At 36.4% G+C, this 72089-nt stretch overlaps 1 protein-coding gene across 1 annotated transcript; it reads right to left on the reverse strand.

Annotated features, from left to right (window-relative positions):
- Positions 1-2806: 2806 nt before the first annotated feature.
- On the reverse strand, positions 2807-38526 carry LOC145663006 (uncharacterized). Its single transcript, XM_081729130.1, has 4 exons — positions 38299-38526; positions 20225-20398; positions 10766-11020; positions 2807-3217 (listed from the first exon to the last, which is right to left on the reverse strand). Exons 1-3 carry the CDS (start codon positions 38440-38442, stop codon positions 10772-10774), a joined length of 567 nt encoding a protein of 188 aa, XP_081585256.1. The 5' UTR covers positions 38443-38526; the 3' UTR covers positions 2807-3217; positions 10766-10771.
- Positions 38527-72089: the final 33563 nt, after the last annotated feature.

The following is a 72089-nucleotide window of genomic DNA, read 5'->3' on the forward strand; positions in this document are numbered from 1 at the left end:
GGTATGTGCGTAAAATATTTTACATTTATATTATACAGCCAAATTTCAAGTATAATATTCCGTTTTAAATATTGCTCATAGCACAATTCACAGTTTAACGGACTTCCGATTTTACGAACACCTTTTCGGTTCAATCAGTCTGTTACATGGAGAGTTTACTGTATATGTTTACACGTAAAATTACTTATGGATTGGACATACTGCAAGAATTGCTGTTAATACTCATGAAAAATTTACTCTCACTTACTTACATGATAGAATACACATGATTTACACTACCCCAATGCATTATGTTAACGATCATTTCTCAGTACGTTATATAGTAAAGAACTTGCATCACGTTCCTATATATATATATATATATATATTTTACAAATGCTACGAGTTCTCAAGTACAACACAACCTTATTCGAAATTGTTGTGGCTTCATTACAGTATGTTCCGGTATAGTTAATTTGTTCACGAACTCTCAATATTTATGAATATTTCTACATTACATTTGTGGTTCATAGATGTTAGAGTCTTCGTCGGTGTTTTCAATTTATTGATCAAGTATAATTTTATTTCGTATATAAAGTTTCCTCTCTTTCCGCATTAAACTATCGCAGATATAGGTTTGTGTATAGTCCGCAAATTATGTAATATCAATAATACAGAACAGCACAATAGTGAAAAAAAAAAAAAAAATCTTGTAAAAATTTGATCTTTTCTCCCTATCTGCTAGCAATCTATGAGCGTGGCGGTGAATTTTATCACATGATTTTCCTGTATGTCCGTGAACTTTGCTGCTAACAGTATCTCAGTTATCTTTGTTGAAACACAGTTAACATTTTTATCAATTGTTAATAGCAAAGGAAGTTCTATAGCTTTGTGATAACTTAATGTTTGATATCTCTGCTCTCGTGGCTAATAATTGGCCGCAAAAAAAGCTTTCAATTAACGAGAAAACTCTAGCGTTGACTTCGTTTTAGCAAGAGGTTTCTCTAATTCGCACGGCTTTCGAATTGAAAGTTTCACGGCAGACTATTTCTTTTCTGAACTAGGCAACAATCTCTGTATCACATAGCATAACACCAAATACGTCAAATAGGGCTAACAACACTTTAAAACATGAAGTAATGACTGATTCATGAACAATAGACATAACTAACTAACTAACTAACTAACTCTATGGCCTATGGAACCCGGAGGTTCAGTGCCGCGTTCACAAAAGCTCTCCACTGACTTCTATCCTTAGCTAATTGCATCCAGTTTCTACTTTGTATTCCTATCTCTGCAAGATCCATCTTAATATTGTCCTCCCATCTGCGCCTAGGTCTTCCTAATGGTCGTTTTCCTATGGGTCTACCAGTCAAAACTTTGAAAGCGTTCCTACTTTCTTCCATTCTAGCTACATGACCTGCCCACCTAAGCCTCCTAGACTTGACGACCCTAACAATGTTGGGTAAACCGTATAAACCATGTAGTTCCTCGTTATGAAGCTTTCGCCATTCCCCATTCTCGTTCCTCTTGGGTCCGAATATTCTTCTCAGGATCCTGTTCTCAAATACTTTCAGTCTATGTTCTTCCCTCAGAGTAAGCGACCATGTTTCACAACCATACAGAACAACAGGCATGATTATCGTTTTATATATTTTAAGCTTCAAATTCCTCGACAATAGACATAGAAGTTGCTAAAACATACCTCAATCCGGACGGTATAGCATCGGTTGCAGATGGATTTACGACTGCCTTTCTGACGTATTACTAAAAATTTACTGCTTCTCAATGTACGGTAAAGGGGGGGGGGAGGGTGAGAGTAAAATTTGTAAGAAAAATCCACATTAGAAGAAGGTGGTATTTTCAGATGAAAGTACTTTTTTTTTTTTTTTTTAATTTTATATAAAGCACTTTTAAGTCCATCTGAAGCCGATGTTAGAACGTTCAGATTCTGACATCTTTCAGCGCTTTGGATTCTTGTTCTGTAGTTATCATTGATAGATAAGACATTATTTCACTTTTAAAATGGTGCGTCTCGTTTCCAGGTAACTTTCAATTAAACTCTGAAGCCATGCCAGATACAGAAGTCTACCAAGCTCTTACAAAATGAAAGCAAGATTTTTCTCCTTAATTAAAGCTTTTAGCGAACCATTATTCGTCACGAGAGTGGAGATATGAAGCATCAAATTATCACAAAATTAGAGAACTTCTGTTACTATCAAAAAAGAATAAAAATGTTAACCACGTTAAAAAAAAAAAAAAAGCCAAGAGAGAACTGAGTTTCTGTTGGCAAGAACCTCAGGGGTCATATGAAGAAAAAGAAAAAGGGCGCCACCCTCATAATTTCAAATGAAATGTTGAAGTTTTAAGTTTCACGACTATGCCGGTTAGGTTAAAGGAGACGGTGAAATGGTGGAAAGAAGAATCTTGGGAGGAAACAGGAGAACCCCGAGAACTCCCACGCACACGGTGTTCGTTTACCACAAAGCTCACTTGGCGCGAGCTGAAATTGAACCAAGGACCCCATGTGCCAGAGTAAATGCTCTACCATTGAGCCTACGCGTAATTTGGTAACAAGGTAAAGGAAAAAAGTATTTTTCGTTATTATTATTATTGCGGGCACTGAAGTTTCATCCTAAAGCTCAACAATGGGCAAACCATATGGCATAATGTTTTATGTGAAAAATAATTACCATTAATTGAAGGAAACAAGACACAGCATATTAATGTGCGAGTTGTCACTCCATATTCCATCTACATACTACTATTACTCTGCTAAGTTTGCCTTTATTATTATTATTATTTTACTAATATAAGTACACACAAATTACTGTTACTATACTTTATTTCCACCACAAAACCTGTACAGAATATAGGAAAAAGAAAAGGTTATAATAAGTTAGCTACTTTACACAAGGCAAAAAATTTGCGAAAAACAAAAAAGGGGAAAGACTTTCTGTATCACTTTGAACAAATACGTATTAAAGTGTTCATTCTAATCACTGTAATCAGTTCACAGACAATAACCATCACTCACTCAGTCGATGTGTAAGTATTCACTCAACCATCACACTTTCGTTTTAACTTGTATCATGGATTGATATATAAGTCAAATTCTTTTCTTACAGCAATAATCTATACATTTATTACAAAATTCATACGAGAAATGATGGGGGATGCGTAATTTAATCCTGGACACAGGAAGCCACTTCTCATCGAACCATTTGACTTCATTAATCTGAAAGAAAAAGAAGAAAAAAATAGAATTACGCGTAAAGAACACATATTCATAATGATTACCTATTAACGTAGTAGAAAAAATGAAATGAAATCTAAGTTTTACGTCCCACGGTTATTCCAACTAGGCTAAAGAGGACGGTGATGATGAGAAATGAATGAAATAAATGGAAGGAAACGGGAGAATCCCGAGAAAACCCACGCGTACGGTGTTTATCCACTACTCAACTCGCTTGACGCGAGTTGGGATCGAACCAAGGACACCATGCACCAGACGTGAACGCTCTTCCACTGAGCCACTGTGGCCCTTAACCTAGTAGCGTTGAGTCTTGCAAGTCACTAATAATTTCGGCTACTTGTACTGTAGCTTTTTACGGAACAGGGTGGGAATTACCGTAAACTGGGTATACTTTCGCCCCCTCCCTTTTTTTTAAAAAAAAAAATTTCAAAAGCCCCATTCTAACATCTCCTAAGATTAGGGAGGTAATTTAATGATATTTATCCTTGTTAAAAAGCAATACTTTGGCTTTCTTTTGAAACCAGTAAAAACACACACAGTGTCACAAAGAATGATGATTATAGTTCCAATTTTTTGATGCCATGCAAGATTTTTCATGCTTGGGGCAACTTTAGCCCATTTGTCAAAATGACTAATACACGAAAGTATTATTGTAGCACTGAATTTAAGAAGCAGAAGAGAAGAACATTGTATTACAAACACATTGGTGAAATTATCAATGTTTTTACTCAATTTCAATCGAACGAGAAATATCGTCTGATAAAAATATTTGTATTCTGCTTGGGTGTATACGAAACATATATAAAACAACGCTACAAATTTCTGAATACTTAACTTAAAATACCGACATTATAAACATAGGGGTGAAATCACTGTTCAATTTAGAGACAATTAAAAATATCGTTCAATGAAAATCTCTCTAAGTGGATGAATACTTAACATACGAAAATAAGAGCACCATATTCTTCATTGCGGTAGAGTACTTTACCGGTACCATAGTGCTCAGCTTTAGAAAGAAAATTCTTGCAATTTAGGCACTATATAATATCCTGTTTTAGAAGCTAGTGAGGGGTTAATCTTCCTTATTACATTGCATCATTTGTACACCATTTCATCTTTAATATTGGACCATTACCAGCACAGAAAATATGGGCCAATGTTGCCCCAAAAATTGGGCCAATGTTACCCCACGCAATTAAACGCTTAATAGTTTGTGTGTAAAACCTTAACAAATTCCACTAAAAAGTTACATCAGGTCAATAAGCTTGCATGAACTTTCCTGTTTATTCTTCTTTTTCCCAGCGTCGAAAGTAACACACTCCAACACTCTGCACTTCCTACTCAGCACTGAACTGTAGGAAGGTACAGTGCTTTAAATAGGTATCACAACAAGTCTCCACATTACACATGAGAAGAACAGTATTATCGTAAGCTTAGGATGTCCGGGTTCAGCGACTGTCCGGAATCACCCAAACTTACTATATGTATGTATGTATAAATTATCTATACACATATGTATTATGTCAAAATTTATTTTTATATTTTTCAAACAAACGATGGCTTTAGATTTTGAATCTGCCGAGTCGAGACAGCATTTTATCGATACTGGTAGAGACACTCTTAAATTTCGACTCGTCTCGTCTTGTGCGCGTCCATAGTTTTGAATCAAATTTTGAAAATTGAGGGTTGTGTGAAATGTGAACTTTATTTTTTTTTTAAATATTTCTTTTTTTTTTTTTAATAAACTATTATTTCTTCAAAACAATCAATCACAAATAGAATACAAATGATTGATTTTGGCTTTGAATCGAAATTTAGAAGTGGGACAATTTCACACACGTGTATCTGACGTATTTCTAATTTTTTTGAGTGCTTTAATATATTTTAATGTGTTATAAAAGTTGCACTGCCTATTGTCAGTGTCAACCGTTGTCAAACTACTTCTGTTAAGTACCGAAAGTTAGTTTCGACAATGTTATTGTTTGATAACATTACGGTATAAATAATATGGCCAGTTACTGCAATGTTGTTGTTGTGTTATCGCTATTTCAAAATGAGGAATCAACATATTTGTAACAGCATACGATGTGAGGAAGTGCCATAATTTTAGTAAGGTCGGGAATATATAACGTATCCTAATTTTCACAACTGAAATGGTGATAAAATGTTCGGCTTATATTACGGTCAATACGATATTTGGTTTATCATAATGCCAGCTTGAGTTGTATTTGATGAAAAAGCAAAGATCAGGTAGAGAACGTCACTTGTTTTTCATATTTAATAACAAAGTTAATTATTGACAGCATACAAATTCGATTATCGCGGGTTTAGAAACCACAATAATTCTGTGGTAGAAACTATACTTTGAAGACCAAGCCAAATCACGAGTTTGATACTCGACAGTGTATTTGAGCATCGTTTGTTCGGAGAATACGAGACATGTGGCTACATGCTTATCTGCATCCTAACTAGATCTGCGAGATATTTCGATATATCGATCGATCCATAAGATATTTTCGAATATGTAAACATCAATACCGAAACATTTACGAATCGACGTTTTCGGTATTTGATATTTTCGATATTCAATGTTTTTGATTTTTTGATATTTCAATATCTTTCGATATTTCTGTTTTTCCTCTTTCTTATAACATGTTTCATGTTGCCATATAGATAGTCTACTACTGATGGAATGGGTCACGAACTACGTTAAACATGATTCGGGAGGCACACTGCAATCGGACCCAGAAAGACCCATGACTAAGAAACCACGACCCATGATCCGGAGAGACCCGATGATTCCATAGGACCTCAGTAATGCTTTAATTCAACAACACTTTTGGTTGCTTTCTGGATAATTTTTACTTTCCAGTAACGATAAGAGAGAAGAAAACATGGTGACTGTAATGAAAGTGAATGATTATGATAGAATTGGCGGAATGAGAATGTTTTTGGAAATGGAAAAGCTTGAGAAAACTACGGCGACAGTTGTCCACCACAAATTTGCGTTGGCGGAATCAAACCAGGAACGCCTCAGACTAGAGGTGAGCGCTCTACCAGTGACCCATCGTATCGTCCTCCAAGCGACGAAGATTGAATTGAAATTGGAAGTGATTACTTATCTTACTAAAATCTTATGATCTCAGTCTCTAAGCGTGTATATAAGCTACTCAATCGTACACAAATCTGAGCGCTCCTAAAGTTTCTTCTTTTAAATTATATGCTACACATGTATTGACTGAAAATTCTCTTTCTAGATTTGAGTTCTCATTAGACCAAATCAAGACCATTTAAACATCTACATAGATTACTTTACTCTAAAGTACCCAAATTATTTAGCTAGTCATCCAAACACTGACCAGTTCTGCAATACTGATACTGACTCATAATTGTTTTACAATTTGGGTTTGAACAAAACTCTTTGAACTGCCTCACAATTCTATCTGCCCTCCTGGCATCTGACCAATTATTTTTAACTAGTTAAGTTAAAAAAAAGACGTCATGTGATTCACTCTTTCAGGCCCTGCAGAAAAATTTTGATACAAACAGGAAAGAGCTCTAGTCAATTTACAATTTAAAGCTGACTTCTCTAGAAGTGTAAGAATAAATTTCTGTATACATTTTCCATAACTAAGGTGAATATAATTGTTGACTTAGATGCCCAAGGATTCATTTAACGCCATGAAACTTGTGTTTTCGTGCAGGAAGACATGTGAATTGGTGCACGAAAGTGGTATCAGGGGATCATTGAATATCTAAGGACAATTTTCGCGAAATCCACGTTTAAATCGGTTCAGGAAAACCGATTTTATTAATATCAAAAGGTCAGTTAAAATGTCGCTATACGTTCGTTAAATTTTTCAAATATGTTTTGAAATTAAAACAACAATATCTATATTTTTATACATAATTTATACAATGGAAACCAGTGTAGTGATTCCAACATGTTCAGAATGTGCCAAAAATTCTCCCACCAGAAAAGGATTAAACATATGCAAAGCAAGGAAACACGTCACACAGGAAGGAAACATACCTTCAAGTAAATTCCCAAGATTTCGTAACAGAGCTTACAACGTTGAAATCCAACATATGGATAACAAAAAGAATCCCGAGAGGACCAAGAAATGGAGTAGCAAACAAATTCGCACATATAATAGATGAACGTATTATTAATAATTACTTTTCTTGCTGGAAAAAAAAAATCCTTTTCTCTTTTTATAATTTACGACTTCCCAGAATCGCAGCTCGGAGTCAGTTACTAACATCATCAAGAACAATTTAAAAGAGAGTTCTTTCACGGAATGTCCTCAAGTTTCTGGTAAGAAACGCAAACTGGATTTAACAAACAGAATTATATCAAAAATGTCTGATTTTGATACAAGAGGCGCATTGAGGTTAGTAGCATCAGACGACAGTTTAGCTCCTTCCAATGAGGAAACATGCCACATACTAGCAACTAAACGTCCAACTCCTTCCAGGGTCCTTGAGATGCCAAATTCTCTAGAAGAACTAAACCCTTGCATCAGAGTAATGAAAAATAAGGTTCTGAAAGCAATTCATAACTTTTCCAGTGGTTCTACTTCAGGAATAGATGAACTGTCACCTCAACACTTAAAGGATCTAACATAGAAGTCGCCAGGTGATTCAGCGGGGATCTTACTCAGTTCAATAACGAAATTGGTAAACTTCATTTTAAATGGAAAAGTAAATCAGGATATATTAATATGTAAATACCTCTTTCCTGATAATCTGTGCGTCCTGCGGAAAAAAAAAAAAAAAAAAAAAAAAAAAAAAAGTGGTGTAAGGTCGATAGTTCAGAAGATTGGCTTCCAAAATAGCTGTATCATCAGTCTATAATCACTTGCAACCACATCAGCTTGGTTTTGCGACAAAGAAAGGGAGTAAAACAATCAAACATACTACCTGTGCTTTCATTAAATCACACCAAAACTCTAACAATACAATCCTCAAACTAGATTATAAAATCGCCTTTAACGCTGTGGAAAGAGACTCTATGTTGAAAGAAGTGCAACGAGTTATACCCCAGTTATATCCCTATTTTTGGCAAAATTACGCTAATCCGTCCATGCTATTTTTCCGAAGACAGAACAATTTCATCACAGGTAGGATGTCAACAGGGTGATCCTGCAGGACCGATGCTATTTAGTTTAGCAATTCACCTTATGATTAGTGTTTTGTTCAGAACTAAATGTGTTTTATCTTGATGATGGTACCTTAGGTGGGTCACCACAGTCATACACGACTTACAAACGTTTTACTCATGGAATCAAATAAGATAGGATTACAAATAAATCCATTAAAATGTGAGCTATTTTTTTATGTCGGGAACACCACATCCCATCACTGAAGCTCAATTTCAGGTTGTGCTACCTGGAATACGAACAATACCAACTCATATCATTATTGGAAGTACCACTACATGAAGATGGATATGATAATTGTTTGGAGGATCACCTAAACAGTATTAAAAAGTAACCGAGAGATTTAAAAAATACCAGCACATATAGCTTTTTTCCTTTAAAAAATTGTTTAGGCATTCCTAAATTCACTTATTTTTAACGTACCGTTCGAACATGGTTCAGGACAACTAAAATTTTTCAACTAGATGACATTTTGAAAATGTGTCTGCAATCAATACTCAATTATAAGCTAAATGAAGCTCAATGGGCACAAGTAAGCTTACCCATTCATTTAGGTTTAGGAATACGAAACGTTTCAGATTTGAGCCTTCCTGCATTTTTGTCGTCTTCTTATGGGGTGTTTCACTCGTCTCCAAATTTTGGGTTTGGAATTAAGAAACCTGTTACAGGAAGTAGGTGCAATGGGAATTCCTTCTTCTTTCACACCTCAACCATACGTTCGTGTGCAACATGGAAATTTTAAAACTTTTCTCTCTCTTGGGAGAGCTGTTCTATATGCTGATAAGGTCTTTTCTTCATAACTGCATCCAGATATTCTATCTTTGTTCTTCTTTTTGGTTTTGGTTTTGCCTTTCCCTCTATCAACACGATGATCCAGAGTGCCGAATAAGATGGCCAAGCATGCTGTTTCTTCTTTTCCTATTATCTTCATGATCTGTCGTCCTTCATTAGCTTCTTTTAGTATGTCTTCGTTCCTTTTCCTTTCGGTCCATGCTATGTGCAGCATTCTGCGTCAACACCAAATTTCAAATACTTCCAGCTAGGATATTTCAGCTTTTCTCAATGTCGACGTCTCTGATTCGTAAAGCGCCACGCTCCATACCAGAGTCTTAATAAATCGTTTTCGAACGTCCAAGGACACATTTCTTGATGTCAGCAGTCCTCTTTTCCTATTGAATGCTTGTTTAGCCTGTGCTATTCTGGAACTAACGTCTTTTTCACTTCAGTGGCAATTTATAATCAAGATATGCTGAAAATCAATTGGAAGACAATTTCCTTCTTTCTTTTCCGTTATAGAGAAATTTACTAGTTCTAAACTACAAGGTAAAAGCACTATTGAAGGATTTCTTTCTTGACAGTGTTTCCATAATACAGAAATGAGTGCCGAGGACAACCTTGACCACCATTGAAGTCCAAGATTTTCAGAAGTCATTCCATAACCTATTGGATTGTGCAAAGCTGAGTATAGGCAAAGGAGGTTCCTACTTTGAATAACCCGAGTTAAGTTCATTCTACGTGTTATTTATTTATTTTTTACAGTCCCAGTTTATTTTCCTAATTGCCGCATTCTGTATATATTTAAACTAATTTATTAATACGCATTTTTTAGTCATTATAATTTTTATTCATGAGCAAGAAGGCAATGCAATTGTAATGAAATCACTTACGATGCACAGCTTCCCTGTTTCTTCTCAGTAGCAAGATTTCGACTCCTGCAATCACGCACATCAAATAAGCCTAAATAAGCTACACTATAATTTAAAACAAGTGTAAAAACATATTTCTAGAAAGAGCTCCTCCGTGGCTAAGCGGTTAGCGTACGCGCCTTTGGCGTGGGAGACCCGGGTTCGATTCCCGGCGGGAGCTCATGTGGTTCGGATTCCACGTTAATCAGTAGGTCCACGTCTCATATAGCCTCGCTGCTGAACGGGACGTAAAACTCAAAATCAATCAATCAATATTTCTAGAAATTAGAGAGGAATAAATTTAAATTTGAAGCTACTGAACTCATGAGGGATCACTATATTAAACGAGTGACCTTAAGTGTGCCATATCTAAAGTTTTATTTTTTAAAAAATATAAATTATTATTACAGTTGATACAACTTCTAGGATTACGAAAATTAAAATCAGCTACTGCAAGGGAAACGAAAAAGACCTACAGGTTAAGTTATTTTTATTAGGTACTAAATTAATTTTAGTTCATCTCTAATTTTCAACATCGAAACTATGTGAGTTGACCTACAGTTTTAAATTGTACCAGAAAACACATGTGGTCCACAAGAGATCGAATCCACATCTTCTGCACGAAAAGATAAAAACGTTAATCATATACTCAGGAAAAAAGTATTGTCACTTGATTTACCTACCGACAACTAATGATTTTCACAACCAACGGTAGAAGAATCACACTCTTGCTGCTTGCCTTCTTCCTCCTCGGGCTCTACTTCTTCCACTTCTTCCTCTTCTTCTAGTTCCTCGTCATCTATTTCCTCATCCTCATCCTCCTCTTCGTAGTCCATATTCTCATCTTCTTCTTCCTCCACTTCTTCTTCTTCGACATCATCATCTTCTTCGTAAGGTTGTGACAAATGGCTGGGACCCGGTGCATCCTGACTTTTTGCCTGTAAAATAGAAAACACAATTACTATAGGTAATCAAATAAGAACACATATTGTTTTTTTATTGCTTAGACTATGATGATACACTATAATTAGTAGTCATGGATCGATACATGAATAAGAGCATCATTACTGTCAAACATTATTATAAATAGGCGACTCAATTCGCAAACTGCGGCAACTTCGCGTGATCTAATATTAAACGACTCCTTCATTTGGTATATACTGAATCTCAATAAACTCAGCTAAAGAATGCAACGAAGAGATTCGGTGCATCGTTATGCGAAGTGAGCTGCCATTATTAATGTAACTGAAAATTTAAAAGAAACAAAAGTATATCAGCAAAGCTGAACACGTATTTCCTACAAATTAAATCTTTCGCTGATAACAGGCACGCGTTATTCTCCGAAAATACTGCACCATCTACCGTGATCTGAGACACTTCAGGAAACCATAAAAATTGACGAATCTTCGAAGTTCGGTGTAGGTGCGAAAAATCTCTCGTCGAACTTCAGTCAAATTAAATAGATGTAATAATCTTGACAGACAGGACACGAACTTCTACTAGCAGGTAAACAGTAGCAACATCAGCTGGAAATTCTGAAACTACAGTGAGGTTTGTTACGCTTTGTCTTACGAGCTTTAGTTGCTGCCTGCACCCAAAGAAAGGTAGCGAATTCCCAAAGAAAGGTAGCGAATTCAATTGTATGTGAGAAACAGCTCTGATTCCCTCTATTATCGAAATTTGAATGTTGGTCTCATTTAAGATCGCTAAATCAATCTTACAAAAGAAAATATACACTTTTATTAGCCTATAAAGATACAGTAATGCGACCATTATACGCGGAATTGGGTGGCAAGGACACTGCGGATAGCAAAAATCGCGGATAATCCGAAAAAAAAAAGACTAAAAATGAGGTGCAAACACGAAAAAACTCAGCATAAAAACTGTGTGTTTTAATGTACAAAAAGCATAATAAAACTTTTAAAATACATTTGCTCTGCATTTAATTCATTAAAATAAAGAACAGTAAATATAAAACAATACTGTACTGTAAATCTGTCAGTAATTTTCGACCTTCGCACTGTAGAGCCTATTGTATTTTCCCGGTTGTTGGCTTGGATTTTTTTTTAAAGGTTCCTATTTAACCCTATAGTGGTTGCCCGCGGAGTGAACTGTTCTTACTCCGCAGTGAACAATGAATGTAATTTACTACCATGCAAATCACTCATTTCAATTCCCGTTCTTCATACCTTACAACAATCAGCTTCTGCTTATCAGAGTTGCACTTCGAAAGGTGACCTATTGTAGAAAATATTGATTTTTTCAATGCAATTTACTTTTGTTTCAGAACATACAGCTTATTTGCATACGGTGTGTCATTTTGCAGCGACTACTTATAAAATATAATTCAGCACGACTGCAGCAGAGTTAAAAAAAATTCTTCGCAGCACTCGTGGATAATCGTGGCTCTACTGTATACAATTTTTGTATACCACTTTCCTCTTTTTTTCCTTTCTTTATTATTCCCTACTCAGATCTTGATCTCGCTGCAACGTCTATGAAAATGAAATGAAATTTTTGAGTTTTACGTCCCATGCTTATGCCGGTTAGGCTAAAGGAAACGGTGATGATGAGAGATGAATGAAATGGTGGAATGAAGAAAGTGGGAGGAAACGGGAGAAACCGAGAAAACCCACGCACACGGTGTTTGTCCACCACAAAGTTCACTTGGCGGGAGCAGGGTTTGAACCCGGGACCCCAAACACCAGAGGTGAACGCTCTACCACTGAGCCACCGCGGCCCCTACTGCAACGTCTAGTATAACAGCAACACATGACAGGACTTCGTGTTTTGATTCTTTTTTCTGTCTACGATCTGATGATGAGGTATTTAATCTTGAAAGCTAAATATGACTAGTTAGCTGCTACAGTGATTTTGTTCATTGTTATCATGTATACACTTTTATTTTTGATATACATTTGCCCGTGGCTCTTTATTTTAACCACGATTATTTGTTTTGCAAAAGACACGCTGGTAGTTGTATTTACAAGACGGATGGTAAGACGATTGTAACTAGGGATGGTCAGAACCGGTTCCTGGTGGAACCGGTTTTCGGGTCTGAACGGATCCGGTTCTAGAAGATCCGGTTCTGGAACCGGTTTTCGGATCCAGGTCTGGAACCGGTTTTTCGGATTCAGGTCTGGAACCGGTTCTGAAAACAAACCGGTTCCTCGCGGAACCGGTTCCGCTGGAACCAAAATTTGTGACCATCCCTACGCTAAACCCGAGCTGCTGGCAAGCTGGGAACAGTATGCTAGATGAAATGGTGGAAGCGACATGCAGGCGCCCAGGCGGCGGCGGCTTGTCTCATTTGGCCAAGTAAACTGGGTAACTGGCAAACTCGTTGGTTAACAGGCAAACTGGCAAACTCATGTGGCTAAACACCCACTGGTGGACCAAATTTTTTTTCTGGGGGCACAAGCGGGTCTGGGCGGGGAAGGCACAAGCGCATGGTCCTCTTTGCATTATTTTTGAAAGTAAACTTTATGCCTCCTTTACGGGTCTTTGGGGGCTTTCGGATCCAGGTCTGGAACCGGTTCCTAACATCCGGTTCTGGAACCGGGTTTTTAGATCCAGATCTGGAACCGGTTCTTAAGATCCGGTTCTGAAAACCGGATCTCCGAGAACCGGTTCCGCCGGAACCGGAACTTTGTGGCCATCCCTAATTGTAACACAATACAAGAACTGAACTGTGACACTGTGTTTCAGGTCAGTAACAAAAATAGGTTCAAATTAGTCTCTATCTCAAAAGACAGACGTGTGCAAATTATTAGACTAAATATCGATTTTTCAGGATTTTCGATGAATTTTTGTTTTCCTTCCATTTGTATTGTGTACAGTTGATATTTTTTTAAAAGTATATTCTGCACTTTATGTGTACCTTGACAACAAAAAGTAATGATTCTTTTTATTCCTTAGCGGCAACAGTGGTAAGAAACTGGCAATAATAGTAAACAACTGCATCATTGTATATTTATATTACCACATGAACTGGAGTTGATCCCTTCTATATATGTCGTACTAAATTTACTTTGCATGTTGTTATGTTTTTAGTATTAAAAAATACAATTTTAATGTGCATTAGGTGTAAAACACATGAATTTTTGCTTTCTTAAGTGTTATTTTTAGCTGAAGGTCTGTGTAAAAAAAAGTATTAAAATTTCTTTTGTTCTGTATTCGGAAGTTTAGTGAATGTGACAATTATGGGTAAAACCAAAGACTTATCGCTACCTAAAATGCATTAACTAAGTGCCTTGTGAAAGAAAAAACGTTACACACAGCAAGAAATAGCTAGAAAACTGTATATTTCTAAAAACTAGAAAACAGTCAGTTGAATAAGTCGGGCCTTGAAGCTCGGTGAGTCATACACACAAAACTGCTCAGGTAAATGTGGATGTAAACCGAAACTCAGCCCTCATGTTCAAAGTAAACTACTACACATAGTCAAATCCAATAGAAGAGCTACTAGCAAGCAGGGTTGGCAAACCAGCTGGTTTTTTCAAAAAAAATCAACTGGTTTAAACCAAAATAACGAAAAATGTTCGTAAAAGTGTAACTATTCATAAAATCTTGATGAACACACATTTGTGGATTATCACGTTTCACTCCCATATATTATTCGTACTATATTCAGAGCTAAATTCCCCATTCTTTACTCAAAGAGATTATATTACAAAAGCAACTTTTTTATGTAACTTTATGGATGTTTCTTTCGTGATATTTTTTATAGTTTGTTATTGTTGTTATGCAACCATAGGAAAATTCTAAACATTGTTTCGTTTTAATAATGTTTACTATTGATAAAATACATCGAAATGCCGTATTTTTTTGGGGAGGGGGGTCATACAAACCCCACTGGAGGCAATTATTGAAATAACAAGAATCTTTGGTAACTATTTTTGTATAAATGGGTCACAGTCAAAGTGGACTCAAATAATTCGTATCTTTATTCACTTTTCTTACTGATATGCAAAGTAAGTCGTAACTTGGACTAATAAAAGTCGTAGTGAACTGACTTGGACTAAATTAGTTCTTCTGTACTCTGTAGTACTTTGAAATTGTCCATATGTAATTCTGTATAGTGGTTCCACTTGTGCAATTGTTTCTTTTTGTCCTTCTGTCCTAATGACTCTTGACGATTATATTAACAAATATGTGAAGATCAGTCAACGTATTTTTATCAGGAGTCCTTCGTGAGTGAGTCGGCAGACGTATTGCATTTGTGGCTAATTAGTCCCGGTTTCGAGTTCAAATGGAGGACAATTTCTCTTGGATGTAAGCCGAGAAGCGGTTTGGATTCCGCTTTAAGCTTATGTGACCCCTTCCAGCATAGCATAACCCGGTTGTTACATATTAACACCAAGGCGAAACAAGCTTATTTCTGTCCATATGCGATATAAATACATAGAGCAAATTATTTAAACCAAAAAACCTGGTTTAAACAAACAAACAAAAAAAAAAAAAAAAAAAAAAAAAAAAAACGGGTTTAAACCAAAAACACCTGATTTTTTGGTTTTTTCCATAAAAACCATGGTTTTTACCAACCCTGCTAGCAAGGATTTGTCAAATCAGTTAAAGCCCTACGGAACTGACATACCTCCGTTTACAGTGAGAAGACGACGATGTGCAGCGGGCTTACCAGCGCGAAGGTCCTGCAGAAATGCGAAGTTAATCCCAGCAATGGCAAAGAAGAGATTGGAATTGGCAAAGGAAATGAGAAATAAATTCAAGGACGACTGGAGCAAGGCAAGGTGCCAAACATTGCGTATTTATCCTGTATATTTCCTCAATTTGGGCATTTTGGGGGTGCCATGGTACACTTGAATATTGTTTTAAACTTTATTGTACAAAGGTTTACGGGAGCAGTTGTTCCTCTGAATATTTTGTTTGGTTATGAAATACTAGTGATAAAATTTAAAATAAATACACTGAAATACATTATACTATTTCCAACTATATTTCTCTGATGAATCAATATTTTTCGTAAGTGAGAAAAGTAGTCAATATGTTCGCAGGACATCAGATGAAACATTTTCTCCAAACTGTGTTTCCCAAACAACGAAACACCCAATGTCAGTCATGGTTTGGAGCTGTATGTCAGTGTATGGTTCTCGTGAAAGGAATGATGAATCAAAAACAATATCAGGTGGTGCCAGAAACGAGACTTATCCACAAATGAAGGAATGGTTTCCGGATCGGAACTTTGTTTTTATGCATGATGGGGCTCCATAAAGCATGCCATGCCATAAAGCAAGGACTATAACTAATTTTCTGAGGGAAAATGGTATTCAGGTTCTGCCATGGCCAGAAACTGTTCCGACTTAAACCCTATCGAAAACTTCTGGGCTATCGTTAAGAAAAAAGTGAAGAGAAAAAGGATAACCACCAAGATTGATCTCATCGCTGCACTTATCAGAATATGGCATCGCAATGAGGAAGTAAAAAATAATTGTGTAAATATAATGAAAAGTATGTCAAAACGTATAGAAATGGTAATACAATGGAAAGGAATGCATACAAAATACTAACAGGTTGTAACATGATCAAAGAACGCAGCAATACAGGACTTATTTAAAAGCGTATTTAAGATTCTTCATTTTTAAAACTAGTGTAATAATTTGCACACGTCTGTAGATCGATAAATCCAAAGTGACTACCATCAATCTCACAGAAAATGAAATATTTCAGTTTTACGTCCCACGATTATGCCGGTTAGGCTAAAGGAGACGGTGATGATGAGTAATGAATGAAAATGGTGGAATGAAGAAAGTGGGAGGAAACGGGAGAACCCCGAGAAAACCCACGCACACGATGTTTGTCCACCACAATCAATCTCACAGAGATATTGCTGTTACAAGTACGGGAATGAATTTTCAGTAAAATATTTTTTTACGCTCAGTTATGACTTCCTCAAGCCATCGACAAAACCACATTAAATGTCATATTTTGAAACGAAAACTCATTCAAAACTTACACAGCTTAAGAAATAACCTGCCATAGCATAGCAATAAATAAATAAATAAACAAGTACAGATTAAAAAAAAAAAAAAAAAAAAAAAAAAAAAACTAATTTGCAGCAACCTAAGAAACTACAATTCCGTACTATTTCAAATTTTCACAGTTTTTATTTAGATTTCTTATTTTATGTTTCAAAAATAGTATTTTCATTCAAGTTTTATTTTTCCCTAATACCATACAAATTAAGTATCATTGGAAGACAAAAATGCTGGTAGGACTATTTAATAAAGGATACTTCTTCATTGCAAGCATGACACAAAATGAACAAACCTATTGGAAACAAAGTTCTTGCAGAGAGTGTATACTAATCAATACTGTGAAAAGGTAAATACAACGAAGATAAAAGAGTCGAAAGTTATGTTTTTAGTTTTTGAGAAAAAGTCCTTAATAGATGACTGCTTCTTTTTTTAGTCTTCTTCCGTGGCCCAATGATTCTCAAGTTACGATATTATTTAGCGTTGCTTCTTCCCGTTGACTAATGTATTGCAGTGCTGACTCAATCGCCCTGAACCCTTCTGAAGGTGGAATTATATTTTTCCTGTCAAGTCTTTGATAACAAAGCATTATCAGTCATGTTTTTATGAAGGTGTTAAAAGTCAAGTAGACCGTTAAAAAAATTATTCTTCATTTTATTACTTTTTTCTAGTTCTGTTTTCAGCTTAGAGTTCACTATCTACCCTCTAAAAGAGAAGGATATGAAAAATAAAGAAAACAAATTAAATAAAAATGTATTCCTCATTTCATTATGGATAGTAAGACTATTCATGGCTTTGGATTAATTGTTTTAACAAAAGAGACACTGACCAAAGCTTAAAACTTTATTTTAAATTATAATTTGTAACTGTTTCGGATATCTAGCATATCCTTCTTCAGACACGATCGAAATTAATGAAAATACAGACATATATATAAATATTGTTATAACAATGACTCTATATATGACTGTTAAAAGAATTTAAAAATTTTTTATAACTGAATATATAACACATGGGCTGAAAAGTCCCGGGCCTAACACATAGATGGCGCTAGTTGTATTGCAGTCACCTTGTTTTCAGTGAATACGAACCTTCACAAGACAGCTGTGAGAATTTCATGATATTCTATTCATTCGTCTGTGAGTTATTGTGCTAAGAGTGACCCTACTTGTGTTAGTTTCAAAACAATGGATCAAAAACAATTTCGTGTTTTAATTTTACACTGCTTCTTGATGGGAAAAAATACCGTTCAAGCGAAGCAATGGCTTGAAAAGTGTTATGGGGACTCCGCTCCATCAGAAACAACAATAAAACGTTGGTTTGCTGACTTCAAACGTGGTCGTAGAGACACCGATGATGCAGAACGCAGTGGACGTCCAAATGAGGCAGTAACATCAGAAAACATAAAAAAAAAATCCACAAACTTGTTTTGAATGATCGAAAAGTGAAGGTGCGTGAGTTAGCTGACATCGTAAAGATATCAAAAGAACGTGTTGGCTTTATATTGCATGAGCATTTGACTATGAGAAAGCTCTGTTCAAAGTGGGTGCCGCGTTTGCTCACTGTTGACCAAAAACAAGAACGTGTTGATGCTTCTGAGCAGTGTTTGGCCATGTTTAAACGTAACAAACCGGAATTTTTGCGTCGATATGTGACAATCGATGAAACATGGATCCATCACTTCACTCCGGAATCAAAACGATCGGCATCTGAGTGGACAGCAACTGGTGAACCGCGTCCAAAGCGCCCGAAAGCACAACAATCGGCTGGCAAGGTTATGGCCTCGGTATTTTGGGATGTGCGTGGTGTAATCTTCATCGACTATCTTGAGAAAGGACATACCATTAACAGTGACTATTATATAGCGTTATTGGAGCGTTTGAAGGCCGAAATTGCAAAGAAACGACCGCATATGGCAAAGAAAAAACTTCTGTATCATCAAGACAACGCACCGTGTCACAAGTCAATCAAAACAATGGCAAAACTACATGAATTGAACTTCGAATTGCTCCCACATCCACCGTATTCGCCAGATTTGGCTCCCAGCGACTACTGGCTGTTCGCAGACCTGAAAAAAATGCTCGCCGGTAAGAAATTTCGCACGAATGAAGAGGTTATCGCTGCAACTGAGGCCTATTTTGAGGCAAAAGATAAATCGTTCTACAAAAGTGGTATTGAAATGTTAGAGCGGCGCTGGACTGATTGCGTTGCTCTTCATGGAGATTACGTTGATGAATAAAGCTAATTTTGAACCAAAAAAACGGTGTTTTCTTTGTTAGGCCCGGGACTTTTCAGCCCATGTGTTATATGACGGTTAAAGAATTTAAACTCTGTTATAACAACATTTATATATATATGTCTGTATTTTCATTAATTTCGATCGTGTCTGAAGAAGGATATGCTAGATATCCGAAACAGTTACAAATTATAATTTAAAATAAAGTTTTAAGCTTTGGTCAGTGTCTCTTTTGTTAAAACAATTCATTATGGAGTTTTCTCTTTTTTTAACTAGACCGGATAGTCGTGGGTCAACTGTACATTGGCACTGCAAAGTTAGTCATATCGTTTAGTTTCCGATTTCCATCTATACCCGAAGTATGCAGAAGTTTTTTTTTCTTTCTTTTTGCACATGCTCTTCAACAAACTGAATTTTGTGTGGAATCAACGATTGCGAAGAAACTGATATCAACACCATATTTTACATGTGTGTTTGATGTTCATACTTATTTTACAAGCAGGGGACACGGTGGCTCAGTGCTCGAGCGCTTACCGCTGGTGTGTGGTGGTTGCTGGTTCTATCCCCGGCCAAGTACGTTCGTGGTGGACAACACTGTGTCCGTGGGTTTTCTCAGGGTACTCCCGTTTCCTCCCACTTTTTATCATCATTCATCTGCCTTAATCATCGTCTTTCTTAGCCTCACAGACATAACCGTGGGACATTAAACTAAAACATTTCATTTCAATATATTCATTTTTCAAGCGTTCTACCGAATGTTGTTTTTTGTTATTCATACAACGTAGCTAGGCAGAGTCACTAAGCTACTACAACAGGAACAGGATGACTAACTTGTTCCAGCGTATTCAAGCACGACTACCGTAAAACGTCAACTATATAATGTTTACTCTACGAACATGATTCATAGAACTAACCTGAGGGTTAGACTTTTCGCCACTGCCGCCTTCTTTCTCTTGCTGTTGCTCCTCTATGAGTTCTTTAAGTCTCCGCTGTGCCCAACGATAATGTTCCACTAATTCATGGTAAACTTCCAGTCGATAAATACACGACACACAAACTGTCTTCGGTAATGGATCATCCACTGTTACCTACGAAAAAACAAAATGATATTAAAAACTGTTAACATTTTAATTTATAGTAAGTAATTAATATACGTTTTAAACATACTTTTAAAACCAGTAAGTATAGCACTTACTTACCGTAATTCATCTATAAGAAAGCTACTTGATTTGATAGAATGCTTATTCAATATTCATTAAAAAGTACTTGTCCCAGAAGTATCCAGAACTATTTAGATACGTTTCGGCAGAAACGTATTACCCTCTTCATCTCATACCTTTTCGAAAATCTAACGTTGTCTGTGGATCTATATCCCATTGATTATCTATTTCAAACAGGTTCATAAGAAACAGGCTAATGTTCATGAAGATAAGTATTTAAATACACGGGTAATTTTGTGGAGAACTGGTGAAATAAGAAATTTAATGCTATTTGGAAGAAGATAACGACCGGGAAGTACTTTCACAGACGTTAGCTTCTCAAAAAGATACGTGCTGAAGATGGTAATAGTTTTTTGCCGAAATGTACACTGATTATTAGTGCTTTTAGCAGGGTGGTTTGATTCACATTCCGAAATAAATTAAAGTGAAAATAAGTAAAATCCCGTTTCTATTGTTATTTCGACTATGGACGATAATAATCATGATACAATGAGACTCAATGTATGTAGAGCACAGTATGAAAACGAGTGTCATGCAGAGAATGATCAGGAAAATTCTGTTTTGAACGGGTAACGGAGGAATCCTGCTTTCTTCTCTTCGTAACATAGGGTCTGTAACTTGTTAACTATTCCATCGGGGAAATCACCATCGACATTTAAGACGAAAATTATTTTGTGTGCGCATCTGTTTGTGCCCAGATAATAGGGGCGTACTTAGAGGGGTCCGATCCCCTCACTGAAACTTATTTTTTTTAAAGATTTTATAACTTTAGGCGAAATTTATGTATCGTTATATGTATTTCGTGCCGCAACCTCGTTACTTTTTTTTTTTTTTTGATATGCCCCTGCCAAATATTAGTAACTTTTGTGAAAAAAGGTGTCATGTTGATAAACGGGCTCCGGTTCTGGCTTTCTGGAGGCGTGCTTGTTAATACATGTATAAACGTTATCCTGAAGAATTGTTCCACCCACTTATTCCATGGCCTTTTCCAAGAGGATAAGCCACTCACATGAACCTATAGAAAATTCGTTAAATCAGAAACCAACCAGTCTCTCTCCCTCCCTCTCTCTCTCTCTCTTTTTTTTTTTTTTTTTTCAAATTTTAATTTTCCATTTTAGAATTCTTGCACCAAAACTGTAAGATATCTTTATTAAGTGATGAACTTTAGCAGTGATTACTGCTTAAAAAGGCCAAGAAATAATATCTGATAAAAACTCGTCAATCACCTACACATTAAAACGAAACTTAGCTATAACAGTTACACATAAATGGTACAACCTTCGACTCAATTATCTACACACGTTATTTACAATTTGAAATATTTCACTTCACTTCACTTATGACTCTACAACTACAACTTCAACTTAAGTCCAGCAGTCAATGACAACAGGATTAACTGCCGAAATTCTATCAAAAAAGGAGTCCCCCGAATAGGAAAGAAACTCTCACTGCGTCCGTTCCTTTTATATCTCTGTCAAAATTTAATACTACATATCGGTCCGCGCTGAGGCCATGGCCACGAACACTTTTAACGCCAACTCGAAGAAATGATTGCGACATATGTGGTTTTTAGTCTTGCAATAATGCAACACTCTAAAGGCTCAAGAAGCACTAAAATATTTAACACTTAGGAGTTCGAAATATGTCAATTCATTTTTAAGATGTAAAATTCAATATTGGAAAGATTTATCTTGTTTACTATATTTTCACTTCTCACTAACTTGTTTCACAGTGTTCACTACTCTGTGGGAATAATCCAATTCTGTCTGTTCACTCATGTAGAAAATTTATTTTAGTTATTGAAATTATATTCAGGTCTTTCCTTTACAGGATTATATAACTACAAGTGCTTGCTGAATGCAGAACACTTGTGTCAGAAGATCGTGATGACTGGCTTTTTACAATTTAAATTAAACTCTCTTTACATGTGTACAAAATGAAGAATAAAATTATATTTTGTTCTTCGTAAGCCGTTTATTTAGTTCTTGATTACGTAATTCCATCGATGATTCAAATTTCTCACGTCTGCACTAAGTTTAGGATTTCTTGTGCAAACGCAAAACGATAAATACCTTCCTTTCAATATTGAACGAGCACAAGTGTAGTACGTCAAGTTTATTGATGTCATGTTTTGATTCTTGGAAATGCTTTGAAAGTCCTCAAATGGGGGGGGGGGGAGGGGTCCTATTCTCTTGCATCCCTGATATGTCCTTCCACTCTCGTCGAGATGTCCCTTTTTGTCACTGCAATGTAGAACTCACTGTATTGTTCAAGAAGCTGAATAAATTCCAGGTAATGATAACTTATCTCGACAGATTTTTTTTTTTTTTTTTATTATTATTTCGAAAGTGAATTTTCAAAATCATTTCAGTTTTACCGAAAATTTAATTTCAAAACAGTAGCCATTCTTTTTTTTTCTTTCTTTCAGAAACTCTGTTATTACAGGACTAAAATCTACATAATGTCTCAGTAATTTCTTCCAGTTTACGTTAGGAGTACTCGCAATCTGGCCCCATGACACACAGTGTGACATTTTGATGATCTAGGACGACAAAATCCATTTTTCAAGTTATTAACATACATATAACTGCTACTTATTCCAATAATAGAATAACCACAGTTTATCAAAACAACATTTGTTTCCAATTCTGTTATTTAATCTAGCCCATAGATAAGCCCAAACTTGTCGGAACACCTGCTCAGTGGTTTCACAGTGCGCGTTCGAAGATCTGTGATACGACTTCGCTTGCCCAGTGTGGATCACCGAGTCGTGTAACAGCAAAAGGACAGTGGGCATGTATTGGTGATCATATTACGTCTGTTCTGAATTGTAGTGTTTCGGTTCAAAACATTTTGTTCGTTCTGAAAAAATGTACGGAAAACTGTAAGTTTTAAACACACAATTATACTGAAATGTAAAAAGAGCTTTGAGTTTTAGTATATTATTCCGCATTATTCCAGGGTTAAATTGTATGCAAGTTATTGCTGAGAATTTAGACTTTTCAAAAGTGAAAAGAGTTGTTGCACAAAATTGCGCACTTAAAAGGATTTTGGTTTTTAATTACAATGGCGCTACAAATTCCCTATCACACTTTATTTAAGATATGGGTACATAATTCAAGTTCGACGAGATTTGATGCCTTACTGACGCATGTTGAGCGATCAGTTGGCTACTCCCCATTATCTGATGATGATTTATCATCTATTAAAGCGCCACTTAGGACTTTCAGTCACAAACTTGAAGTGAAGTGGAAGACAGCATCAAGACATCTCGAACGTTTTCTGCAAAATAATTCCTTTTGGCTTGAAGCCAGTCTTCAATTCCCTAATCTTATGACATTACGGCCTAGTACATCCCAAGGTCATGTTGGAAGGCCACACAAATTCTTCAGTGACTGCAGCTGAAAGTCAAAGAAACGTAGAGTGAAGATTTTCATTGAAGAAACGAGCCATGAGGAACTGTCGTTGGCCATTTAATAAAACTTAAACAAGAAGGAAAGAGGGATTCTGCTTCAATTGTGAGTGAACTTTCAAGTGCCTCTCCCCAGAGAGGAACTAGAATGAAGTCTCGTCTTGTATTCTTTCTATTGGCGAGCTTTCGGAGGAAGAACAAGAGACCAGAAATAAGCACCACAGGTAATACAGGAAATTCTTAACGAGGAATACATCGAGAACTAATACAAATAACGATCTGCTCCACGGGCTTATTATCTCTGATCCAGTCATTGAAAGTTACCGATTTCCTCCAAAAACAAAACACAGTCGTATCGACGGAGAGGTACTTGATTTATTGGATGAGCCTTCTTTGCACACTTCCAACGAACATCGATCTTCATCAGATGACTCATCAGCCAACTAACTCAGCAGTAGCAGTTCAGAGGGTGATACGTGAAGAATTTATAAGTCAACATAATGTTTAAATATCCAAATAGCTTTATAGTCCAAATTATGTTATATTTTGTGTTGTTATATTTATATAAAGTAGAATATGTGATAAATGAAAACACAGGGGAGAAACAATTAACAAATATTGAACAAAAATGGTGAGAAATAAGAAACATAGAGTGAAGATTCTCATTGAAGAAACCAGCCATGAGGAACTGTCGTTGGCCATTTAACTAAAACTTAGACAAGAAGGAAAGAGGGATTCTGCTTCAAATAGTAGTATAGTAAATAATTGCTTTTTGTTTGTTTGTTCTATTTTCAGTCTGTTTCTTTTTTTTTTTAATTCTCAATTATGCGAGTCCACTTTTCATGACGAACTTTGTGTTTTTCCTCTTTCTTTTGTAATAAAAATAAATTATAAATTAATAAAATGAGAAAATAAATAGCATGGCTTAAACTAATACGGTATCATGCAAAAAAAAAAAAAAAAAAAAGCCTCACTCATCCTATTGAGGTTTCAAAACAAGAAAAGAAAAAAGAAAGAAACGAAATAAAAGAAAAAGTAGGAGAGAGAGAACAAATTGTTAAGAGGCAGTTGCGTCTGCCATGAATAAGACCAAAGGAAATTGGCTAAGGCAGGAGGAAGTAGAGGCTAAAAAAATAATATTTTCATGCTTTGTTTCAATAACTAATGGTCATTACAGTTTTCTACAATCAACTTTCCTCTCGGTGTCGTTTTTTTTTTTTTTTTTTTTTTTTACGTGAGCAACCCTTTCTTCCCTTTTATTTAACGTGTGTCTACAAAAGATGTTATAGTTGACGTGGATTTGTTACTACTTCTATTTTTTAAAAAATATAGGGTTCAATAGCATGGGTTCAGTTATTTCTACTACTGTACCCCAGATACGTACCTTACGTCACTTTAATTTGGAAGATTCTTGATATAATAATTTTGTCCTCCTAGATTGGCAAAGTGTCACACTGTGCGACGGGCCGAAATATAGAAGTATGAGGTTTCAAGAGGGATCCAAGATGAGTTCCTTTTCTTTCCTTTCTCTATATTAAATATGCACCCTACAGCATCTATAAATTACACCTCTAAATACAATTCCCACGATATGCATATCGTTGGGCTTTTAGCAGACGTTCTACAATATCATTATTAATATTATCGGTACTGTTAAGTATGCAACAACATTTGAAATTTAAAAAAATAAATAAAATAAAATAAAATAAAAAATAAATAAAAACACTGTAATTCATAAGATACGTGGAGATTAAGAAGAGTCACACCACTCTTATCACAGCGTAAATATATATATTATGGAATCGACCCAAGTTGCTTAAGTTTATTAGCGGCCTTTTAGTTTTACTCTCCATAGTTGCACTCTTTTGTCAGAAGAAATGAACAGAATATTTACTTGTTCATTTCACTACATCTATCTACAGCAAGACAAGATAAATGATGGACAATGTGTGATTCAAATGTTTAGGAGTCGTGCATAACTAATTTGGTTCGTGCTCGATCAAATTCGCTGTAACGGTGTTCTGGAACAAAAAGTAATGCGACTACATTCTCTTTGCTTCTGTAGTACATACTCTCGTATTGGTACGAAAAAAATAAAATATCTTTCTTCATGTGCAATTCATTACAAAAGAAAATTCTTCACTTAAAAAGGAAATTACTCAAGTTATATCTCTATTCTCTCAACACAACACTTGGATAATTACAAAAACGAAAAGAGGGTTGCATTAACTCTTAAATGAAAACGCATTTTCGGACAAAGATAAATGGAAACGTGAGGTGTTGTGCAAGGTTGGCAAAAACCATGGCATTTATTGAAGAAAACAAAAAACATAAAAAAACTGTTTTTTGGGGTTTAAACCAGTTTTTTTTTTTTTTTGGTTTAAAAATTTGCTCTATGTATTTACATCACATATGGACAGAAATAAGTTTGTTTCGCCTTGGTGTTATTATGCAACAACCGGGTTATGCTGGATGGGGCCGCATAACCTTAAAGCGGAATCCAAACCGCTTCTCGACTTACAGCCGAGAGAAACTGTCCTCCACTTGAACTCGAAACCGGAACTACTTGGCCACAAATACGATACGTCTGCTGACTCACTCACGAAGGACTCCTGATAAAAAATATGTTGTACTAATCTTTACATACTTCTTAATATAATTGTCAAGAGCCATTTCAGAAGTACAAAAAGATAAAACAGTTGCACAAGTGAAACCATTATGTGCTGAATTACATATGAATAATTTCAAAATACTGCAGAATGCAGAAGAACTAATTTAGCCCAAGTTAGTTCACTACAACTTTTATTAAAGAAACGACGACTTAATTTACATATTAGTAAGAAAAGTAAATAAAGATACGAATTATCTGAGTCCACTTTGGCTCTGACCCATTTATACATAAATAGATACCAAAGATACTTCTGATTTCAATAAATGCCTCTCGTACGGTTTGTATGACTTCCTCCCTCCCAAAAAGTATTGCATTTCGATGTTTTTTTATCAATAGTAAATATTATTAAAACTAAATAATATTTAAAATTTTTCTTTGATTGTAACTGCATAACAATAATAACAAATCACAAAAGGAACATTCATAAACTTCTTAGAAAAAAAAAAAAAAAAAAAAAAGTTGCTTTTGTAGTATAATCTGAGTAATGAATGGGGAATGTAGGCCTGAGTATAAAACGAATAATATACGGGAGTGAAACGTGATAACCCACAAATATGTATTTATCAAGATTTTACGAACACTAACACTTTTAAGAACATTTTTTGGTTTTGGTTTAAACCAGTTACAAAAAAAAAAGCTGGTTCAAACCAGCTAACCCTGGTGCCGTGTATCCTAAAGAGAGAGGAAAAATCAAGACTTATTTTACTTTTACTTCACATATTATTCTAATAAAGGGTAACTTACAATTATGAAAGTGTATTTATTGACTCTCAATACAAGTGTTAATTTCATTTAAATTACTGTGAACCACTATCATACGTAAATTCGGATTCTAATTAATCTTGAAAGCTACGTTTTATTTTCTTTTCCATTCACAACATATAACAAACCTTTGAGCATCACAAAGAAATCTGCGATGCAAACAACAGTTATTTTAGCGTCTTCCGATATGGTATACATGTGACACCGACTTCAACTACGGCGATCTATTAGGTGGGGTAACACAGGGACGTCAACTCCAAGATGCTACACAAGTGATTGTCGAATGGACCTGAGGCAAACTTGGTATGTTCACTTGTTCAGTCTTCGCATCATCCAAGGAAGAGGAAATCTCTTGAAGCTCGGAAAATATCGTTGACCACATGTCAGGAATCTTTAAACATCTGGTTCTGGTATTAACCGTTCTTAGCATTTCTAAACACTTCCTTTTTATCCTCTGTACACAGGCATTTCATTGACAACAAACCGTTTCGCAACCAGAAACGTGGGGTATTCTGTACCCCATGTTTATCAGTACTGCAAGAATATAAGCAAACTGATGGACGCCACGGAGAATACGGAGAGTTCTTTGTACTAAAACAAAAGACACCATGACTCACTGCAGCACAGAAAAGGAAGAATATTCCCTGGGGTACTCTATACCTCATGTTACCAATTCAGGGTTAATAAGGTAATTGGGAAACTCCAGAATTATTCCTGCGTATTTGGTGCAGTAGGCTATATGATATATATATATATAATACAATTATCATGTGTTACAATGGTGTTTAAATGATAAAATGTATTGCACGATAACAAGTTGGCAACTGGAAAAGAGTTTTTTTTTTTAATGGTTTTCAATATTTCAGATCTTTAAAGAAAGCCGAAATTTTATCTTTTAAAAATCCTTTAACCTTTTGTACTTATATAGAACAACTCTTTGAAGTACTTCTACATAAAGCCCGATGTAAAGTATCTCAATAGATAAATGCTGTTGACACACTAAAACCTCTTTAATTTCAACTTTCTCACTATTAAATCTATATACTCCTATTTAATTTAAAACACGGAAACTATCGTCTGTTGCATATAAAATGATAGAAGTTTCATGCATCTACGCCTATCAAGACCTGATCTACAATAGCTTCAAAATAACTCTTATTTTTGTAATAACCCCAAAATAATAATATTAATAATCTCAAAATTGCATTTTTAAATTTCTCGGTCCTACTAGTGGTGTCTATGCATTTACTTTGAGGAATGTCATAATCACGTTGTGTATCCTAAGATCAGACTGCTGTTATACATTGTTGACATACAAACCCACCTCAATATACACTTCGTATGCGTCGTGACGTGGGTAGGGGTGGAAGACCAAATTTTCATTAAAAAAAAAAAAAAAAAAAAAAAAAAACCTTTTGATGAACATTTTGGTACCCATCCTACATCACCCTTCAGTTCACCGGAGGCGCAAAAACATACATACTATGATACTTTAATTGCTTCTACGTAAAATGTTCCAAATTTTGTTAGTTGGCTCCCATTACTGCCTGATCTATAACCATTTGAAAATAACTAATTTTTACAAGGTAACCCCCCCAAAAAAAAAAAAAAGTTCTTGCCGATTTTGACGTTCTATTAATCATGCACTGACAGAAAGGAAACAAAACAAAGCACATGCCTACCAAGCGAACGGGAGTTAGTCTGACCATCGACCTTCATTAAACAGCCACTTTCTCCATGTTGACTCGGAAATTATTACTTAAATTATTTATATTTTTCTGACCAGAGTATCTTCTTTATTAAAATTAAAATAATTCGTTAACAGTTTCCATAACCTAACGTTATCTCCCTTAGATATGCCAATTAACGTTTGAGGAAGATAACGTTACATTATGGAAACTGTCCCGAATTATTTTAACTTGAATAAAGTAGTACATACTCTGGTCAGAAAAAGGCACGTTGCACACACATAGCAGTCATAGCGTGCAATGTCGGAGAGAAATGGAGATATCAAAGCAGCTTAAAGTGAGCCTGTCAGCTGCCACATCAAGTCGCCACAAATGCCAAGCATTTAGGAAGAATGTCCTGAATGAACGCACCGGCTGGCACTGGTTCCAGAAATTCCATTCGGGAGATGTGAGCCTTTCGGATAAACCTCGCGGCGGATGATCACATGTGTTGAATTACGAGGCCCTGAAAACAGGCACGAGGAAGACAGTGGTCTAACGTGTGATGAACTTGTAGAAAGGTTCAATGTTTTCGCTGAAACAGTCAGACTGCACCTGCATGGGATAGGGAAGTCATATAAGTTAAGTAAGTGGTTATCCCACACATTGCTCACTTGGCACCTGACCACACTCTCCTTGATCTTACTCACTGGTGACGAAAAATGGGTCCTCTATGACACTCCCGAGCGTACCAAACATTGGTTGTGGCCACGTGACCCTGTTCCTCACACCTCTGCACCCACGAAAGGTTATGCTCTCCGTGTACTGGAATTGTCGGCAGGTGCCCTTCCAGTTGGTCAGACCATCACTGGTGACCTTTACTCTCAGTAGCTGCAAAGAGTGGACCGTGCATTGTGGCAGAAGGATCCGACATTGGTGAATCAAAAGTGTGCTGTTCCTGCACGACAATGCCAAACTACATATGGCAAAGAGGGCACGGGAGATCCTTCAGCAAGTCCTGGGAAAGTGTGCCACGCAGCATAGTCACCGCCCCTTGCGCAAACAGATTACCACCTGTTTCAGTCTCTCGACAACCACTTTTGTGGGAAATGCTTCACAAATGAGAGAGATTTGTGGAACGCACTTACGGACTTCTTTGCGTGCAAGACTGCAGTTTTATGATCAGGGTATTGTGTAGCAGCAGGAACGTTGGTAAAAGGTGCTGGATGCTGATGGAGATTAATTCGAAACTTAACGGCACGTGCCGTCCACTGTATTGCTCTTTATGTTTCACTGCTGCATAATAGCAAGAACTTTTTTAATTACTTTGTATTTGAATTTCCCATTGTACTTTACAGCGTATAGGCATTTACTGTGAGGGATGTCCTCATCACACTGTGCAACCTACGATCACACTACTGTCATACCTTTTTGCGAACATCTCAATTATATTTCGTGTGTGTGTTATCGTGTTGGATGGGAATGGGGAGGGGTGAGAAACTTACATTTCATTTAAAATTAAAAAAAAAAAAAAAAAAAAAATCTGCTTTCCTTTCCCTCCACAAATCTTCAGTATGCATTTTCAGTTGCATAAAACATACATTTTTGGGAACTTTAGTATGATCTACGTGAAATGCTTAAGTTTCTTGAGTCTATACCTATTAGTACCTAATCTTAGGGAACTACGTCAAATGCTTTAAATTTTCTGAGCCTAAGCATATTAGAGCCTAATTTTGGGGAACTTCGGTTTGTTCTATGTGAAATGTTCTAAGTTACCTTGGTTTATACATATTGGGACCTGATCTTAAGGAACTTTGGTTGGTTCTACGTGAAATGTTAAGCTTCCAGAGTCTATGCCTATTAGGATCTGATCTAAAACCAACTATCTTCATCTGAATTTCCCGAACAACCTACTGATGTATAAGCATTATTTCTGAGGGGTACATATTCCTGCTGTCCATTCTACAATCATTCTACTCTTATACCCTACTGAGAATATCTCAAGGGACAATTCGTGCGTTCTCAAGTTTGTCAGAAACGGAGAGGGGCGAGAAAACCTCTAATTTTTATAGATTTTTTTTTTAACATTTTGCCTTTTCCTCCCCATCACCATTACCCAGCACATCCGATGAGACTAAGTCATAGTCCTTATAAAATCTTAATTTCTTTTGCGTTAAATGTTCCAAGTTTCGCTCGTTTACGCCTTTCAGGAGCTGATCTACAATAATTTGAATTTTTTTTTTTTAAAATGTTTTTCACATCTCCAGCCCGTACCATTGGCTTTACTTATGAATGCAATCCGGACTCCAAAAGTCTAATAAAGCAATTTTTCTTTTCCTAATCATCTCTGGCTCATATCCCACTATTTGTATGGCTTGTATTGAGGAAAACTAAAGGAATCTTCAATTAGGGCGGCTTACCCAGGGATCTGAATCTTGAATTTTATTCCTATTCTTTGTTATATTTAGTTACCCACTCCTCTGTTACTCTACCCTTTCTGTGACAAGGGAATTCCATAGCTTCATATATGAAATAGCCTCATATGTGAATTCTTAAACAGTCATTTAAGTAGAAATACGGCTTTAAATGTACGTAAAAAGCTTAATAAAACTCAATTTTGCCTAATAAACCCTACTGCACTGGGTTTTCTACTACCTTGGTTATAATTTAAAAATTAATGAAAAAGTAATATGAAACAGCATAATATTTAAACATACACTTGTAATTTCTAGAGAATGAATTGAAGCAATGAAGCGCGAAGAAACTGATCGCTGTCACGGTACAGAACAGTGCTCCATATATGTAGGAGAAACGGACGACTTCTATGGATAGACAATGATAACTAATATTGTATCTGGAAAACCTTGACGAGTTACACAAATATCTACAATGTCTACTATAGCTAGGAACGACCCGACACCATTTTTAATTTATCTGTAGAGCTGCACCGTACTCACTCTGAACAGACATTGTGAATAAGTGTACTTTCGGTGTTTGAAATCAACGTTTTGCATATAAAATTACTACATTTTCGTAGTAACATCCTCAAGTACAAATTCGTGTAATTTACAGAAACAATAAATGGATTTGCCATCAGGTTAGAAATGAAAATATGTTTGGGGGGGGGGGGTCATTGGTAAAACATTCCCATCTGGTGCAAGGGGTTCCTAATTCGATCCCAGGCCATGAGAGTTTGCAGTGGACAACATCGTACTCAGGGATGTACGGTTATAGGCGGCAGTAAGATCCTAATTTCATTTCAAATAGAAAATATCAATCATTCATCTTGTGGGCAACTTGTAGCACATAAATTTGGAAATTTCAGACCAAACATACTAATAGGACAACCAACTTTATGCTTTATACAGCTGTATATTATGCTTTATTTTTCCTTACATAATGCTTTTTCCTAAATTATGCCTTAATATGCTGTTCCTTGAATTATACTTCAGTTTTAAGCATTTCTATTACAAATGTATATGAAACTATTAATTTTTTCCACTAACATTACATCAATAAATACTACATCATTTTGTGTAGTTTTCTTTAAGTGATGTTTTCAAGAATATGCAGCTGCACCCATATTTAATGAATTCAGAACAAAAAGTACAAAGTAGATTACCGCCTTGTACTTTGAAATGGTCAGTTAAGAATTCTTTTACTCTCTGAGATTGCATAAACTCTTTGATTTTGGCATCTTGGAATAAGCACAACCAGCCTTGCCTGCCTTTTAACACAAAGCGAGGAAAAAAAAGCCTCCTGAGCAGAAGGTGCGAAGAGGAGAAATTCGAACTTTCCATGGTTACGCGTAAAGGCAATTTGTAGTTGATTTCTATTGTTTGCGGCATTGATAACAGCCTTTGTTATTTTTTTTTTTCACAAAATATATTAACATATTTTTCTTTGACGTATAGATATACAGGTTCTGGAATAAAAAGCATTAAGCATTATGCTTTATTTCTGTAAATTATGCTTATAAAATTAGCAAATTTGGATATGTAAAGTGGTCAAAATCATAGATATGGTACCAACCATAGGTGAAAAATTCCATTATCCTTTAACTGCTCTTTATGCTTTATAGTTGCCCTATATATTAGTTTATAAAGGAAAAGTACCATGTAAAGAAAACAATGTGTGCTAGCGGTATCTTATAAATCAAATAGTAAAATAGTACAACAAATCCGCACACACTACTCCAGTAGTTCCCAAAGGAAGTGCCGTTAATTAATCTGACTTCGAATGATGCTCACATTGTCTACTACTTTTTACCCTCTGTACTGGTACTAGTCATCCACCTCCCCTCTTCCTGGCTCTAACACTACCCGGAGGGCCATGGTAAATATTTCCTTGCGCAAAAATACACACAGTAAAAGTGTAAAATCGCTAAGAGAATATAAAACCTTTAATACATCAGAACAAAACAGGCCATATATGTCATCTGTAAATTTGGCAAGGTTCTAGAACACAGGTCCCCCTTCATATTTAGCTGTACTAAACACAAAAATAAAACGTGCCCTGCGGGGCTCTAATCCGCCTTCACTCGCTAACGCTCGTTCGGCTATACTATTTAAATTAAACATTAAACTTTGGTACAGAAAGGAACCAACCTACCTACTAATCTATATAGGGGGACCTGTGTTCTAGAACCTTCCCGTAAATTTTGCTCTTGGCGCCCATACTATTTATCAGCATCGGAAGTACTGTTCAAAAATATTTATGGTCATTATATTCGTGTATCTGCATGTACACTTAATGCCCCCGAATAAATACATTTTGGGTACTATTTTATTTAACGGGCACAACTTCGTATGTAAGAAATATGTTATTTGATTTTGCAATAGGATCGTATAAATAATCAAAATATATAGGAATCTCGCCGCTCGGATAACATGATTTGTTTGTTCAATCTAACTTCGAATTTTCGGGTAATATTTAATTTATCCCCCAAAACACTTGATAGTGATTGACTTAGCTCACTGAGTAGTGATTACGGTTATTTTATTATTGTGTTGAGTATAAACACAATGTGGACGTATTACATAAAAATCACAGTGCATAAAACACGAACTAACTTGTGCTACGTGGCCACTAAAAAAGTATGAATGCTATCTAACCGAGTCAGAGCAGAAGCGTCAGCGAGGGCGGGTGTACACATAAACGCAGTAGTTTACAACAGCTCACTTTAAGTTACATATTCCCTCCGAAGTGTCAATGAATTTGGTGGAGGTATTAAATGCCATAAGTTTTTAGTCTGAAAACAAAGCAGATGGCGGCTCCACATTGACCCACACGTACCCGTTTTCAACGTTGTATTACGGTACTATTTATACATTGTTATTATAATATATCTACCTAGAATTACTCCTCTTTCATTTCTTTCGTTCACTCTGAACTGTTAATCACAAATATTTTTGTGTTTTCTTTGATCTTCAGTAGATCTTTGCCAATTTACATTGTATTACTGCACAAAAGTAGTACTTTCCACCTCCGCAATTTCTCCGTAAATTTTATTTCGGGGCTGCCATCTGCGGCAATTAACCCGAAATCAATAATGAGCATCGAGGCGAAATTTTGACTTGTGGTCTGTGCCTCATATTTATCTTCATCTTACCAGAGATTGTTAGATCTTACGTGTTACAGGTATGGTTAAACGGAAGTTACCGTGGCCGCATATTTTTCAACTTTTTTGAGTTTAAAATATGGATTTCGATTAACTATTTCCAGTAGCACCATTTTTGATTTCTGGAACCGGGAAAATGGCACATCAGTCATCGTGTACGTGTGAATACGAACCTCGTCCAAGTCGGTCACTGGTCTGCATTGCCCAAATTGTCCCACTTTTTCTGATCCCTAATTTGACCTCCAAGCGGTCAGTTTCAGATATCAAAACTGGTGTCATTGGACACAGCTCATCGACATCTCAGGGTTTGAAAAACCCGTGTATTTTTGAAAAAAAACCAACCCACCTGGGCCCATGTGGGTTTTTTTGGGTTTTATTGAGTTTTTCGGGTGTAATTGGGTTTTTTCGAAATATTTCAATCTCTTTGGGGTAAAAATGTTAAAATATGATTTACATTTCATGAGTGTCATTGTCACAACTTGCAACAACTTTCTATTCACTGCTGTTTTAAAAAAATTGCCGCCATTTTGAAATTTTATATTGGAGCCGAAAAAATATATACAGCAAATTTAGAATGCCTTGTGCTTCTACCCTCAAAATATCAACTTAAAAAGTCCGAATATTGCGCCTTGTAACATGGATACCCGCTATTTAAAAAATGGACGCCATTTTGAAATTTTATGCTAATTAGCTATATACAGCTAATTTAGTCTCTCGTGCGTCTACTTTGAAAATTTTAACTTGAAAGACCTAAAATTGCGCCTTGTAGCGTGGATATCAGCAGCGGCGCAAATTTGTCTTCATCATTGGGGGGACGAGTAAGACGGTATATAGATAAGACGGCGGACTCCGGGACAACATGGGTAGGGGAGCAGAGTTGTCTTCAACATTGGGAGGCGGTCAGATTTGAGGCTTATTCTGGGAAGATTCAATTTCATCTCACTTTCCTTTGTGACAGACACAAATCATCACATTTCTTCCTAAAAGACACATTTCCAATCGGATTATTGAGGGGGACAGTTCCAAAATTGTAGAGGATATGTCCCCATCATCCCCCCCGGGATTTTTGCCAGTGGATATCAGCTACTTTTTTTTAAAAAAAGGTGCCATTTTGTAATTTTACGTTGGTATGCTGCCAAAATCTAAACAGAAAATTTAGAGTGTCTCTGGTTTGTATCCTGAAAATTTGAAAGACCGAAAGTTGAACACTGTGTGGTAAAGGCAGACAAACTAACAAATGTAGATCGAGTCATCCTAGGAGCCTCAGTGACGTTCGCCAAATATAAATACCAAATATAATATAATTAATTATAATTAATTATATTATACTATATTAATTTAAAACAAAGACATAATTCATCAAAATGTCTTAAATATTTTTCAACGTAAAATAAATGGTCTTTCGATGCTTTGTGCATTCAATTACGGGAATTACCCGACCACTTGTTGCAAGACCGTTCTTTTCCGAAAATTAATTTAAAACAATTAACAAAGAGAGACCTATAATTCATATTTTATAAAGTAAATGTTTCAAAATGTCTAAAATGAAATGAAATATCCTCCAGCGTAAAATAAATAGATTTATTGTTGGAGTATTCACTTTCGATGCTTTGTGTGTTCAATTGCGGGAATTTCCCGAACACTTCTTTCACGACGGGTTTTCCCTGAAAATGCAGCTTGCTTTACTGTACATCAAAACTTCCATTAATACTGAAGTTTGATTGCAGCACTTGAAATAGTAAGCGTTACGTACTCTTCGGAGCTCCGAGCATCAAGCTTCTTAATTTTGACAAGAATTTTTACGTTTTTGCTAGTGTTGATTTTACAGAATGCTTATTTGAAGGCTAGCAACAAATGACTGAACTTAACTGTTGTTGGAAAACCAAACTTTACTGAATACTTTTGGGTAAGAAATAATATTAATAGTTTTACTAATGTATTTACATATTAACTGTTAGTACCGGCACTTATGACCTTAAACCCGTCAACGTATGAGGGTTAACGTCCCTCGGCGGCGCCGAGTCAGGAAACACACTATTCACGGAAAGTATTTTCTAAAATATACAATCGCTTACTTTACTTCAAATAGCCTATAAGCATAATCCGCACATTAATTTGTTCTACAATTATCTCAAGCTAAGGTGAGGTTTTTTATTTATTCATTTATTTATTCATTCATTCAGTGCATTTAGAGCTTTATAAAGGTCTTATGTTGAATATTGTTGTCTATCTTAACATGAAAGCATATAATTCGCCCAAAGAAAGTTTAAAATCTGTTAAAAATAACTTTCAATATGATCACCTTAGTTGTACCAATAATACACTAACAAAAAGTCAAAAACCCAGGCGGGTTTTAAGATGGGTTTTTCAGGTGGGTCCAACCCGAAAAAGCCCGGTGGGTTTTTTCGGGCTGGGCCCACTTGGGCAAACCCTGCGACATCTACATGCCAAATCCAAAAAGTTGAAAAATATGGGTACACAGTAACTCCCTTTTAATCCACTTGTATAATACGGTAGAAATATGATATGGAAAGTTTGCCCTTTATCATGTAGAACTCCATAAGAAAGACATAATGAAGTTTTGCAAAGCATGTGCCACACGTAAAGCATGTGTTTTCATTCCACATGAGGTGTTTTTTCCCCATCTTTGCTTATGTGTATAATCAGTCGCTGACGCTCATGCTCTCTAAGGGCAAGGTTCCAGAACACAGGTCTCCCTTCCCTTAGAGCTGTAATAATGACAGAAAACAAGTGCCCTGCGGGTCTCTAACCCGCTTCACTTGCTAACGCTCGCTCGGCAGTACTATGTGAATTAAATATTACACTTTTGTACAGAATGGAACCAACCTAGCTACAACCTAGAGCCTTCCGCTCTCTAAGGATGCACCCCTGCGCGGACCGCCACGCTATGCTCCTGCTTTGATTTAGTTAGACGATTATTTATGTATTGTAGTGATCACCTAGATGGTTTCTAAGCTGGATGTATTTTGTACATTATATTTGGAGAAGTTTTACTATACGGGTCCACAGATTGTAAATTGTACAGAAAAAAAAGGCAAGTCTTTTATTTAACCATTTCATGTCGAGAACAGAACTCAACCAAGCTTTGCGGAGCTTCTAACCCGTTTCTACTCCTACTCGTAATACTATGAATCCGTATAGTAAAACTGCACAGTAATATTTATGCTCTATGTTTACACATTGCATTTCTACTCAGCCTTCAAGTCAACCTGCATCAATCAATACAACTATAGCCTATCTTAGGAAACCTTTTCCAAGGCATTAAGAGTACATTCCCAGATAAAAGAATACATAATTTCATGAATGTATGCCCGCTAACAAAGGATAGTACGACATTTTGTCCCTATTAGTTAAAATAATTGGAGTAGAATTTTTTATTAAATTGTAGTAAAATTAATACATAAGATGAAGGTAAGTAAACACAGGAACATAGATAATGCCAACAGACCTAAACATGTTCTTATTATTCACGTATATTAAAATGTTTTCATATTCTGCCTATAAAAAATATAAATAAGTTTAAGATTAATTTTCTTCAAAATAACTGCTTCATTTCGAAATAGATAACCAAATAAAAGTAAAAGATGCATTTAAGTGAGCATAAACATCACTAACCGTAATTGGTAAGTACGCTTTGATTTTTTCTGCCAGCTGTAATCTTTCACCTTCTTCACCAAATATATGAATCACAAAACGATTCACTTTAGCACACAAACGGCAAATAAAGCCTGTAACAACAGCTCCTTCAGTACTTCCCATTTTGTTAAGCTATTTGATTTCACAAAGTAAACTGCGTTTTCCTCAACTAATTACCATTTCCACAGATAATGTACCACTCACAGATTATCTTAAATACAGTATCAAAACAAAGAAGAGGATGATTCGCCTCTAAATCCAAAGAATAATATGAACAAGACTACATAAATTACGGCCTCATTCTGTAATGGATTAGAATGCAATACAAAAATGCAACAAGCAATATTTTTTTCCTCCGTACTGATTAACAATAATCCATCTTAAAAATTGTAATTTTAAGTTTAAAATGAATGAGTGCATATAAAAAAGGATTGTGTACGATATTAAATTTTCACAACATATGAAACTATCATTTTACGTTTACAAATGCAATGTTACAAGTGTTAAACTATCACAAAGGCTATACTAGAGTGAAGATATGTTAGTGCATATCAAATATGACTATGTAACATACTAATTTTCATCGACGGAGAATATCTGCCGATGTCAGAAAATATTTTTATGCTTCCAAGTACAGAGTTACAAGTATGAAGCTATTACAAGTGTTCTAACTTGTATTATTGCATCTGCTTTCTGCTAAGCCACTCCTGCGCTATCATGCAATACCCCTGCTGCGCTGCTGCCCCGATTCGAATGAATGCCATTCTCGCTTTCAGTGGTTACCTAGCAAAAGTTGTTTGTGTTTTCTATGCAATCATTTTTTTTATCGCATTACGTTCAAACGTGTATGTATACCCATAAGAAAAAGTCCTCATGAAGTGAATATGCACCTATAAATGCAACTCAAACTTTAAGAAATCTTCTAGGACACTGCTAGTCTGCAACCGAATTTCGTGATGAAATAAATGCATATTACAGAATAACATACTAGAATAGCGCGTAGTCATTTTCATTGTACATTAATTTGCAGTCATATTATCTACCTCTACGGAATTAATTGGGCATATGCCTGAGTAATAACACTTCAGAACACTTTAGAGAATCATTTAAAGAAGAAATATGAAATAAATATTTATTTTTATTTGACGGGCTACTATCTGCACCATAGCCGCTATGAAGATTGTCGCAAAAGAAAAGGCAAATTTTGCTTTAAGTTGAATAAAATACTTATGGAATGAGGCCTCAAATGCTCTATATGTGGCAAAGGAAATACCCACGTACGCGCAAAGCCACGACGAGTAAAAATGATTATTCGTTTCAAAACACACACCAACCTGTGCTAGCTCGTTAGGCTAAGTGATCTGTGCCTGTGGTAGCTCGTTATTAGAAACGGTAGTTCGATTGTGCTTGTGCGTAGTAATGTAATGTAATGGAAAGTTTTAGTTTTACATCCCAGGCTTATGGAATGTAAGCTTAAGGAAAGCAATTGTGTATTGTGTTAGTTATATGAACCTCTCCGTCCCGCGCTCACCTGCGAAGCTAAGAACGGAAGCTTCTAATAGCGTTGGGTAGCTATTTTGGATCCCGTGCCCCAGCCCCTTCTATTGCTAACTGTTAGGACCAGCCTGTGGGAAACTTTTCGTCCTGGGAACGTTCCCTGGGCACTGGGTGTGCTAAGATGAATATCGTAGTTCATGAATGTTTTAAAACGTGTTGGATTCCATTGTTTGAACATGGTCTAACAACGGAAGCTTGTCATAGCATTTCATAATGTTTTGACAACGTAGGATGAAAATTTACATACTCAAGTCAACAGTAGCGCTTGTATTACATGTGAAAAGTGTTATATGAAAAATCACATGAACGAAATGACGATGATGATGTTTGTAATGACTAGTAATTAAAAGCATTTATGCAGCAGAGAATTCAAAAATAAAATATGGCAACGAATTTGCTGCTTATGTTGAAGCCGTGACGAGATATTGCTTTGAAATACATTACCATAGCATGAACAACTGCTTCATCAATCTGACTTCCACATCAATGGAACCCAATTCATGATCTTAGGGTCAATACCCCCACGGAAGTTCATGTTCGTTAGATTGGAATTTAGTGTCCCTTTTAGTACCATACATATGTTGTTTGCTCATGACAAAGACCACTTGGGTGTATACTGAGGATTGAATACTGTATGCTTCCCATAGCAATTCATAATGTTTTGAACCGTCTCCTTTAACCTAATCGGCATAACCGCGGGACGTTAAACTTAAAGATTTAATTTCTTTTCATAATATTTTGAAGTCAGACTGGGAATCGTAAAGACTCCATCTTTTTTGATTAGTTGCTGAGGAGGATATAGTGGTTCATTGTAGCTATTTGCTTTATCTAATTTGGTCTTGGGATTCTCACGAATTCACTTGTAAGTGTTCATGGGGGGACGCAGACAAGGTTGGACGACGACAAGTCTGGACACTTAATTTTGGTCACTCCTGACAAGATTGGACAACGACAAGGTTGGACGACGACAAGTCTGGACAACGACAAACTTGGACACTTCTCAATTTATCCTCTTGCGCCAGACTCGAACGAATTCCTGAGGTGTCCAAGCTTGTCGTGGTCGATCCCGACAAGCCTGGAAACATCTCATTTTGGGTCGTTGACGACAAGGTTGGACGACGACAAGCCTGGACACTTTCCTGGGGTGTCCAAGCTTGTCGTGGTCGATCCCGACAAGCCTGGAAACATCTCATTTTGGGTCGTTGACGACAAGGTTGGACGACGACAAGCCTGGACACATTCCTGGGGTGTCCAAGCTTGTCGTGGTCGATCCCGACAAGCCTGGAAACATCTCATTTTGGGTCGTTGACGACAAGGTTGGACGACGACAAGCCTGGACACATTCCTGGGGTGTCCAAGCTTGTCGTGGTCGATCCCGACAAGCCTGGAAACATCTCATTTTGGGTCGTTGACGACAAGGTTGGACGACGACAAGCCTGGACACATTCCTGAGGTGTCCAGGCTTGTCGGGATCGATTTTGGATCGCTGACGACAAAGTTGGCCAACGACAAGCCTGGACACATTCCAATGGGCCGATTTGGTGCATTCAAAGCACGTAGCAATAAGTTTGTTTAGCGCTGAAAGAGCAGCATTGGGTGAATTTCCATCAGAAAAGTTTCGTTCCGTTTCCAGGTTCGGGAGATGATAAATATCCCGGAAAATTGCACCGCAGGCTCCATAAAGTTGCTTTGCTCTTTTTTTACCAAAAATATTTCAATCCAAATATAAATTTTGAGAAAATGAATATATTTGTGGGTGTGTATGAAAAGGTATAAGTTCGTGGGTATTGAGCTATTGGTGTTTTCTTAATGTTTGTTAAAAGTAATAACCATATAAAATGCGGTTTGAATACAATTTCAGCATTAAAAATAATTTTCATAAAGTTAAAGAAAGGTATACACTTTTTATATACAGGGTTTTTATGTACATTTAATTTGACAAATCAAAATATCTTTGGAACGAAGAACAATTTTCAAATTCTGTTTACGCAAGAAGATAGATAGTGTAGGGGCACCGTGAGACGCTATAGAGTAGAATCTGTGGATCTAGTCTTCTTCTTCTTCCCGAGTATTATCGATATGCAAAATACTGATTCCCCATTTCATCCACGGTAGTTCGCAGTGGAACAACATAAACAGTCTCTTTAATGTATCCTACCCCACACAAAGTGAGAACAGGTGATAATCCACTATTAGAGATCCTCATGCCAGAAATTCTAGAAAATTTCTATGCAAATTTTTCGAATATCACTTCTGATACGAACATACCCTTATTGGAAATATTATACTGATATTTCCAATAAGTAGATTATAATGTATACACGGTGTCCGGTGAGGAAATGCAAAGATTTCGGGATATGATGGGGAGGGGGGATCGGGAAGGTCATGCTAAGCACAAATGCTTATGTAAACATAGGGTCTATTCCCCTTCGTTTCGGAGATAGGGGTGAGGGTAACGTTTTTCGTGGTGCACTTGCCAATTTTCGTTTGAAACATTATACCCACCCTGTAGTTGGTCTTACGTTACATGCAGTTTAACCCAGTATTTTCCTATTTTTTAAAGGTTAATAGCCTTAACGCCCGACTTCGTACGGGGAGATCTGGTTTCTTAAAAATATATTGGAATACTATTACCTATTTCTACTACATTATACTACTACTACTTCTACCTACTACTACTACTACTACTGCTACTACCTACTACTACAATTACCTACTACTACTACTACTACTACTACAACCACAACTACCTACTACCACCACCACCACTACTACAACTACCTACTACTACTACTACTGGTACCACTACTACCTACTACTACAACTACCTACTACTACTAATACTAATACTACCACTACTACTACTGGAACTACATACTGCTACTAACACTACAACTACCTACTACTACTACTACTACTACTACTACTATTACTACACCTACTATTACAACAACAACTACTACTACACCTACCTGCAACTACTACTATTACTACCTACTACTACTACTACTTACTACTACTACTCCAACAAACAACAGCAACTACTACTATCTGTTTGGAGTGTTAACATTGATCTAAGTTACCTCAAAATCTATATAAACGACACTAACATTGGTCATTTTCGACAAATTTTACATTTCAGCCCCTCCACCTCCGCCTTTGGACGCGCTAGGGGTGTTCCACTCCAACATTATTATCCGCCAGACTATAAGGTATATGTGTGCCAAGTTTCGTTCAAGTCGGTTTAGTCGTTCTTAAGATATTTCATTAACAGCATTTACGCCATTATTTATATTTCAACCCCTCTACCTCCGCCCCTGGACGCGCGAGGGCTGTTCTACTCCAATATTATTATCTGTCAGACTATAAGGTATATGTGTGCCAAGTTTCGTTTAAATCGGTTTAGTCGTTCTTAAGATATTTCATTAACAGCATTTATGCCATTATTTATATTTCAACCCCTCCACCTCCGCCCCTGGACGCGCGAGGGGTGTTCTACTCCAATATTATTATCTGTCAGGCTATAAGCTATGCGTGTACCAAGTTTCGTTCAAATCAGTGTAGTCGTTCTTAAGATATTTTATTAAAAGCATTTATGCCATTATTTATATATATTTCACCCCCTCCATCTCCGCCCCTCGACGCGCTAGAGATGTTCTACTCCAACGTTATTATTTGCAAGACTATAAGCTATACGTGTGCCAAGTTTCGTTCAAATCGGTGTAGTTGTTCTTAAGATATTTCATTAAAACCATTTATACCATTATTTATATTTCACTCCCTGCACCTCCGCCCCTGGACGCGCTAGGTGTGTTCTACTCCAACATTATTATTCGCCAGACTATAAGCTGTATGTGGGCCAAGTTTCGTTTAAGTCGGTAGAACCGTTCTTAAGATAATTCATTAAAACCATTTATGCCATTATATCTCCATTTAAAAAGCATTGGGTAGTGTTCCACCCCCTCCCCCTCTGCATCGGGGTGAGTATGAGGTGGCTAACCACGACAGTGTTGGTTGTCTAGTAGTAAGAAATATTTGTGCCAAGTTTGGTCAAAATCGGTTCAACCGTCTAGGAGGAAATGTGGAACATACATACATACATACATACAATCATTTTTATATATAAGGATAACCGATACTTGGTTAATAAGCTGTTTTTCTACAAAACTGGAACTACAATACTAATTCCCAAACATACGAAAGCTCTACATTTCCACGTAGGAACACAAGTTACAATAAAAATTGTGACAATAATAACAGTAACAATTAAAATAAGAGAAGAAATTATAATAATAATTATTATTAAACAAGCAAAATTGAGTTGAGTTGATTTTAGTTTAGCATCCCTTTCAGCAGCGAGGCTATATGAGACGTGGACCTACTGATTAACGTGGAATCCGAACCCCATGAGCTCCCTCCGGGAATCGAACCCGGGTCTCCCACGCCAAAGGCGCGTACGCTAACCGCTTAGCCACGAGGGAGCTCTAAACAAGCAAAATTGTTTGTTTCCAGTGGAAGTCATTATTTAACAAATAAACCGATTAGTAAGAAGTGTTTGTGGCGTCTAAAGAAGATAACAACTTGATACCTGTGTATAGTTTTCCCCAAATCAGAAACAGTTTCTCTACTGACAGAGTTTCTACTCAAGAACAGTGAAAAATTGTATTACAAAAGAGAATTTTAAAAAAAAATCCCTCCGTGACTTCCCTATTGTATGCAGTATTGAGACAAATTGCAGACCTCCTAAAAGCCTGCTTCATTAGCTTTAAAACAAGCTATAATATGTAATGTAAGACCAACTACAGGGTGTGCTATAATGTTTGAAACAAGAATGGGCAAGTACAAGATGCAAAAAGTTATCTCCACCTCTATCTCCGAAACCCTATATGTTCACATAAACATTTTTGCTTAGAATGACCTACCCTATCACCTCCCAAAGTCTTGGATCCAATATGGCGGCCGAAAGCATTTATCATAAAAATACAGAGCCTAGACACTGAGGCTAGAGACACCAAATGTGGTATAAATAATTACCATCACGAGGAGGTTAGAAACAGAAAATAAATTTGGGAAAAGTCTCCATCCTGAATCCAATATGACTCCTAAAAATACGAAATTTGGTATAAAACCCTTTCATCAACCGTGCATTAAAAGAATAATAAAAATGTTCAAGAAGTCGCCATCTTTAATCCAATATGGCGGACGAGAATACATTTCACAGTCGCTGGGGATAGAAACACCAAATGTGATACAAATATTGATTATCAATTCTTGAGTCCAATATGGCCTTCTAAAATAAAAATCAAAGCTATATGTACAGTCAAAGTGCTGAAGTTATATGTACCAAATTTGGTAGAAATATTTTTGAAAATGAGCAAGTCAAGGAAACAACGCCAAATTTTGAAAAAGTTGCCATTGTGTATCTTATTTGGCAGCCTAAATAAAATAAGAAGTGTATATGCATGCTACCTACTGTTTCCCTTGGGTGCTGGCTCCCGAAGATCTCCCTAAGAAAACAGCTGATTACAATTCTGGTCCAGGCTCATACTCTGTTTGGGCGCTGATTGATAATATTGAGATATGACAAGTGATTTGACATGAGGCACGTTGGTGCTTTTGAGACTCAGGTTGTGTTATACTTACTTTTGCGTATGCACACGCTAACATATACGCAACTGGCAAGTCGTCTGTTCGCAGGGATTCACACACACATGAATGAAGACGATGATATTTACTTAGGTAAATTCCTATTTATTGAGTATGAATATATGTGGGTTCGGAACGGAATAAAAATTATATATGTATAATAACAACACACAAAATTCTCACTTGACAGCGCCAAATGCTCAAACAGAAGAAATTGTACTGAGGCAATCGAATAAGCGAAATGAAGAATAAAACTCTTAACACTGCATGGTAAATGTAGATATGCGCACACTATATGCGAACACTAGAAACATAGCCCTTGTTTAAATATCACTTGCACTAAAAATTGACTATTCGCACTGATTCAAGACTTTCACTGTGTAATAATGACAAGGGGAATGGGGGAATACTGATCAATGAAGTATCTTGACTCCTAAAGGACGCTACATATCCAGATATATCCATTTGTTCTTTAGCTTCACATCCTATATATTAATGTAGCATCACAAAGTTCTTCATACTATGACTTCTTGCTGACTCTTGTTACGACGAACTCTTTTTGCTAACTCCCCGCTTCTACTGACTCTTGGGAACAACCCATTTTCTCCACTTAGGGTTGACAATGCACTATATCAAACAATAAAGAAAATGTTAAAGTTTCTGCATTCATACACAGTGCCAATGGGTCGATGTTATAATAAAGAACACTGGCAACATTGGTAATTGTGGCGAACGATGGTAATTGTGCGTATGAGTCATTTCACCTACGACTCCTGCAGGACATGAACACTTGTTCTCACGGCAGGAAGAATGACGTAATATGAGTGCGTGAGAATACGACAAACACAATATCATTCACACACAATATCAACTTCGTATCCAAAATTATTCCCAATCTTAATAAATGTGGTTATGAAAAACGTATATGCGGAACAGTCATGGTGACGAAGACTATAAGTTGGAAACTATTTTAGGGAAAGAAAAAATAAGTTTGCTGCGACGAAGCACTCTGGCTAGCGGATAAGCGTTGCATTGAAAACAACAAGTTCTTTGTTCCACCGTGAGAAACGATAAGAACGACTGAAGAACACCTGCATACACAGAAAGAATTGAAGTTCTCACTAAAAGGAAAAATAGCTGTTCGTTTCTATGAGTAAAATAATAATTTCGTTGCATGAATAAAAGTTAAAAAGAAATACACTGGTCGTCCAAAAACATAGTTTTGTGGCCGGGCAGACGGTCACATGCACAAAGCAAATGGCTGAAGCTATACAAACACAGAGTTTGGTATAAATATGCATTATGATAAATTGGTAAATCCATTCGGTAAATTGGATAATACCAAGAATGTAATGGAGGGAATACGAGGGTATTCGGCGTATACTCACCTTACCTGCCCATTCTCATGAACATTTATACCAAATTTAGTACCTTCGATTTTTATTTTAGGAGGCCATTTTGGATTCAAGACAACGACTTTTCACACTTTATTTATCATTTCGTGATCACATCTTGATAATCAATATGGGTATTTCATTTGGTATTTCTATCCCCAGCGATTGTGAAATACATTCTCATCCACCATATTGGATTCAAGATGGCGACTTCATGAACTTTTTAAAGAAGTTACTTTCGTAATACACGTTTGGTGAAAGATTTTTATATGAAATTTCGTATTTCTAATTCTCATTCTCATTCCCATTCATCATAATCAACATTTGTCTTTGGTGTGTCTAGCTTTAGCCACTTCACCTAGAAATATAGATGAAGGTTCTGAGGTCCAGGGACTTTACCGTCCTTTAAAAATAGGAGAAATTGCAAGAAAGGGTATTTTTGCGGGGATATGGAAGATTCGGTATAGGGAAGTTCGGTGCAGGCCCTGGACATAAGATGAACGCTTCCAGATCCTGGACCTGTTGTATCAGCAATCCATCATTCCTAGCAATTCTTGTGCAGTTAAGCACATTTTACAATGCTATAATGCATTGAGGAAAAATAGTTTTTAAATATATATATATTATATATATTAATATTATATATCATTTCATCATCATCATCATAATCATAATTTTCAACCGATGTCGATCCACTGCTGGATGAAGGTCTCTCCAACTCTTCTCCATAACCATCTATCTTCTGCTTTTCTTTTCCATACTATTCCACAGTGCTTTTTCATTTCGTCACTCGATCTTGTATTAGGACGCTTTCTTGGGCGTTTCCTGTCTCTAGGTATCCAGTCGAGAACTGCTTTTGTCCATCTGTCATACCACCCACTGCCACTTCAGTCCCTTTATTTTCGCAATAACATCCGTCACTCCTGTCATCTTCCTGATCCACATATTTCTTTTCCTATCTCTTCGGGTTATTCCGAGCATACATCTCTCCATGCTCCTTTGTGTAGTCTGCAGACTGTGAATGTCTGATTTTGTTAGTGTCCATGTCATAGCTCCGTATGTCAAAACAGGAAGAATACATTCATTGAAAACTTTCCGTTTCAGACACATCGGCAGATCACTGGCGTGACAGACCTTGCGGCCCTGAGCCTCCCCCAATAGCATGTGCAATTATTCCCACCTGAGTGATGGCCGTGGGGTCAGCACTGCGCAAATTTGAACCAAATTATTTTAGAACTAGTTGGCCAATGAAAATAAAGTTTTGGTCTAAAATGGTAGTCTTTATTGAGGCAATGAAACTGTTGCAAATATTAAATTAAAATACTTTTCCTTAGTTCTACATTTTTATTTTTTAAAATGTTTTTTTCTATTCAACTAACAGGTGGGGTGAATAGAAACAAGCATTAATTTTTTTGTGTTACTTTCATATTGCATTGCAACTGACATGAATTATCATCATTCCCTTACAGTAAGGCTTTGGCTGCGAGAGTTTCTTTTTTACCTGCTCAAAATGGAAATCGAACACATCTGGAACGTTGGGATAGCCACACACAAAATCGATATCTGAGATTTTTCGGAATGACGTTGAAGAAAACTTACGAGCAAATTATTTTTGAACTTTGGAAATGTTTTCCCTTATTTGTTAAAATATATTTTGATCATCAGTGTTATGTCATACTCTTGTAGGGAATAATCCTACTCTACACACTCCACAAAATCATTTCTTCTGTATTTTTATTTCAGTATGCGATCTTGAAACTTCACGTTATATTGGTTTACATGTCTCTGTAAAACTGTTGTGGGTATGTCATATTTTTTACTAACACATCTTTTACGTTAGTTTGTTAACGATAATGCCCTTTTAGCTTTCTCAGTTAGGTGATTTGGGTATTTGCGATATTTTTTGGCACGTGGTTTTGGTTTATAAACTCAAGACATTATGTACCTGTTCACCTGCCACTCTCAAAATTGCTGTTATTAATTTATAAAAATGTCTTAAAATCAAATTATGAAATTTCAAAACTACTTTTGCACATGAAACATCGAAGTGCAGTCAAAAACAAATGCTTTGAAGCCCCACACTTCAAATTGCTTGGAGTGCCACCTTTGGAGTGAACAAAGTTAAACTAAGTAAATTAGTATTAAGATTCTTCGAACAGTAAACTTCGCGATAAATTTCTGAAAGTTTTACTTAGGTTCGTCAGTTCTCATTTTTGGATAATTCATTTTCATTTTCTGGCTATATCCTTATCTGATTTCACCCCCCCTCCCTCCACCTCCCTCCGAAACAACAGTATTTCTCGAAATATATTTGTTCATTTCCTGTCAAAGTATCGTTTCGATTCATCAGTTTCCATTTTTGATCACCCCTGTTTCATTTTCTGGTTACACCATTAGCTATTTTACCCCCAACCCCTCCGAAAAAATATGCCGTAATCCGCGAAGTACGTTTGCTCGTTTTCTGTGAAACCCACATAGCACATAATGTATAATATACGTATATTAAACGTCTAATACACGTTAGAATGTTTATAATACGTTTAATATACGTATATTATACATTGTGTGTTGCGTGGAAAGTTTTGTTTCGATTCGTCAGTTTTCATTTTTTGATCACCCCCTTTTCATTTTCTGGCCACACCGTATCCGATTTCATGCATCTCCGGAAACAAAGTTCGTAATCCCCGATACATGCTTGTTCATTTGCTGTGACAGTTTCGTTTTGATTCGTCAGTTTTCAATTTTAGATCACCCCCGATTTTGTATTCTTGCGATTTTATTCCTTATCCGATTTTACCCCGCTCCCTCCGAAACAATAGGCCGTAATCCCCAAATATGTTTGCTCATTTCCTGTGAAAGGTTTGTTTTGATTCGTCAGTTTTAATTTTTTAGACCCCCCTTTTCCATTTTCTGGCTACACTCTTATCCGACCTCCCCACATATACACACCTGCGAAGTAACAGGCAATGGCCGAAATATGTTTGGTCATTTCCTGTGGAAATTTCGTTGTGATTTGTCCGTTTTCATTTTTAAATAACCCTCTTTTCTACTTTCTGGCTACACCCTTATCCGATTTTACCCCCTCTCCTTCCTCCGAACCAATAGCTCATAATTGCTTATTTATTAAGCTCTTGTAACAGAGAGGAGTTCATCAAATTCGTTTTTAATTGTGGTTTTCTTCGTTTTTCTATATTTTCGCACTATTAAGAGAGAATTTCACCCCCTTCCCCTGGTCGGATTTTGTTTCCCAACGAACTTGACCTGTCATTTGAACCAATAAACACTCTGTGAAACGAACAGTAGACCTCGTGATAAACCTGCAAAAGTTTCATTCGTATTCTATTCGTCGATTTTTACTTTTAGATAATCCCCTTTTGTAATTTTCTAGCTACACCCTTGTCCGATTTACCCCCCAAGGCATGGGTGTGAAATAATAATAATAAAAGTAGAAATTATTTTGAGGCTGTCTACTGTCTTTACATAGTGCACATCACAGCTCTTTGCAATAGCTAAGTGTGGCTTCAAGGTGGGCCACAACGATTGAAGAGCACTGGCAGAACCCATAGAATTATAAGATTATCAATGCTCTGAATTTAACTGCTTATTCTGTTGTAATCCAGACAACAGAGCACACGAAACTGCAAACTTTAAAGATTAATGACTAGGCTGCAACTATTCAACCTCTCTCAAACACTGTTTGAATGAGCAAAAAAGACAGCGGTTGAAACTCAAGCATAAACCCTGAGCTTTAGCTCACAAGGGACATCACCCAATTGTCCGGCTCCGATTTCAATGAAATTTTTTGTGCTGATAGAGGACATGTAAGTATTATTTGTTATGACAGAAATTTTTGCCATGGTGCAAGTTTTCTATTTTTCTATATTTTTTAATTGTTGTGATGTGGTTATTAGAGATTACTGCAGAAGTCCCTTACTACCCTTTGTAAACGGAGTGTTAATAAAAGAACAACCATGTAGATACAGATAAGGCATAGGGGGAAGTCGTATGGTAGGTATGACCTTGACGGCAGCCATCTTGAAATCCGCCATTTTGAATTAAGGTCAAGTTTTTGAAATGGCAATAGGGTAATATGATACATAATTTCGGGCTAGAATTTAATCAGAAAGACAATGGTGAAGTTAGTTTCAAGATACGCCTATTTGGGAAAAAAGTTACAGGCATGTTAATTGTTTATACTTACTATGTGCGTAAGTCCCTTACCTCCGCTTCTAACCTGGGTATTAATGATAATAAGTGGATAAAAGCTTCGGTAATACATATTACGCTTAGAGGGAAGTGATACGGTAAGGGTATCCTTGACGGCAGCCATATTGAAATCCGCCATTTTGAATTAAAGTGAAGTTTTGTAAAACGAAAATCATAACATGTAATACCTCATTTTAATAATAAATTTTCACAAAAAGCCAATAGTATGCTTATTTTTGTTCTATAGTTAACTAGTATGAATTTAGGCCTGCTTCTAATGTGCACCAAACGTCCGTTATTCGATCTTTCAAATTGGCAACACTCCTAATTTTCACCGCATGTTTTAAGATTCCAACTGGCACTTTGCAGTTGTTGCCATGGCTCATATTTTCTGAATTTATTAATTTTTTTTTTAAGAATTGCGATTTGTCAGTTCATGAACAGTGTTGGGATAAGCATCCAGCAATCTTTCTGAATTTTGAAGACTTGCCATGTAATTATTTATTTCTTATGCCATATAATTATTTATTTCCTATACCTGCCCTTCAAAAACTCGTTTACTGACATGAATCATTGCACAACGAAAGAACTCCAACTTTGCATTCAGGTAATACCGAAGACGCAGCTTGTAATGGATAGTAGATGAGATGAGAAATCAAATGAAAATTCACTTCAGAAAGGAAAACGAAATATGATTGTTGTGTAAATCAATAGTCTTTTGTTTTGTTTTATATTTATTTCTTTATTCTATATTGGTTTATTTCCTATGGCAATTTTTTAACTAGTCAGACAAAAAAGTCATTCGTTTTCTAGTGATTGTTGTCGATGGTTCATGTTTGTAAGATTTATAATCAGTATTGATCGGGAACTCAATTAAGTTACACCTCTTTATAAACAAGCTACCTGTTTTCACACTATGTTGATGGTACAAACAGTGTGTTGGGAACAGCCATATTATGCCTCTTTGATATTTTCTGTTATTGCTGCTGTTCCTTTAAAGTTGTATTTTTTAAAAAAATATTTTATTGTTTGTCGTTTGCGCAACCTGTAGGCTACATTTCTTGATAATTTTGTGTTCGTATATTACCAATTTGTTTTAATTTCATTTGTATTTCTTTACGTCACATAGGTCCATACGTTCATCATGTATTCTGGTTTAAAATACAGAATTATATTGCAAGTCTTCAAAATTTAGAAAGATTGCTGGATGCTTATCCAAACACTATTTACGAACTGACAAATCGCAACTCTTAAAAGATGTAATAAATTTAGAAAACATGAGCCATGCCAAGAATTGCGAAATGCCAGTTGGAATCTTAAAACATGCGGTGAAAATTAAGAGTGTTACCAATTTCAAAGATCGAATAATGGACGTTTGGTGCACATTAGAAGCATTCCTAAATTCATACTAGTTAACTATAGAACAAAAATAAGCATACTACTGGCTTTTTGTGAAAATTTACTATTAAAATGAGGTGTTACTGTTATGATTTTCGTTTTTCAAAACTACACTTTAATTCAAAATGGCGGATTTCAATATGGCTGCCGTCAAAGATACCCTTACCGTATCACTTCCCTCTAGACGTAATATGTATTACTGAAGCTTTTATCCACTTATTATCATTAATACCCAGGCTAGAAACGCAGGTAAGGGACCTACGCACATAGTAAGTATAAACAATTAATATGCCTATAACTTTTTCCCAAATAGGCGTATCTTGAAACTAACTTCACCATTGTCTTTCTGATTAAATTCTAGCCCGAAATTATGTATCATATTACCCTATTGCCATTTCAAAAACTTGACCTTAATTCAAAATGGCGGATTTCAAGATGGCTGCCGTCAAGGTCATACCTACCATACGACTTCCCCCTATGCCTTATCTATATCTACATGGTTGTTTTATCATCAACACTCCGTTTACAAAGGGTAGTAAGGGACTTCTGCAGTAATCTCTAATAACCACATCACAACAATTAAAAAATATAGAAAAATAGAAAACATGCACCATGGCAAAAATTAATGTCATAACAAATAATACATACATGTCCTCTATCAGCACAAAAAATTTCATTGAAATCGGAGCCGGACAATTGGGTGATGTCCCTTGTCAGTAAAAATGTGTATTTTTCCCAGTATATTCAAACTTCCATACTAGTAAACACCCCAAAGTGTATTTTGTCAGAAACGTCTACATAAGCAGTGGCGTAACTAAGATCGCATGGGCCCTCCCGCAATATTCGAAAATGGGCCCTTTCTTTAAATCTTTTGTTACTTTTGTGGGCCCTCCCGCACTGCGGGGTCTGGGACTGTACACAACTGTACACAAGGCTACATTTCAGAGCGTTTGCTTCCAAACAAGTAATGTAAAAAATTATCATATTAAATTAATGTATTAATAAAAACAAGTAAAATTACGGAAACAAAACTTGCCAAAGGTAATATTCACCACTGGCGTAAATCCCAGGGGGACGAGGGGGACATGTCCCCCCAATGTTGGACCTGGGGGGACTGTCCCCCCCAATAATTTGACTTAAAAAGTGCTTTTTGGGATAAGTGTGATGATTTGTGTCCGACTGCCACAAAGGAATTTAAGATGAAATTGATTTCTCTTGGTTTTTCCATTTTTAAAAAAGAATCGTATTCTGTAGTATTTCAAACTGAACTTCGTGTTGTAGTGCGTTTAGTAGTCTCATCAATATGTGTTAATTCCACCTCCGCAATTTGGGCACAAATTGCAATAAATGCCAGAGGAGGATATGGCCCTCTCTTCATGCTGGAAAGTTATCTCAGCTATACGTACGGGCACAAATTCCGAGGGAATGGAGACATGCCACCCCAACATTGGAACTGGAAGCTCTCCCAATAATCCGATTTGAAAAGTGCTTTTTGCAGATAAGTGTGATGATTTGTGTCCGACTGCCACAAAGGAAAGTGAGATGAAATTTGTTTCTCTTGGCTTTTCCATTTTTAATGAAAATGAAGGCCTGCGCCTGTGCGTGACGTAACCTGATATGAAATCTTATCTCATCCTCTCCCCTAGGCCCTAGTACACAAAGAGTATATAGACTATCCAATGTCAGTAGAACTCATCTTTTCAGTAAATGCGCATTTAATCTATTTGTAGTATCAGCCTAGGCATCTACTCATGCTACGTAAGCTAACTAACTCTATAGCCTATCGAACCCGGAGGTTCAATGCCGCGTTCACAAAAGCTCCCCACTGACTTCTATCCTTACTCAAGTGGATCCAGTTTCTACTTTGATTCCTATCTCTGCGAGATCCATCTTAATATTGTCTTCCCATCTGCGTCTAGCTCTTCCTACTGCTAACACCTTGAAAGCGTTCCTACTTTCTTCCATCCTGGCTACATGTCCTGCCCACCTAAGCCTCCTAGACTTGATGACCCTAACAATGTTTGGTAAGCCGTATAATTTACGTAGTTCCTCGTTATGAAGTTTCCGCCATTCCCCATTCCCGTTCCCCTTGGGTCCAAATATTTCTCTCGGGATCTTGTTCTCAAATACTTTGTCTATGCTCTTCACTCAGTAAGTGACCATGTTTCGAAACCATACAGAACAACGGGTATGGGTTTGATTACACTAGTTAACAAATTTAAACTTTTTGTTTGTTACATGAGAAAAATCACCTGATCTTAAAGGAACTTTTTGCGCTGAATTCGAATATGCACTCGGTTTCTCTCCATCACGTACAGTTTTCCCGTAACAGAGGGATTTTCGGGAAATTCCCTCAAAAATTTCCCTTTTTCAGATATTTTATTCCCCTAGCTCCTGTCCCCTTACATATAGTAACATAGAAATTATACTTAAGTATACCTTGATATATATTTAATAAATCCTAAAAGTTTCGTAAAAATCGCTTTGTTCTTTCTAGAGAAATAAATATATTTGTATGTATACTGTGTGCTCTGTTTATTGCACCTGATAGTAATGCTTTCAGATCTCCTGAGTTGGGGTAAAAACGATTTGCTTTATTACTACAAACACAGATATAAAAATGAATATTTACAATAGTCAACAACACACTTGTATTGCTCTCTGTAAATTATTGGATACAGAAACGAACATATCAGTGTACAGGAAAAGGCATGTTCAATTTTCAAGCTATTTCTCAATGCAAGATAATGTGTGCGTATGTACGGATATAAATGGGTTGATGGTCGAGCTAGGAATTCCTTACGTTCCAGAAGAATCGGTCAAAGGTCAGCCTGAAAGCTGTCCTTTTACATATGGAAATAAAAAACCTTCTATACCACTTGCGCACTCAGTGAAGATTAAGGAATCCTATGACACCATGTCAACTTTGCTAAATCTTATAAATTACAAGGACCATTGTTGGCAAATATGTTGTGATCTCAAGGTAGTTGGTATTTTATTAGGACTGCAGTGCGGTTACACGAAGTACCAATGTTTTTTATGTTTATGGGATAGCCGAGCTGATGACAAACATTATGAAGTGAAGGAATGGGAACCTAGAGTGAATTACGTACCGGGAGAATGCAACGTCAAATACGCTCCTTTGGTAGATCCTAATAAGATATTACTACCGCCACTTCATATCAAGTTAGGACTTATGAAAAACTTTGTCAAAACCATGAACACATCTGGTGAAGGTTTCAAGTATTTGCGAGATAAGTTCCCTAACCTGAGTGATGCTAAGATTTCAGCGGGAGTGTTTATTGGTCCCCAAATTAGGAAATTAATGCTTGATGATAGCTTTGACAGCAAGTTAAACAGTGCTGAGCTAGCTGCCTGGACAGCATTTAAGTGTGTTGTGCGCAACTTTCTGGGCAATAACAAAGCTGAGAGTTACACAGAAATCGTACAGGACATGATACAGAAATACAAAGAGTTGGGTTGTAGGATGTCTTTAAAAATCCACTTTTTGCACTTCCACCTCAGCTTCTTTCCTGCTAACCTAGGTGCTCTCAGCGACGAACAGGGGGAAAGATTCCACCAAGATATAATGGCAATGGAGAAAAGGTACCAGGGACGATGGGATCCTTCAATGATGGGGGACTATTGTTGGGGTCTTGTTAGAGAATGCAACATTTCTTACAAAAGAAGGAAGTAGTGTACGTTTTTGTAACCCAATGGAAGTTTCATATATTGTGATAGTTTTGATTGTCTTTTCATGACCTTTTGGTACATTTGTATTATTGTTTATTGTAAACTAGCAGCGTTCACCCCGCTTCGCTGCGGTCACCCCGGAACGCAATAAACTTTGTTACTTAGATAATTTTTACTTTTTCGCTTTCAAGTGATATGATAAAAACCATAGAAGATTGCAGTAAATCTTAACATTATATCGCCTGTCATTTATGTTAACCCGCCCCGCTTCGCTGCGGTCATCCCGGTGCTCAATAAGCAAATCAATTAAAAAATTTTAAACAGAAGATTCAAGCTATTTTCCGCTGTATATCGCCTGTCATTTATGTTAACCCGCCGAGTGACACGGTCATGCGGGTTGCATATAAATACGTTTATTTTTACCTATGATGAACTAACAAAGGATTTGTGGACACCTGAATGGTCAATTATCTCAAGACACTGGTAATTAAAAATTAAAGTGATATGATAAAAACCATCTAGGGTCCAAATCCTAATAACCCCCCAAAAATGAAAGAAATTGGTTCAGCCGTATTAGCGTGATGAGCGGACAAAGAATTGTACGTTCTCTTTTATATATATAGATTGTCACACTTGTAAATTATATTGTATTATATTTTATATATGTGTTTGTGGTAATAAAGCAAAACGTTTTACCTCAACTTAAGAGATCTGAAAGCATTACTATAAGGTGCAATAAACAGTACACACAGTATACATACAAACATATTTAATTCTCTAGAAAGAATAAAGCGATTATTACGAAACTTGGAGGGTTTGTTAAATATGAATCAAAGTATACTTAGGTATAATTTCTATGATAGTATATGCAAGGGGACAAGATCTTGGGGTGTAAAATAAACGAAAAGGGAAATTTTTGAGGGATTTTCCCGAAAATCACTCTGTTACGGGAAAATCGTACGTGATGGAGAAAAACCGAGTGCATATTCGAATTCAGCGCCAAAAGTTCCTTTAGGAACATGCATTTCCTTTTATGTAACAAAACCTTTGTTAACTAGTGTTATCGTTTTATATATTTTAAGCTTCAAATTCCTCGACAGAATTCACTACAAGAGATTTTGAACTGAATAATAACACGAATTCCCTGTTTTTAGTCGACATTTAATTTCTTCGTAAATATGATTTTCCTCTGTTAATATTGATCCTAGATATTTGAAAGTATCCACTTTATCAAAAGTATTATTTAATATTTTAACGCATCCATAATTTACCGTATTACGGTCCCGACGCACTTCCATGTATTTAGTTTTCTCTACATTTACTTCTAAACCCATGTCCATGCGAACGTTTAATAAGACCTTTGCATTTCTTTCTATTTTCCTCCTATTATCCCCTATTAAATTTACATCATCAGCGTACGCATAACCTGGTGAACACCGTTCAGCTCTAGACCTGGTTGCTATCTTCCTTATAGCGTATGCCAGGACAAAGTTGAATACTAATGGCGACAACGCATCTCCTTGTTTCAGGCCATTCTTGACGTGAAAGCTCGTGGCCAAAAATTTTCCTACCCGGGCTTTACTTTGGGATTCATTTAAATATTCCTTAATTGATCTAATTAGCTTTTTCGGTATTCCAAATTCTGTAAGAACATTGTACAATATTTCTCTCCTAACCGAGTTGTAAGCCTTTCTAAAATCAATAAATAGTTGATGTACCGGGCTACTGTATTCCCACTTGTTTTCGAGTATTTGGCGAATGGTAAATATTTAGTCGATAGTTGGTCGATTTCGTCTAAATCCACACTGATAATCTCCAATAATTTCATCTGCGTATGGAATCAATCTTGCTAATAGAATGTTTGAAAGGATTTTATAGGATGTTGACAGAAGAGAGATGCTTCCATAATTATTACAGTCAGGTATGTCGCCTTTCTTGTGGATTGGAAGAATTATTGATTTTTTCCACTCTTGTGGCAATTCCTTTTTGTAGATAAAGAGAATGAGTTTGTGTATCTTGTTGCAAAATTTTTTGCCTCCAGCTAAAATTAACTCAGCCGGAATTTCGTTTACACCCGGGGATTTGTACTTCTTTAATTTCTTTATAGCGATTTCTACTTCTATTCGGTTGGGTTCTGGAATATATGGTTCTGCGGTGTGTATCTCCCTTTCTCCACGCACATTAGTTTTTGACTGCGTGTTAAGCAAATCGTCAAAGAAATCTTTCCATCTATTTAAAATGCTATCTGTAAATGAGACCTGTTCCATCAGCTTTCTTTAATGAGCACGAGGTTGATAGCCTTTCTTAAATTCGTCGATACCTTTATACATGTCCTGAATGTTTTTATTTTTACTATTGTCTTCAAGTTCCTAAATTTTAGCTTTGAAAATATCGCGTTTCTTTGTTCTTAAGAGTTTTGGAAGTTTCCCGTCTGATGTCTGCGTAATTTTGTGTAGTTATTTCATTCGGATTTTGTAGCCAACGTAATTTTGCCTGATTTCTCTTCTCTGCTAGTTCGAACCATGGTTTGTTCCTACGTATTTCTACGTGTCCCAATTATTCTTTTGAGAGAGGATGTTTCGTAAGCAAATAAAAGAATTCAATTGCTGGAATATTTTTTCTCCGTAATCTTAAGGTTACATCTGTTAAGTGAAGAGTATGACATGCGTCAGATTTCTGTAACGATTCCTGTAATGTTATTGAGATTATAATCATTTTGCTCAAAGAGTATTGTTACGTCATACATAATTTATATTTTTTCTTCATAGTTTTTGGGAAGTCATTATTTATATTATTATATTATTATAAAACAATTTTAATGTGGATCTTTGTAGATGCCTAATTAGAAACCTACCAATTATAAATATGCATGTATTCAGATTTCAGAATGTGTTCACGGCTGTGATTTGTAATACTGATAGTACTATTACTTAATCTACATAGCCTAATATATAATATATTCTACAACAGTTGATCAGATTCATCTACCGTAATATGAGTTTCATCTCCCTTCTCTAGAATAAGCCTCAAATCTGCCCACCTCCCAATGTTGAAGACAACCAATGGCGTATTTAGGATTTTGTTTCGAGGGGCTATGCCCAACACAAGGAAGGGAGTGGGCAATTGCCCACCTGAGTTTGAGAATTAAATATATTTTAATTTATACATAAATTGCAGTTATAATTCCAAGAATTGCAGATCGATAAATCCTATATGATATGATACAAAAATTTAGGAGTGAATCTAACCCTTTATTCTATTCATACAAGAAAAAGGAAGCGTCCTCTTGGCCTTCCTAATTTCCCGGGCTAATTATTCCCCCGTTTTGATTTTCTTTAATTCAAACATTTCATTCTTTTAAAAATAACTAAACGATATAATTTTCCCTTTGTTATAATAACTAAAGTCCTGTCATGTTGATATCAGCGCAAGTTAGTGTGGAACACCAATTTCGCTTATCAATTCCTCTTAGTTTTGGTGTTACTGATGATGGCCAACTTGAATCACAACTGACAACGGTCGATAAAGTATGATAGGCGAAATGAAAGAAAGTAACGTCAAGAAAAAGAAACAGAAAAGTAGAAAGGATGAAAGAAAGAACAATTAAGGACGCAGTTCTTACATAGAATGAAATTTGACAAATACAGTATTATTTCTGAACAAAGAGCATAAGAAAATGGAAAGTGAATGACATTCTTAGAAAAGGTAGAAAGGATTATTGTTGTACGTGGAATACGGAAAACTAACAAATTTATTTAGGGGGAGCTTGACCCCAATAGCCTCCTAAATACGCTACTGAAGACAATTCTGCTCCCCTGATCCTTCACAGCATTGTTTTTTAACTTCATAAATATTTTGAAAATCCCTCCCTCCCTCTCTCTCTCTCTCTCTCTCTCTCTCTCTCTCTCTCTCTCTCTCTCTCTCTCTCTCTCTCTATATATATATATATATATATATATATATATATATGGGAACGTCTTACCCGTCCCCCCCAATGTTGAAGACAGATTTGCGCCGATGATATTCACTAAGGGCCAGTCCTACAATCGGCTGAAATCTCTGTGGTACCACTTTCCTCCGGATGTCTTCGTGATAAGTGTCCTACAATCCTTTGATAATCTTCAGGTAGCTGCTAAACCCTTGAAAAGGGGTTGGTAACTTTACAGGTGGTTTTAGCAACTGATAAACGGTTAACAGCAGGTTGTTTGAAGCATTGCAAGCATCGTAATTTTGTCGCTGAGTCTTGCGACTGCATTAGATATTTTAGAAACAACATCTGTTTCGTTTATCATTATTAAAAAAAGAATTTAGTTATTTTTACATTTTACTCAGCGACTAAGCTAGCAATATTTCTATTAATATTAATTCTCTTTAGCTACTCTTCGAAGTAGGTTTAGTGATATTATTATTGAAGTCGGTGGCAACATTAATTTTAGCGAACGGTAAACAAAGCAGATTAACTTCTTATTACAATATTTCACAAATAAACACTACTATTTCTACTGTGCTCTTTAGGTAAGTACAAGTATGATAATTTCATTAAAAATAAATTCTGAAAGATTTATTTGAATAAAATAGAAATATATGTATTTAAAACCGGCAACCGAACGTCATCATAGCTTAACAGCATGCCAAAAGTACCAACATGTGTGTCGAAAAAATGAATGAAATCTTTGAGTTTTACGTCCCACAGTTATGACGGCTAGGCTAAAGGAGACGGTGATGATGAGTGATGAATGAAATGGTGGAAGGAAGAAAGTGGGAGGAAACGGGAGAACCCCGAGAAAACCCACGCACACGGTGTTTGTCCACCACAAAGTTCACTTGGCGGGGGCTGGGATCGAATCCGGGACCCCAAGCACCAGAGATAAATGCTCTACCACTGAGCCACCGCGGCCCCAACATGTGTCGAATTGATCATTATGAAAACGAAGTAGTACAACAATCAATAATTTAATTCTTTCTTCATATTACAATCCTACTACTCAATATATCAATACAAAATACATAATTAATGTTCCAGTTGTTATCAGTTGTTGCAGCTAGAGCATTTACCAGCCAATCAAATGATTCGTTACAATTTGCCTTCGAAATAACTATCTGCAGCAGCACTTATCTATCAGAATGCATTGTAGGACGACCTTCTGATAAAAGTAGCTGAAAACATCCCGAAACCTTTTTCTGGCGGTTAGTAATCAGTAAGTTTATCAGATGATTGTAGGACTGGCCCTAAAGGTAGTATCGAAATGTGTGTAGAGTGCTATCTACCAATCAGCATTGCCAACTCAACATAGGCCTATATAAAAAAAATAAATAAAATGGCAGTATACCCTCAAATCCAATCTTTGAGTATATGTTTTGTAAGCAGTTTTAAAATATGTAATAATAGGTAGTGATGGACGAAGGGAAAAAATCCGACGGGAGGGAAAATATTTTTTGGTTTTAAACCCGTTTTTTAAAATCATATTTTCCCTCCCGAAAAATGGATTTTTATTTTTAAAATGTGAAAATATTAGTCTCAGTTCACGTTTATCGATTACAAACTCAAAATCTTGATCGGTGATTAGTGAACTAATTTAATTTTTTCTTTAAATATAATAATAATAATAATTACTATTTTACCATAATGCATGTTAAAAGTTATTGGAGAAAGGCGCTAGTCAGAATTAGAGATGGGCACTGGATTAAAACCCAATCGTCATTATCCCTCGTCATTTTTGGGTTTTAACCCGGGTTTTTCTTTTTCAGTACAGATGTTGCATGTATTTCAATAATTTTATAGTAAATGTCTGTGCTGGTTCTTACAACAGTTTACATGATATAATGAAACATTAATGTGGTATAAATAAAACTAACACTACACTATATATTACGAGTAGCGTTGCCCTTGTAAATTGGTAACTCCACCTACCCTTTGTACATTTGATAAAAACCCACCTCTGGGTTTAAACCCTGGTAAAACCCAAAAGGTAAACATCCGAATTTTTCCCCATCACTAGTCACAACCAGTGATGAAAAAAAAAAAACATTTAATTTTTTGGCTTCAAATCCAGTTTTAAACCGGGTTTAAACTCAGACGTGGGATTTTATTAAATGTACACTCGTCAAATAAATAAATAAATAAATAAATAAATAAATAAATGGATATATAGTTGTGTTCGTCATATCCTTCAATATTGGACAACTAACCATCACTTGTGGTCACTTGGTGGGTGAATACGAAATGTCTCGAAGAACCTTGGTTTTAATCCACTAAGCAACCAGATGTTCGTTTTCTAAATTAAATGATCTGACAAATACAACTGTTTATTCACTTGTACGGGTGTACAAGGGCAGTTAGTGTTATCAATGTACTAGGGCAACTGTTCTCTCTGATTATACTGCAGTGTTATTTTTATACCACCGTGATATTCATAAAAATCGTAAGAAATACCACAGACATGATTATTCAATTACAATACCATATATCAATGCTGAAAAATAAAAACCCGGTTTAATTTTTTTTTTTTAATGAGGATTAAAACCCAAAAATGCATAGGGTTCAAACATATTCAAGCCATCAGGATTTGGGCCCGCTACGTTTCGACGACACCGTTTCGGCACCAGTTCAGTTCGGCGAAAATTTTATGTAGAAGGGCACACATCCCATTTGATTAACATAAGCGCCGAGCTGAAACGGTGGCGCCGAACTGAGCGGGTCCGTCAGGCTTTAACGCAGCACCTAGTCACAATTAACCACACATGCATTTAATACAAAAGAGAACGCTAAGACTGCGGCTATTCGCCGTGAAAAGCAATCGCAGAAACTTTAAACGTGTTCACCTCGAGTGTTTGTGATTATTACGTGGTGAACTTTTTGGAGTTCCAATTCAAAATAGAATCAATTTCCAACTAACGTATTCATTGATTTTTCGCGTCTGAAATGTAGAATGGTGACGGTTTTCTACATGCTTTCAATATATGCTTTAAATCATGTTCACTTTCACACGCGATCACCTAAGAAAATGCAATGTTACGCATTTGATGTGCAAGATATCTTGATCAAAAGTTGTTAGTACATTCTCCTATCCTTCGACAATAAGGGTATAAAACTAAACTATGATCACTCTGGCAGTTTCTTATACAATTTTTGTCCGTGCATATCTCAGAACGTTTAGTTCCTAGACCCGGACTTAGTGGGCCTATTGGGAAATCTGGGCCTGCAGGAACAGATAATGAAATCTAATTGGAGACTTTCGAAATATGGGCATAGAGAGAAAGGTAAATTATCAGACAAAATATATAATGAAGGAGAGCAGAAGAAATTAAGTACTGTAACAGCAATATTAAAAAGATGGAATTAAAGAGAAGTAGAATGGGTGAGACTACACACTAACTGAAGAATACGATAGGCCAGGGGAAGCGAGAAAGAAGCTTAGTATTAATTCAGACTCTTTAGATCAAATCTGTAACACTTTTGCGAAAAGCAAGTAGCAGCATTTAGCTGCCCGTCTGTCTAATTTTCCTTGAATTAGAGTCATAAAACTATCCACTCTTTCATACAGTGATGTCAAGCAAGAGAGTTCCACACATAATTTTCTCTACCATTCAAGACTACATCTGTATAGCTCAAACGATTGATTCAATTCTAACATTGCAGTTTGGAAACCCACACTTTCTTGTAACATTGTTCTCCATCAAAATGGCGTCCGTAGAAAAACTCACTGTGCGATATTGGAATATTCTTGGTTTATATTTCAAAACTGCTCAGGGTTCTCATAGTCCGAAAATAACATCAAGATTAGCACAAATGCTTGTTGTCCCAGCCTAATGCTGCTATGACACTGTTAGTTTCCTTTATTGTAGTTACTGGTTTAAATAAAATACAGTGATGCACCTATGAAAATATCCTAAATATGGTCCATACCCTCCTCAAAATATTCTAGATATGGCCTATACCCTCCTCAAACAAATCCTGGGTACGGCCCTCTTTGAGACGAACCCCATTCTCAGCTTTTGAACATCCTACTAGAGGCACGCAAACAAAAATGCTCTACATGGTCATAGATCATGATTTTTTAGATATTCTTTGTTCTATCAGATAGTCTTCCAGAATCCAGATATACTTAATTTGCTTACGATTGCTCACTAGATGATCTCCCCAAATAACTCACTTCCATAATTGTTCATCAAAAAAAGTCCTTTTTTTTTTTTTTTTTTTTTTGCGAAGTGTAGGCCTACTCACGCTAATGCTTGATTCACCTCCCGTAATGAAATAAGCGTTTTCACGAAAAGAATTTCATAACATAATCAAAGAAAGCATTTAACCTTATCGATGTATAAGAACGCGCCCCTAGAGTCAGCGGTGCATGAAAACGTGGCTTTCACGGCAGAGTCGCACGGTCCGTACTTACCATGATTTTTTGGCGGAAATTTTGCAACGATTGCTAAATACTGCTTGTAATTTTTTAAGTAAAACGCAAATATTTTAAATAACAATAATTTCTTTTAATAAAAGATAAATAAATTTAAAATAATTCGAAAATCCTCTAGTAGAGGGCAGTAGCTGACTGGCGAGAACCAGCCAATAGCGATATGGATGCGAGCCATGCAACTCTATATTGAAGGGCATGTATTTATGGACTGGAAACGCCTTTACTGGTAGAGTTTGTTGGAACAGACATTTCAAATTGGGTCATGGACAACAAGCCTGGACACATTCCTCAAGTGTCCAGGTTTGTCGCGGTCGATCCCGACAAGCCTGGACACATCTCGTTTTGGGTCGTTGACGACAAGGTTGGACAACGACAAGCCTGGACACATTCCTGAAGGTGTCCAGGCTTGTCGGGATCGACCCCGAGATGCTTTGATATATCTCATTTTGTGTCGCTGACGACAAGGTTGGCCAACGACAAGCTTGGACACAAAAAGTGTCCAGGCTTGTCGTCGTCCAACCTTGGCGCGGTCCCGTTCATGGGAATAGGATTTGTTTGCAAAAACGCATTGCATGATTTTTTTCAAACGTATACAGCATTTGAGATTACATGTATGTTTGTTGTCGTGAGAAGTACCGTACTTGTTCTCTTCACACACGAACATACTCACGTGCGACTTTAGATAGTGTAATCTGAACGCGAAAACGCTGAGCTATGTGTAATGCAAATTAAATTTGTTGATAGATAAGATTTACTGAATATGATATTTTGATACACCTATCGAATAATGTATGTGAAGAAGAAAATTGAGTTAATGTTATAACTTTGTTTCAGATGTGGAACTGAATGAGGATATGAAATGTAGCAGGAAGGGTTGTATTCACTTGGAAAATGTTATATGTTTCTTGAGAACCTACATCATAATAAGCTCTCTTTATCTTTGACTTCAGATATGTTGTACTTTTTAAATATGTGATCGTATTGCTTTACGATTGCGTTTACCTTTAATGTATATATAGGATTTATGAATTTTTTGTCCGTGTGTTTGCGAGATATCGTATCTTTGCTGAGCACCTTTTTTGTATACTCCAGTTGGTATCCTTATGTGGTTCATAAAGAATGCTAGCTAATAATGACCATCTAGTTCAATTTGGTGGGCATTTCTCGTGCAATTGAATCGAGCATGGCTTATTAATAACGACATTACAACGCTATTTACCGCAAAATACTTCTAAACCACACCTACTTTTGATTATATATATATATATATATATATATATATATATATATATATATATATATATATATATATATATATATATATATATATAAATCTTTCAGTTTAACCTCCCAGAAAAATGTCATTTTTCGCTTAAAGGATACATGATTTAAGCTTCAATGCTCTCCCTCCGGAAATCGAACCCAGGACCACGTTCACCACAGGTCCGTGCTAGCTATTAGACAGCTGGGGGAAGGCTAAAAGAACTTAATATCAGAAAGAGGGCCAGGTGGAAAAGCGGCAGAGCGCTTACATTTGGTGTATGGGGTTCCTAGTTCGACTCCCGAATATATTAGTTTATGGTGCCCTTAGCGTAATGGGCATAATCGTGGGACATTACCTAAGTCTGTGGTGGACAACATCGTGTCCGTTGATTCTCCTGGGGTGCTTCCTCTTCACCTCATTATATCATTTCACTTACCTTAATCATCCCTTCATCTTAGCCTAAAAGAGATATTCGTGGGATGTTAAACTGAAAGATTTCATCTTTATCGTTGCACACTTGTTTTTCACGTTCAACGTTAATAACATTCTAGAATTTAGTCGTGTTTCTGTTCTGATTGCTAGCTTTGGAAATTTACATTTTAATAAAAATAAAAGAAACGAAAAATCGTCTTAGACATTCCTTAAGTAGAATTACTTCGAGCAGGAAATCTTAATTTTGTGGCGAGGGCACGTCCCTCATGATACATTTCCTTCTCGACAGAATACTTCGAGAAGTAAGACCAGACGCGACTTCTACAAAAACATTATGAGAAGATCCAATGTCGGACTGAACCCCTTATAAAAGTCATAGAAAAACTCTTCATTCTGTTTGTACTGTTGTATATTAAGGCTATGATGTTCATCAAAAATCGGATGGTACCCGCTAAATCGTGTAATATGGCAACCCGACTTGGAAGCACAAGACATCACATACAATTTTGCCTTCCATTGTACACCTTGTCTCAAAAAGGTTGAGCGCATTCTTTATTGGTGTTTTGAGGCAAAAATTTTCTAAGTCCAGCTTCGGGTATCTTCGGGAAAAAGTAAGCCAGGTTCGAACCTCCAAGCCAGCCTTTGCAATCGGGAAAAAGTTTGCAGATGTGTTTTTCTTCTTTTAAATATAATAAGACTTGTTATCAAGTGTTTAAAAAAGCAACATTGATTGAAATACTTAATGATACAATATTTCGAAACCTTGCACATGCTTGTTTGTCATTTATCTCTCTATACGTAATGGAGCATTTAAATACGTTAATGAATCTTTCCATATGTAAAAGAATGCTCAAAGTTAAGAAATAGAACATAATTATCGCCTGAGTACTAAAATAAAAGTCAAAGTAGAACAGAAACAGCGTTTGTAATGGATATGAATGTCATAATTATCTTGAGATCAGTTATACATCGCTAGAAGCTTAGTTCTAGGAGTCATTGTGTTAGCTCATTGGTAAGCTGTCGGATTTCAAATCATAAGGTTGTGAGTTCGAATCCTATCTGGGTCAATACATTTTTTAAAATTATATTTTCCGCAATGCATGAAAAATTATATAAAATAATTACATTAAAATACATAAGTTGTTTATATATAACATAATAATTGCAGAACATAGTAATTATTATGTTTAAAATATAACATCTGAGATAATTTTCACAGTAGGTCGTTATTATATATGAGAATGTTAAATACAAGTTAGGAAAATCGTTTAATAGCAATAAATAAGTTATGTAGTGTATTTATTTGCAGCTATTTGTCATACAGATTTAACTTCTCAATATTCTCATTACAGTATGTTATTTATATTCGTGAAATACAGTATATTCCTACGGATATAGAAAGTGTATAAACAGAGTATCCAAAGTCGTATCCTGCTTCAAGGCACATAGCTTTTCCCGATCCCCTTAACGTCACGGGAAGAAACACAAATTCTCTTTAGAACGGAATGTCGTTACTTAGAGTCTCATTCGAATACGTTGAATATGCTTTTGTGTATTCATCTCTCTCTCTCTCTCTCTCTCTCTTTCTTTCGCTTTGTTTATGTGTGTGTGTGTGTTGCAGAATATCCCAAGTTGAATACAACATTTGCAAAGTATATGAGCATCATTGTCATCGAATACCAGAAATTGAAAGTCGTGTTTCTTCAGGTTAGGTTTGCGTGTTCATGTTAGCTCACTGGTAGAGTACGGACTTGCCACTGAAGAGGTCTTGAGTTCAAAGCCTACAGCTAATTATCATTCTTTTGTTAGTAGGATTGCACAGAAATCGGATACAAGGAGTGGTTTACTTCTAGAAATATTTTCAGAAGCGTTTAGGTAGCCCTGAAAAGGGCTGTTTTCGGGAGTTAAGGCGGAGTCATTAATATTGTGTCCAAGACCCTTCTGAATTTATTACACGCTCCATTCTTCTGGGCATGGAATCTATTACATGGGTGACAAATCTATCTTCTTCCCCTACCTCCAGCCATGCTTCGGAAACAAGATGCCACAGGTCATCCTGAGTTCTTGGTGGATCTGCCTCAGGCCAACTTTCCCTTAGAGTACGCTTCACTTCTGCTCACATATTTTCCATGAGATTGAGGTCTGCTCCACGAGGCGGCCAGTCGATTAAATCAATCTCAGGGTGCCCTGCGAACCATTCCTGAACCACACGGGAATTATGTATTGGCGACTGGTATTGCTGGAACTGAATTACACCATCAGGCTGAAACAGATGGCACCATGATATTACTGATAATGTCTAAGTACTGAGCATTGTCCAGATGTCCTGCAATTCTATGAAGCTGTCCTGCTTCGCGACTGGAAATCCAACCCCAACATAAAATAGATACATGGCCACTGCGATTGCAAGCAGCCACATATTCATGGTCATATCGGGTGCCTCTCGGACGATACACAAAACGGCGTCCCTCCTTTGATGTTGTGAATATGGATTCATCTGAGAAAACTACGTTTTCCCAATTGAGACCCACATTCGCCTGTGCAAACGCGAGACGGTAAATTTTGTGGTCGTCTGAGAGTTTTTCCTTCACGGCAGCAACACGGCCACGTAACCCAGGTTGACGAAGCCTTCGCAGAGCTGTATGCCTACTACCAGGAAAGAGAGAAGCTTCCCTTATCTGTCTAGACGTCCTTAGTGGGTCTAACCGGGCTTCGTTTACTAATCTCGCATCTTGGGCTTCGGTTGACACATGCGGAGGACCAAGAGATCGTAAATTACCAGTCTGACCTGTAGCACCATATTTCCGAATCCAGTAGATTCCGAATCCAGTATTGCCTTCCTGTAGAGGCCGGGACACCTACTCGCCTGCTAGCTGCAGTTGCAGAATAACCTTCCAACTCCCATAAAGTAATTACTGCTGTACGTCTATCCATAGTTACCAATGTTCTGAGCTGTGAGAAGAAAGCAATAGGTAAAAGCTAGTACCTGACGTGTGATTGGTTACTTGCACGACACGCCTATTGTGGGGAACAGCGTTGCCAGATCTAGCATAATGATGCTAGATCTAGCATAATTTGCATGTCTCTAGCACCTAGCATCTTGCTTTTAGCATCCTGCCCAAATCTAGCATAATTTCAGCAAGTTATCAAAAAGCCGTAAAACCTGGAGAAGTTGGTCGTGGGAAGAAAAAGAACGGCATAAATGTATTCTCTTCCATTGATTCATACACTCGGTAAACCATACAGGCAGTCTTATTTTCCTAAGTATGTTCGGAACGGCTTTGAGCTTTTTTTTTTTTTTTTTTTTTTTGCGGCTCCACCCAGGATTTTCTAATCCTTTAACTCCGAGGCATGGGCGGAGCTATGGGGGCCATTCTCCCCCCAACTTTTTGACAACTTAACCATCTTTACTTCTGACTTCATGATCATATTTATTCCTGAAATGACAGCTCCGAGACCGACCAAAAATCTGCCCCTCCCCCAGCAGACGATTCCCAACTCCGCTTATGCTGCGAAGTAATTTTCTTTCAAAATATGTAAACAAAAACTTTGCATTCATTTATACGATATATACGCCATTGAGTTTGGCAACGACTGCAGTAATTTAGTTGAGTTAAAATTTTGGTGCGTGAAGTATTGAGTTCTATCCATGCATTCTTGCTCTCTGTATATTTTAAGTTACGTTATCGTACCTCAACTTTGTTTTTTTTTTAACTCCTGAATTAGTAATTATGAGGATCTAGCATAATTTGACCGAATCTAGCATAAGTTCGATCAGGTTTTGGAATAATTCCGAGCTGTGAGTCTGGCAACGCTGGTGGCGAACGACTTGGTCAACGACTCGCGAAAGAAATCTGAAAATGGTGCGCCGTAATAATAATAATAAAAACAGTTTTTATAAAGGAATATTAATACATGCGAAAAGCTGTTTAAAGAATGAATTGTTATACTGACTTTACACGTATAAAAACATATACCATATACCAAACAGATTGAGCGATATGATTATAGCTGTTTTGAGACGAACACTTTCGAAGTCCAACATCGGGTGTCTTCGGAAAACAGTAAACTAAAGCTGCTGGTTCGAACCTCCAAAGCCAACCTTAGTAATCGGGAAAAGATGTACAGATATGTTTTTCCTTCTGTTAAATATAATAAGACATGTTGAAATGGTATTAAGTGTAGAAAAAAGTAACATTGATTGAAATACTTAATGAAACAATATTTCGAAACTATGTATTCACACTCTAATTTCGTCATTGTGATTTTCATACGGAAAAGAGCATTTACGTATGAGCTCAGTTATATTTCAGAAGCAGCTTCCGAAAAGCGGTCATGTTAGCTCAGTGGTACACCACCGAGCGTTAAATCGTGAGTTCGATACCCGTTCAGGTGAGATTCCTTTATGATATTCTACTTTCCTCAATGCATGAAAATTATGTAAAATAGTTACATTACAATTCATCAGTTGTATATATATTTTCATATCATCAGTTGTATATATGAGTTGAATATATATATTCATATCATTTCACGACATAAGTAATTCTTATCTTTAAAATATAACATCTGAGGTATTCACAGAACGTCGGTGTGTTATGTGTGAATATTGAATACAAATTTAAAAAATCGTGTAATAGCAATAAATAAGTTATGTAATATATTTATTTGCAGCTACTTTCATCGCAGATAACTTCTCAATATTCGCATTACAGCATTTAGGTAGAGCATATCGAAAATCGGATCGTGGTTCAAGACAAAAAACTAGCTAGCCCCAAACTGTCACGTAAGAAATTCACGAATCGCAAAAGTAAAGGGAAGAGATTGAGAGCGGTAATTCCTTAATCGCTTTCTCTCAAGTCTCTCTTATCTGCATTTATATATATAAAAGTGTATGTATGTATGTTCCATCATAACTCATGTATGCCTAGAGCAGGGTTTCTCAACCTGGGAGTCGCGGCCCCTAGGGGATCGCGAAGATAGGCGGAAGAGATAAATATAGTTAGAATCTAATACCAGAAATTATTTTTAAATATTATTTTTAATTTTGTTCTGATAGGCATACTTTTATTTTTTATACACACTGTAAAGAACAATAAAAAAATAAGTCTACTGAACATTTTCAAAGGGTGTAGAATTCGTGTTACTATTCGGTTCAAAGTCTCTTGTCATCGCGAATTTTGTCGAGAAATTTGAAGCTTAAAATATACAAAACGATAATCATGCCTGTTGTTCTGTATGGTTGTGAAACATGGTCGCCTACTCTGAGGGAAGAACATAGACTGAAAGTATAAAATATTTGAGAACAAGATCCTTAGACGAATATTCGGACCCAAGAGGAACGGGAATGGGGAATGGCGGAAACTTCATAACGAGGAACTACATAATTTATACGGTTACCCAACATTGTTAGGGTCGTCAAGTCTAGGAGGCTTAGGTGGGCAGGTCAGGTAGCTAGAATGGAAGAAAGTAGAAACGCTTTGAAAGTCTTGACTGGAAGACCAAACGGAAAACGACCATTAGGAAGACCTAGGGGCAGATGGGAGGACAATATTAAGATGGATCTCGCTGAGATAAGAATACAAAGTAGAAACTGGATCCAATTGGCTAAGGATAGAAGTCAGTGTAGAGCTTTTGTGAACGCGGCATTGAACCTTCGGGTTCCATAGGCCATAGAGATAGTTAGTTAGTAAAGTTGTTTAAAAATGAATTTAAATCAAAGAGGTATGATATAAAACTAATGAGAACTGTATATAGAAATACTAG

Source organism: Thermobia domestica, chromosome 10, assembly GCF_964235325.1.
Source record: "Thermobia domestica chromosome 10, izTheDome1.hap1.1, whole genome shotgun sequence".
Lineage (NCBI taxonomy): Eukaryota > Metazoa > Arthropoda > Insecta > Zygentoma > Lepismatidae > Thermobia > Thermobia domestica.

Bases quoted from the DNA above. Each gene is read 5' to 3' on its own strand.
- LOC145663006 (XM_081729130.1), bottom strand. From the start codon at position 38,442: ATGGGAAGTACTGAAGGAGCTGTTGTTACAGGCTTTATTTGCCGTTTG. The intron at 20,399-38,298 runs GTTAGTGATGTT...GTTTTTTCGTAG, and splicing joins AAGCGTACTTACCAATTACG to GTAACAGTGGATGATCCATT. The intron at 11,021-20,224 runs GTTAGTTCTATG...TCTATTTTACAG, and splicing joins GCGAAAAGTCTAACCCTCAG to GCAAAAAGTCAGGATGCACC.